Here is a 70,848-nt window from a genome sequence, read left to right as displayed (position 1 = left end):
CGTATAAATACTCGGGGGACTCAAATGTAATTATGTAATAAATGAAGGGGCAATATGTAATAAGTGAGGAGCCCTTATTCTATAAAAGGACTCCTCACTCTCATCATTAGGAGAGGTCAAGTTTAGGCCATGAGAAGAGAGAAAATAGGCTAGAGAGCACATTGCCTCTAGTCTCCTTGTATATTCACCATTCAAAGTGAAACAATATCAACATCAGTGTGGACGCAGCCCAAACATTAGGGTGAACCACGATACATCTTGTGTTCTTTACTTTCTTACAGATACACGGTCGGATTTACGTTGTTCCAAGACCCCTCTGGTTTTGTACATGAACACACCTAATTCTATCCAAAGCTGGGAGGAGTTGGTTGAGAAATTTCACGAACAGTTTTATCGGCCAATGATGGAAATATCAGTTTCTTCATTGGCTAGGATGGCTCAAGCATTTGATGAGTCACCAATGGATTATCTTACCAGGTTCAAATCGGCTAGGAATTGGTGCCGAGTACCTCTCCCCGAAGTTGAATTTGTTAGGCTTGCTCTGAACGGACTCGACGTAGAATACAAAAAGAAATTCTTAGGGGCAAACTTTCGGGATATGTATGAATTAGCCCAGCATGTCGAGCAATATGATTATTTCTCCAAGAATAGAAGATCTCGAAATCCCCATCTCGAGAAACGATTTACAAAAATCCCACGGTCAGCTACGCATGGACCGAAGGCGAGGATTCTTAATACGTCACCGTAGACGCGGTCGAGCGAGTAATAGATAAACCATACGTTTGCAAGGCATTGACTCAAACTAATCCTAAGGATGCCAAAACCCACTCGGCCATTGAAGAAACGGCGAAAACATCAAAAGTTTATACTTTTGATATCACAAAGGCCAAAGAAATTTTTGATCAATTGTTATTAGCAAAGATCATCAAACTCGGCCAGGGCATAATATTCCCAAGGCCAAAGAACTTAAAGGAAAAACGTATTGTGTCGTACTTTATGATGATATCCAGAGCTGGATTGACAAAGGCAAGCTAAAGTTTCCTGAAAAATGAATGACGGTTGACATGGATCCATTCCCTTTGGCAACAGTTGGCATGGTAGACGCCCATTTGCCCAAGAGCAAAGGAAAAGATAAGGCATGGTTTATCCCAGTATAACACATCCTAAAGAGACATTCCCTGCCAGGACTCAAGATCGACCTATTTTCCAATGCACCACCTACCAAGTTTTCAGAACCGGCCATAGTTGAATCCATGTCAGATTCCAGCAAAGAAGAAAATGACGGGTCGATAGTTTTATGCAGCAATTGTAAGGCACACGTTGTATTAACCGAGCCCAAGGAGAAACTACCTCCGACTCAGACGCCAACGTCACGACAACAATTGGCGACCATGGTGGCACTTTCAAAGGAACCTAGTGAAGGACAATGCCAGAAAGTGTTCGATAGGCTCGGTCCTAAGAAACAGACAGATGGACCTATCTCGGTCAGACAGCGCCTTGATTTCGATACACCATTTTATAACGAGGATTATTATTCATGTAATTCCAATAGCTCAAGCTCATCAGCGAATCCAAAAACCTTCAGGCCGCCTGAACCACGTGACCACGTTGGTACAGTTACAATTCTCCCACTGGCATGTATACCGCGCTTTCCAAATCTCAAAAACGTCGACGTCAGCGTATAGATTGCATGGCTCGACGGCAGGCGGCCTAGACTGTTTCGGCCACCAAATGACAGCTAAAATAGGCGGTAGGGAGCGGAGATGATCAGCCAACCCCAACAATCATGGCTGAGTTACAAGGGCAGAAGGGAACCAATCTCGACTTCGAAACTACCATCAAAGAGTCCGAGAAGCGTATCAAACTCCTCCTTCGGCCCGGAAAGATGAAAGCTCGCTTCGAACAATTTAAGAACGAGGATGAAAGCCAATTAGCCCTGTTACTTTCAAAAGAACCATTCATCAAGGTTCGACGAAATATGCACCCCCTATTCCTCTACGAATCTTTAGAATGCATGAAAGAGTTTCACAAGAAATATTCTGCCAACAATTTGTATAGTTTACCCAAAGCATGCCAAAAAGCTCTTGACCTGGCACTAACTTGCCCCGATGCTGAACAAATCATCCAAAAAACCACTGATCTAGCGATGAAAGCCAGATTCCAGCACAAACAAAAGGCTAAGGTTCTCGGCTTTAAGATCGACCCATACACGGACATTGACATAGCTGAACTCCTTTTTTCTCTCGAATACCTTTAACACCTTCGATATCACTTCAAGTCTTCTCGGCCGTATCCTTGTTCGGTTTAACGATCGATGGGAAAGAACGAGTGGCACGTCTGGACGCTTACCTGGATACAAGGGACGCCCAGATCGCCTATGAGGAACGTGCTCGCAAGATACTGCAGGGGCAAAATCAGACACCAAACACATGTAAGCCCGACGACGACAGTCAAAATGACACAGAGTCAGATTATATGGCACAAGAGCAAGAGCATGATGAGACACACAATAATCAAACTGAGGATGCTCTAACACACGATGCTATAGTCCCTACCAACCCAAAAGACGACAACCAGGATCCAATGGGCCCTTCAGTTCTCGAAAATATGGAAATCAGCATGGTCCATGTCCTACCTATGGAATTTCAGCTAACCACACACCAACCAAGTTCCTTGGATGGCGATGTGGTCGCCGAGGAAGCAACACAAGTTGATTTCGTCACCACCATTGAAGATGAGTCAGCAAACCACGACGATAAACTTAGAACAGCCTTGGACATCTTGTTTCCCCGTCCTCCCTCGGCTAATCTTCAGCATTTAAAATCGTTGTATGTCACAGCCCATATTGAAGGCTACCCAATCTTCAAAATTTTCGTCGATTGCGGGGCAACGGTCAATATCATGCCTATATCCGTCATGAAAGCATTACGACGTTCCAACGACGAACTCATTCCTTCAGGAATAACCATGAGCAGTTTCGACAATGACAAGTCTCAAACCAAAAGAGTACTCCCTCTCAAGGTAAACATTACAGGTCGCATTCACATGATCGTATTTTTTATCGTCAACTCCAATACCGAATATAATGCTTTGCTCGGTAGGGATTGGATTCACCAAACGAATTGCATCCCTTCTTCTCTATACCAAGTTCTCATTTTTTTTTTTGATGGTAAATTGGTCGTGGTCCACCCAGCCGATACTCAGCCATTTGAAACCAACATGATTCAGGCCCACTATTATGATTATCACGTCGGCTACATTACCCTACAGGGTTTTAATGAAGATGGACGGTCGACTCAACTCTCAGTCCAGAAAGCCATCGAGGTAGGTGCCAAGACTGTCCATCAGGATTCAACAAGACTCGATTTGGCCAACTTAATCCCAACTACTAATGATTGACGACAAAGGCAAGAGGCGTTGGGCCGCAGTTTCATCCACAATGGAACGACTGTTGGCCCATTGGTATGTTATTTCCAAACACCCACATTCGGGGGTCAACTTAGTTGAATTTTTTGCCAAAGAAGATAACAACCCAGTACTATCGTTAGACAGAGTACAGGCCGTACCGGTCGAACTCTAAGACAGTCGACCCCAAGTTAAGGACCCTTTAGAAGACATAAATGTCGGTACGGCCGATGACCCTCGGCCGTTATTTATTAGTGCATTGTTACCCCCTACCATGAAATGCGAACTCTGCCAATTACTCGACAAGTTCAAATATTGTTTCGCTTGGAGTTATCATGAGATGCGGGGTCTTGATCGGACCCTGGTTGAACATGAATTACGCATCAAAGCTGGTTGTAAGCCTTTCCGCCAACCCCCTCACCAGTTCTCAACCGCAGTACAGCTCGGCATAAAGGATGAACTAGTTTGACTTTTAAAAGCTGGGTTTATTCTGACCGCTCGATACATCGAGTGGCTGGCCAATATCATCCTGGTATTGAAGAAAAATGGCGCCCTACACATCTGCATCGATTTTTGTAATCTAAACCTGGCAACGCCCAAAGATGAGTACCCGATGCCAATCTCCAATTTGTTAATTGATGCCGCAGCACATCACGAGATTCTATCCTTCATGGATGGGCATACTGGTTATAACCAGATTTTCATTGCCAAGACGGATGTCCACAAAACTACCTTTCGGTGTCCCGGGGCACTCGGCACATACGAATGGGTCGTCATGCCCTTTGGCCTCAAGAACGTCAGGGCTACATACCAACGAGCTATGAACACTATTTTCCATGATTTAATTGGTACTATCATTGAAGTCTATATTGACGATATGGTCATCAAATCGGCACGACGGCAAACGCATTTGGATGACTTACATCAGGCATTCTTGCGCATGCGCCAGCACAATCTGAAGATGAATCTCGCCAAATGTGCTTTCAGCGTATCAGTTGGAAGTTTTTTAGGCTTCCTCGTCCATCACCGTGGGATTGAGGTAAACGACAACAAAGCTCGCGTAATCATTAATGCTCCACCGCCGATGACTAAGAAACAATTACAGTCGTTGCTCGGCCAGATCAACTTTCTCCGACGATTCATTGCTAACTCGGTTGGGAAAATGAAAGCTTTTTCCACTCTTTTGAAACTCAAGGACTTCGACACCTTCGAATGGCGTACCGAGCACCAAGAGGCATTCACGCAGATCAAAGTTTCTTTAACGACTCCACATGTCCTCGTCCCACCACGACGAAGTCACCCTTTTATGCTATATATTTCGACGGTCGAAAAATCCATCGGTTGCCTTCTCGCCCAGGATAATGACGCCGAGCACAAGCAGGCCATTTTTTACCTTAGCCGGAACCTTAACCCACCAGAGATTAATTACTCAGCTATTAAGAAGCTCTGGCTTGCCTTATTTTTTGCCGCGTCAAAACTCAGACATTACATGCTCCCTTCAGTCACTCAGGTCATCACCCAAACCGATATCATTTGTTACATGCTCACTCGACCGATCGTAAAGGGCAGAATCGACAAATGGACGATGGCCCTTTTTGAATTCAGCTTGTAATATGTTCATCAGAAAGCTGTAAGGGTCAAGCTCTAGCCGATTTTCAGGCCCACCACCATTTCCCGTACGAATTCAGGGGCAATAACGTCGACATCAGCCTGATACACACACGTGATAATTACTAGATGATGTACTTTGATAGGTCCAGTACCTCCGTCTCGGCTGGTGTTCGGATCGTTATTCAATCCCCCACTCATAATCGTTGGTATTTCTCGCTCAAGCTCGATTTCGATTGTACAAATAATCAGGCCGAATATGAAGCTCTTGTTATCGGCCTCGGCATGCTGCATAATTTACGGGAAACTCGTGTCCTTGTGCTTGGTGACTCCGAACGTGTCATTAATCAACTCAACGGGACTTTTCGTTGCATGAGCTGTACTATGGCGCCTTACCACATGGTTGCCAGATATTTGGCTGAATCCTTCGACGGAATAACTTTCAAACACATTTCACGTGTTCATAATACTGACGCCGATATTTTGGCTCAAATAGCCTCCAGAGCCCAACTTATAAGGGGAAAATTAGGCCGAGAAATACCTGTGTTACGACAAGTACATTCGGCTTTGATTAATCAACAAGTTTTTCAACAAGATTGCGTGATCCGTACACGAGTCATGTTTTTGTCGTCGTTATTAGAACATAAGGACATTATCAAGGTTTGTGCCGTCGAAGCATTACCAGACAATTGGAGAATGACGATTATGCGATATATTGATAACCCTAACGAAAAACACGACCGACGGACAAGGGTTCATGCCACAAACTACGTATTATATCAGAATGAGCTGTATCAAAAAGGTGAGGATGGGTTACTATTGTTGTGCCTCGGCCCGCAAAAAGCTACTCAAGCAATGGCAGAAGTACACGAAGGAATTTGTGGAGCCCACCAATATGGACGAAAAATACGTTGGCTACTTCGACGGCATGGCTATTTCTGGCTGAGTATTCTAATAGATTGTATTGAGTACGCAAAAGGTTGTGTATAGTGTCAAATCCATGGGAATATACAGTAAGTACCGGCTGAATCATTACATTCGGTCACCAAACCATGGCCGTTCCGAGGATGGGCCATGGATGTAATCAGAAAAATCACACCATCTTATGGTGCAACCAAACATGCGTGGATACTGGTTGCAACAGACTACTTCACTAAATGGGTCGAAGCCAAGTCATATGCCGAACTAACGTATAAGGAAGTTTGTAGCTTTTTTGAAGAAAACATTGTGACTAGATTCGGCGTGCCAGAAACAATCATAACAAATAACGGTACAGTTTTTACATCCGACAGATTTAAGGACTATACGGTAAATCTAAATATTCAACTCGAGCAATATACGCCATACTACCCACAGGCGAATGGACAGGCCGAAGCAAGCAATAAGGTTCTTATTGGTATTCTTGAAAAGATGGTGAAAGAAAGGCCAGGCATGTGGCATTTAAGGATAAACGAAGCATTATGGGCTTATCGAACCTCTCCACAGACAGCCACCGGGATGACTCCGTACTTGTTGACTTATGGACACGATGCAATGTTGCCCGTCAAGCTAAGTGTAAACTCGTTACGAATAATTGAACAAAGTAGTTTATTTAGTGCCGAGTACAGTCAAGCCATGAGACAAGAGCTAGAAGATTTGGAAGACGCTCGGTTTGATGCTTATAATTTATTAGTAGCTCAAAAGAAGATCGCTGAACGTGCATATAATCAACGAGTTAGAAAAAAAACGTTCGACGAAAGAGAATTGGTTTGGCAAACGGTACTCCCATTAGGAATTAAATACCCTAGGTTCGACAAGTGGTCGCCAAATTGGGAAGGGCCATTCATTATTCACAAAATCCTCGGCAAGAGGGCATATCATCTTAGGGATCGAACCGGTATTATTCACAAGTTGCCAATCAATGGAAATTTTTAAAGAAATACTATCTAGTTACATGGAAGATGCGAGAATAAAAGCTCATTTCATTTCATCAAGTTCATTTCATTAACAGGTCAGTTACAATCAAATAATTCTAGGGTGATGAAGGAAGAAGAGTTCCAAGAATGGCCTTTAGCTCCAACCACCTCACCTCGCCCATTATGACCTCAGGTTGCCGATTCCTCTTGTCCATCTTCAGCTGCTCGACTCTCTTTACACTCGCCGTGTATTTGGTTAAGCAAGATTTACCGCTTGCAAGCTTAGAAGCAATGGCCGATCTCCATTTTGCCAGTTTGGCCATTTCACGGTCAAGGTAGGCCAAGGTCTCTTTTTTGCCTTTCAAACTTCGACTTTCAGACGAAGAGCGTCTCGGATGGCTGTCGCAGCTTTCAAGTCATCGTCAGCCCGAAGAGCATTCTCGAAAATACTGAAATACTCTAGGGTCTGTTCCAAGGCGGACGACGCCTGAGTGATAGATTCGGCACTCAATTGACCATCAGCTCCAAGGTCATTTAGACATGCACCCACTGAGTCAAGGCCTTTGCGTTCGAGGACTTGTGAGGTTGAGAGACACAAAATTTCTTGCAACCAAACAAGAACATCAAACTCGACTTCCCATGAAGGCTGCACATGAAAACAGTTTAAGCGCAAGGAAAATCACAAAAGAATATAGCAAGAAGGTTTTTGTTTTAAACCTGCCGAGAGGAGACTTCAGCCATATCTTCAGGTTCATTGCTCGAACCTAAAAAACTTAATGGTCAAGCCCAATGTTTCAGACTGCTTCTTAATTCACGCGGCCGATAAAGGTTATCTATGTTCAATGGCCATTGAGGTGACCAGGAAATATAAATAACACCTTTCGGAGCATAAAAGTTTCGGTGAAATGAATAACTGGGCACCTGACATATTTAATATTTTCTCGGTTCAGACATGTTATAAAAATTTGACAACAAAAAGTAATCGAGCCTTACAAAAGTCGAGGTCACTTCTTGATAAGGGATGCCGAGGACTTGGTCATGCGGGTGAATTGGAGTTTCTGATGTCACTTCAAGAGGATTAACTTGATCGACCGCCTCAACCACAGGGGGAGGATCAACGGAATGAGCTTGGGTTGGTCGAGAGCGACTCGCCAGCGGAGTTTCATCACTCTCATCATCCTAAAACAAGAAGTGTTAATATTTTTTACTTAATGAGTAAAAGGGATTTGACGACATAATCATACCTCTTCTAAGATAACCGCCGAATGCTTTGGATTCTTAAGGAGATCTTTCTTAATCAAAGGGGTTGTCTCCCCTAGTACGGGTACTCCTATCGACCCTAGAGTTGCAGGCAAGTCGACCGACGGCACGGCTACCGGCTCAACCATAACCTCGGGAACTTCAAGTATCGGTTGAGCTTGGGTTGCCGAATTGGCCGAAGAAGGCCAATTATCCACCGAAGCCTGAACAATGGGAGCAGGATGAGAGGCATTCGGAGTAATTGCCCAGTGGTGTGGCTGGAGATAACATGAATCTCCCATGCTCCCTTCTGTGCCAATTTCTTGACGCATTTTGGGGGACAGGGAGTTTCACCTGCCGTCTCAGTGTCCAGGTGAGGTCATTTGCTCAACGAGTTTCATGCGGTGGTTTTGGTCTTCTTGGAGGAATGGGCCAATTTTCTCTTGACCACTGTCGGGACAACAATGTCCACTTGTTTCAATACCTGACCGCCTAAGAAAGCAAAGTTTCGTTAGTGAAATCACTCAGAAATCTGAAGAATAAAGGTAGAAACAGGGGTATACCTTGGGGCACCTCTTTAGATTGAGGGGCAGAGGGTTTCTTGGGCCTGTCACTAAACATTTTGTTAACTATTTCCTCGACTGAAGTGCCAAAAAAGTTGTGAGTATATTCTTCCCACCAGTCGCCGAAGATATCGGTGCCAAGAGATTCAGGAAAATTTGGTCAAAGACAAAACTTCTTACATCGTTCTTAAAATTCTTTATCGGTGTCTCTACATTCCCTTTCTGAGGAACCAGAGACGCGCCCTCAATCTAGAAGACAGTGAGAAGAAAGTAAAGGCACTGGGCAACCTTGGAGGTAGCCGAGCTGTCGGGCGGCAAAGTAGGGGTGATAAACTTCCCAACTTACTCGGCAAGCATCACAACCAAGGGGAAGGTCGCTAGTTAACATGAACGACCCCCAGTTTTGACGAAGAGCGGCATCCTTGCTTTCACTCCAAGTTGACGTAGGAAGTCTGAGGGAGCGAGGGTATTCTCGACGACGACATATCAAAAATTTATCATCAAAAATGACATCCAGGCCGAAGAGGTGTTTAAAGACCTCTTCAGCTCGATGAGGTAGCACTAGTCGAGAGACTAATTGAAGGTCGAGCACTACAGTAGACTGAAAGTCGGAGACTTCTTGCCGAAATGTGGAGAAATAAACCTACAGCCAGAGTTGAAACACCCAGAGAGGTCCATTCTAGTGCGGGTCAATCTTGTTGATGGTCGTCTCTGCCAAGCAACGTAGGACGTTGCCGAGGATGAAGGGACTGAGAGCCAGAGAATGACCACTAGCCAGGGCTTCCACCACCGGCATATTCTTGACCAAGAATTTATTCGACTTGGTACAACAAATGAACTTGTTGTACCAGTAAAATAGGAAGGCCTCGTGTTCACCCTTCCATAAACCCGCCTCTCCTCGACTAGCAAAATAGAGGCTAAGGGTGTTGTAGTTCAGAAAATTCTTGTGCAATTTCTGAACGTCGTCTTTTGAAGGCTCTTGACCTTCCTGGTTCACGTCTCAACGACCCGATAGTCCCGATGATAGCCGAGACGTCGAAGATGGTAGGGACATAGGGCCGAATGGAAGAACCATGGTGTTGGTGGCCGAGCACTAGAGGCTAAGAGCTACCATAAGAAGCTCTTTATCCATTATAATCTCCATGGTCGAGAGCTTGATAGCGTCATATATACCAAGAATTTTCCACTCTTTACCGAAGAAATTTTCCATTCGAACAACCCATGCCACCCAATTCGCATTTGACGAGGGCCAGGATCCTTGGGGTTTTGTCTGACACCACTTCGACCAATCGAATCCCTACGGCAATCCTGCCAAACAATGTTTTTTAAATAGGTTGGTGATGGATGACGGCACCGTATCCTTGAAAAGTGGGCCCAAAACTTGGTGAGTAGTGTTTAACTCACCCTCGAAATGCAGAGTCTTGATGGCGTGCTAATCGATGAAATCCTTGCACTTGGTGCACTCAGGGGAAAGTTCTGAGACAAAGGAGGCCATTGATGAAAGGTTAAAATTTCTAAGATGGAAGTTTTAGATTCCCTGGTTTTTGAAAGCTTTAGGAACAAAATGGTGAGGAAATTTCAAAGGTAAAGAGCGTAAGGTACGAATGGAAGGGATCCAGGTATTTACAGGCATTTGGGAACGGAAGGCTAAACGGTTGATTTTCAAAATCAAGGGTAGAATCAAGCGGGAGAAGTACTAATCATTGTGTATGTTTAGAAAATCGAGGTGAGAGGATCGAGGTTTCCACGGTTTGAGGACGCACGATAGCGTGTTACGGCGGATTTAATACGAGAGAGACGTTTCGACGGTCGCATGTTTTCAAGGATCATGATTAAAAGCTGCTACGGTAACCAGGAGGTTGACATGTGGCAGGACGATTTAGAAATCGAGATCGTGAAATTACGTCTCATAAGTGCGCATGGTGGTAGTTCCCGAGGTTCGATTTCACTTCGTCAAGGTCGAGGCTCGAACTAAGGAGTTTAGGTTGGCGACCTCAGAAGCGAGGGGGCAATGTTTGAGCCAAAAAATATGGTTTTGAGCCGAGTTTAGAATGGTTTCGGCCCAGTGTTGGTTGGGCCAAGTTCAGAATCCTTCTCGGCCTAGAGACCATGTATGGGTATCATTGGGGGTTTTCTAGTTTATGGGCCACGCAATCGAAATTGGCCATATCCCATCAGGAATTGGGAATGTGGATGAGTCCTATTATGAGAATGAGTTTCGATAGGATTAGGATGCTGGAACTGAATATGGTCTGATAACAAGTTACGTTCAAAGTCCTAATAGGAGTAGGATTAGCCGAGATAAAGCTGGATTAGGGAGAGGAGTTCTAATCCTGGAGTGATTGGGATTCAATACAAGTTGGCTGCTATAAATAGGGAGGGAAAACATCGAAACAAGCCCCTCAAATTCAACACACAAACTACCCTACACAAACCCTCACTCTACGCAAAACCTCTCAAACATCTTGAGATTTTTTTTATTTTCCTTTTTCACCAACACATTTTCAGTTTGGATAAACAGCACTGTGAGGGCAACCGGTGAACATCTTCAGTTTGGATAAACAGCACTGTTGCCGTAGAATTAGCCGACCGTGAAGCACCTTCAGTTTGGATAAACAGCACTGCGACAAGGCCGACTAGTTATCTATCCAAATCTCGATCGAGGAGGATTTTCGACTCCTTATCGACAAAGGTCATCTCGTTAGCCTTCTTGGCAAAACGAGATGTTACAAGTTACTATACTCAGCACATTGAACGCCGAGTCATTTATGATTGGTTGTTCGCAAGTAGGTTTTAGAGTTCCGCATTCTGACGGCTGAACCACTTTCACAATCAAGACATACATTTGTTTTAAGTATTTGTGTCCCTATACTTTGGTGTCAATTCGGCGTGCTTATACTCTCACGAATATAATCACCGTGACTGAATCTGGCGCTAACGATTTGTGAACTTCGCAGAACTAGTAGTTTTGTCTTCAAGCTCTAGAACCTGAAAGCCAAGACGTGTTCCTTCCTCAGCCGCAGTCACGAGATCACGAAGTCAGTTACGCGCTCAACGCAACATCGACACATTTTACTCCTCGACTAAGCTCGGCCGAAGAGTTGGCACACCCCGCATACAACTGAATGACGTAGTTAGCTTACTAATTACTCAACCTGCGCACCACGTACGCTTGATAGTTTTTAGGGTCAACAGTCATTCAAGTAAATGTAGCAAATTTTGAAGTGTCAATGCATCTTCTCCAATGACTGGAGTTGGGATCATAATGCGTATATCATTCAAGTAAATGTAGGTCCACGATTGCTTTCTACTTTCATTTATGCATTCCAAGTTCAAAAACCCCTATGATTACTTAAGTTTTCTGCCTGTATAAACTCCAGTGACTTCTATAAGGTAACTAGAATTCCCAACCTTCATATCAAAACCTGAATATTAAATTACAAAAGAAACAGAAAGATACATAATTTGGCTAGCAGAGAAATTGACAGAACCATATCATTCACATTGTAAGTTTTTTCCTCTGATTCTTAGTTATTTTGTCATGCATGGAGTAGTATGAGCATGCATGATGCAGCTTGGGTTTTTATTTTCTTCCTCAATTCCCCATTCTCCTGTTACCAATGGCCTTGCAGGGTTATGCTTGGTTGTGCTGTCTAGTTGTTTTCACCCGTTGGTCCCAAGCCCATATGGAATTAATTGTGAGTAAATTTTTGTTACCATCATGTGTGCTAAACCTAGGTAATGTTAAGGAGAACTAAATTTATAAATTAAATTTGGAAACTAAATGATATGTCACCAATAAGTCTCGTTAATCCACATTTACGTAATAATCCAATCATCAACTTCCATTTCATTTAGTTTACAAAATTTAATTTACAAATTTAGTCTCCGTATCATTACCCTTTGTATTGTGAATTTTACCTTTACTAATGAGATGATTTTTTTTTTAGTACATCGATATTTTTACACTAAGGAGAGGGAAAGTTCGACTAAGCACATAATACGCAGTCTAATTTGATATCGAATTCGCCATCCACGAAATTTGAACTTAAAACCTCTCACTTCCAAATGAAGAGAAATACCACCACATAAGTAGTAGTAAGTGACTGAGAAAGCAATGGCGACATCGTTGCCGAATTTCTCAAGTGCCCCTTGTCCATAATCTCAAGAGGGAAAGCATTCTCAAGCTCTTTAGCCAATTGCGCATAGTCCTCCGCCTTTTACTTTCTCAACCACCTCAGGAGCAACGGTGTCTATAATATGTGGTGTGCCTAAAATCATTCACTAAAACAAATTTAACTTAGTTAAATATTAAAAAAAAATCATGTTGAAATATATAGCTCACTTCTTATAACATATAAGTAATGTTAGGTAAATTAATTTTGTAAACTAAATTATATGTCACCAATAAAAATTAAGCAAGTGAATCAATATTTAATTAATAATCAAATCATCAATTTTCGTATCATTTAATTTATAAAATTTTGTCTAAACATTTAGTCTCCCTGTGATTAGCCGTACCCATGACATAAATAGAAGAGTGTTCCGTCAATCGAGCGCGCCTTCTCAGTTCCCAAGGAGAACGTGTTTTTCTCTGCTTTCTCATGAGTTCAATTCGCAGCCAAGACAAGCAAAAAAGCTTTTGGGTTTTGATTCAGTTTTGAGAAAATAGAAGGTTTGGCACAAGTTTTTCTTCTTTTCCTTTGGCTCTGGCTTTCCAATCCAATCCTTTCACAAATTCTGTTTTGTATATCCTCTCATGCTTGGTTTTAATTTGCAATTTCTTGAATGTGATTGGGGTTTGCAAAAGTATGGCTGCATGCATCTCCGGATTTTGTGTTTTTTGCTTTTATTCTTCTGCTTTGTTTCTCTTTCACATGCAAATGTATGGATTGTTGAAAAGGGGGATTTTTCAGATACAAGCCCTTGATCAGAATATACTTTTAGAGAAAAGCACTTGAAACCTACTATTTTGAAAAAGCACCCTACTTGCTTGCACCATTTCTGCTGTTAATTAGGTGCCTTTTCCACTACTTTGTTTTTCTGCAGTTTAGCCTAATCAGCCTGGTCGTTCTCGTGAATAATTTGAAAGAATGAAAGCTTGACAGAAGAGTTCAAGAGAGAATTAAAGACACCGGTTTTGATGCGTTACAAGCTCACTATTTTTCCAGTGAACCATGATTTACCCCTATTATCTGCACTTGTAGAATCCTACGATGTAGAAGAGATGTTTTTGCTTTCAATGGTCATAAACTTGTTTTCAGTTTAGAAGATGTCCAGTATATAACAGGGTTGCCAGTAGATGGTAATCCTGTCACTGGTGTAGATTCAAATGGTAAGGAGCTTTGTATGAACTGAATAGGTCGTGATGGTTGTGTGCCGAAGAGAGCTGGTATCTTATAGGCTCTATTGTTATTCCCCGATTAATCTTGAAAGTATGTCCCTGTTATTTATATTTCTCTCATGGAAATCTTCAAATCATAAAAGACTATGTGTTGGGACCCAAAATAAGCATTCGGCCTAAAAGACGGCCCAAAGGCATGCAGAAAGGAAGGCCAAAGCCCGTGCGAAGATCCAGGAAGGCGATAGGTGGTCAAGGCTGAGAACAGGTGCCCAGTCCAGAAGTTAAATATCAAGCTGACGTGGCAAAGTGGGGGGCAAACCTACAGTTATAGGGGTGATTATAGGGAGAGTCGCAGAGAAGGAAACGTATCTTTTAGGGGTAAAACCTCGTAATTTCACATGGACAACTCAGGCAAGTTGGGTTGGTTGTAAGGTCAATCCAATCCTAACCCAACTTGTACAATTCAGACTCGGGTTCGGGTTGGGTTTCATTTGTGTTCATTTGGGCTCAGGTTTAATTGGGTTTGGGTTTACTTTGGTTGGGTTCGGGTTGCCCAACTTTTTCGAGTTCAATCCTGTAACAACTTAGTTTTCAAGAGTTCCTAACTTTAATTTCATAAATCAATCAAAGTTGATGAGCAATTGCTTCGAGACACAAAGAATTTAGGTTTTGGAGTTGGACAATCTACTATAAAGCTTTAGGTTTTAGAGACTACAAATATGGGCTAACTAATCAAAGCCTCTTATTCCCTAAAAGCTTAAGTAATTATAAGGGGTAAGGGCGTTGGTTTTTGGACTTGGCCCACTTAGGTGTAGTATGAGCATTAATTGATATGGGTTACAATCTAGTTAGATTGGGTTTGGTTAATTGGGTTGGGTTGGGGATGGACGGGCAAATGATCAACCCAACTCAACCCAATCAATGAACAGGTTGAAATTGGGTTGGGTTCAGGCGGGTTATAACTAAAAAAGAACCCGCTTATCCGGGTTGGACATAGGCGAGTTCAGGTTGGCCCAATCCAAGTTGCATCCCTAGGGTCAAGTGTGAAACTTCCACTTGCCTGTCACATCAAGCAATGGGGCCTTAATACTACAACAGAACACGAAGACAATGACACTCAAATCAAAACTCCGCTAAAACTCTTAAACTCTCTGTTATTCTCCCTACATTCATCTTGTGCATCCTCAATCATTCACTTAGTTATAGCTCTGTTGCAGCCTCCTTGCAATATCGATTTAAGTCCCAACCACAACTGAGACCCTCTCCCCTCCTAGAAAGTAGTCCGATCTTTGTAACTGGCCAGAAGAGGTGCCCGATAGGCAAGACTCTAAACCAACAAGGTTTAGAACATGCCCGAACTCATTTATTATTCTGTAATGCATTAAGTATTACTCTTTTTCTACTTCGTACTCACTTTAAAGTCCATTTACTGCATTTAACATGGCTAAACCTATGCATTTATTGTCTGAAAAGCTTCACTTTGTTTCTATTTCATGCTTTCTCAATCAGATCTAATGAAATGAAGGCATTTCCAATCAATCTTGAACTAATTAATACTTGGTAAATAACACCAATCAAAAGTCCTTGGTCTCAAGGCATAGAAAAGTACCTTCTATGGACTTAACCCCTCCGTAAACAGTCATTTGATAAAATAAAAAAAGTCATTTTACTTGTGGCACAAGTAACCAACTCAGCCATGCTCGAATGGCCTACAGTCTGCTGGTCTTAGCCAGCAGTGGCACGCTCAGCATTCCATAGTTTTGATAGAAAGCCCAAAAGCCTAAACCAAAGGCTCTAGAAAGGCATCTTTGAAGCTAATCACTCAATTCACCAAACACACAAGGGGAGTTGTTCGAGGCACAAACTAGGCCGAACACTTAGTACTGGTTTGATACTGAGGTGCTTTTATAAAAGGTAGGTATAAAAAAAAGCTGAAAATGTGAAGCATAAAAAATAAGCTTATTCTAATAGCACAGCAGAAGTAGTTTTTTTTTTTCAAAGCACAGCAATACCAAACCAACCCTTAGACCTAGTTTGGGAGTGAGGTGCTTAAAAAAAAAGCACCCATGAAAAAAAGCTGTGAGGGTTTTAGGTGTTTGGTAAACTGAAAAAAAAGGGCTTATTTTGGAAGCTGCTGTGAGAATAAGCTGAAATCAAAGGAAAAAGCTGAAGCTGCTATTTGTAGCTTTGGAAAACTGGCTTTTTTTCAAAGCACTCGAAACTACAGTGCTTCTTTAATGAAAAGACCCACTATTAGACTGCTTTTTTTTCCAAAAGCACTTTTACAAAAAAGTTTACCAAACACTCTGCTGATTTATTTCACAGCCGTTTATTCTCACAGCACAGCCGCTTATTCTCACAGCAGCTTTTTTTCAAAACACAGCAATACCAAACCAGCCCGCTGTTAGTGTCCCTATTCAAAGCAGTGTTCGTGTCATCAGTTTATGCATTGAGGCAGGAATTCATTTTGATATTTCTTTCTTTAGGTAGAAACATAATACACATGATTTCTGAAACATAACGAAAAGAGGTTGCTTGGAGTGTCCGTTTGAGAAATGCAGAAGGATATTTAGATTTAAAAGACGGGTATTGTTTTTTATGTTTTTACTTTTTAGCATCGGATTCTTGTTCGGTAGAGCATTTTTTACGCTCTAAACACACTAACATGGAAATGCAAATTTCTGTGCAGCACTTACTACTAAGTCCTCTCCGGTCCGTAATGTCCTCGCACTGCCTCCCAAGAGGAAGAAAGTTGATCATGCTGACCATAACCTCAATATTGAGGTAATAATATATTGACAAATTGTTAGCGTAGTGTTCGTCAACTCGTCAGCCACTGCAAGAAATAAATGCATTGGTACTTAATGTGTATTACTTCTCAGCTTGACCTCTTCAATATCTTTAGCTCCGACCATTCATCCTTCGAGTACAACTCTGATCTTGCCGACAAACCAATTCGATTCAGGCTTGTTTTCTACAGAGGAATCGCACAAGGTTAGTTATAGTGTTTCTTGTCTTTGCTACTTGACTAGCAACATTGTTTTATCCCTACTGCAGTTGTTGGACGAGTCGAGTTCTTTATTGGCCGATTTTAACAAACTACTTTTGGGGTGTGGCACTCGTCCTTCTGATGTTCAACAAACTTCTATGACTGAATTCTGTGAAGCAGACTAACTGAGGAATCCTTAGACCTGGTTTTCATGCTTTAACTAACCCTGAAGCACAAGAAGTTTTTCTTCTTTCTTCAAAGGTTCTTTTGTCAGCCGGTGTGTTCCCATCCAATCATTTGAAGACTAGGCTGACGACGTTTAGGGATATCCTTCGAAACAGTGCTGCTGCCTTTCTTCAAGCGCAGAGAGATATCGAAACGACCAGTTGTTAAACTTCCTTCCCTGTAAGAGCGCTGTCATGTGGCTGTCGTGAATATAGCCCATCTTAGAGCAATCCTAGACTCTGCGCTCGAGAAACGAGATGAAATGGATAGAGTTCTTGGTGCCTTGTTTGAGAAGACTAAAATTTGCCAAGCTGGTTGATGAGGATGATGTAAATATACGCCAGCTTAGAACAACATGAGACAATTGCCTTGAGAAGCGATCTGAGATGGATGAAGTTCTTGCTGCCTTCCTTAAAAAGACTTTGACAGCAAAGCAGAATTTGGCTTCCATGAATCCTCAGGCAGCTGACGTTCAGTCCAAGAAGCGGGCAGCCAAGATGTTGACTGAGCAGTGCGAATCATCTTGGTTCGACCTCAGGACTAGTTTGTTGAGACATCTGTAAAACGCATTCGGATAACTCGAGCTTACGTTTCTGACGAAGTTTGATGATGATCCTACCCATTTACAGATTGTCTCGCTAACTGGAGTTATACTTTGAGCGTAGGAATTTGCTAATTTGATGATCCTCCTGGTTGTGTTTGATCTAGATTAATTCATGTTGTTTTCAGGGTCTCTATTTGGTATCAACGACTTCGTTTAGTTGTTTGTTTGGGGTTCTTCCCCCCTGTTTAGTACCCATAAATAAAATTAACAGAGAAAATTTTAATTTTAATAATTCACAATAAATAAAATTGGAGTCTCAAATTTTGAGACTCGAAGTGAAGAGGCCTTGCCGGGTAGATATGCGTAAGTCTATATTTTATTGTCATGGGAAGTAACAGTATACTCGTGTCATGTAAGTTGTTCTCCCAAGGAAAGAAGAATTAAGAAGATATAGCTGTGGGACCCATCTCGGACTCCATAATCAACGAGTTAAGGCTCCTCTGAACTTGAACTATCGTTGTTACTCATTCATCATCATACCAAGGCTGCTATGGCTGTGATCATGATCGTGATCAGAGGCGCCGAGAATCAAGATCAGACGGTCGTAAGGCAGCTTCTGTTGGGGTTCAATTTCTCGCTCTAGAAGCAGACATGCCATATTGTGTGCACAAGTACAATTAACCACAACACAAGGATTGTGTAAATACATATTCATTGTATATTTCTTAATATCGTGTTCTATTCACAAACTTATCATTACCACATTTATAATTCGTGTTGATAACACCATGCGACGATGTTGCATTCGCGAACGAAAACATTTGGTCCTCAAAATTTCTTGTCCGAACCAAGGGTAAAGCAATTAATGAGTATTCACTTCGAATTCTCTATATACCATATGAAACAGAAACTGAATTTCTAATCACTTCAGCTGGCAAACCATTTCACTGTAGGAAATTAATATCTGCTTTCAAAGTTTGATCATGCTTTGTATGTATACATAACAAGATAGGGGAGCAGGAAATGCCACCGAGTATACAAAAACTCTCCTCAGCTTCCAATACAGCCAGCCTCCGCCCTGACAACACTATCGACGGCTACAAAGGGCAATCGAATTGTTTGAACACCGTATTGGGCACATGTAACGTCCAGAAAGGTTCGAGTTCATCCCCATTAGTAGCTGCAGATTGAAGATCGGCTTACCAGTTCGAGATGGCTCAGCAAGGCTACACATAACAAATTCTTGAGCCTGTTCATTATGGTTGGACATTTCTGAAAGAAAAATGCATACAAATGTCTTTACGCCACCACTCTGATTACAAGCCGGGTTGTCGATTCAAACATAATAGAGTACAATGAATTTCATTGTTTAAAACTTTAAACCCTCCTCTTAAGTGCATTTTTATCCGACATATAGCCCATCTGCAGGTATCAATACGTGTTTGCACATCAGAGGCCAAGCGTTGAGAGAAGTTCACGCCATCTTGGAGTCTCTTCATCGAAAATGTAGGTCAATGGGGAAACTAGAACTCCGCTGCCTCCAATCTGCACAAATTAGAGCAAAGAGATTAAACCCCGGTATCCAAGGAAAGAAAAATTCTTCGGTCAAACATGGAATTAGATTTAAAATTTCAAGTAACATGGACCAATACTTTTATAATAAATATCATGGCTCACCGCTCTCAGTTGTTGAACGGACTTGTAGAGTGCCTTTTTTGGCACACATATGACTATGGCATAGTAATCGACTGCAATTTGCCCACCACGTTTGCAAAAGACTGGACTTACGGTGGGTCCCTGCATGTGTAACCATGTACATTATTTACAGACTCATCAGACGGAAAAATAAGGATCCGTTTACATACTAATAGTGATAAAAGACCACTTATTATGGTATACTGCAACTTATGGGTCATGGTTAGATACGGTGATGCTTCATTTCAAACCTCACCTGCAAACCAGATAATGATGCCTGGCTCAAGACTCGCTCAGCCACTTCCTCTGCACTGTTTCCTCTCATATTTGCAACTACCTGCCATAAGCCCATAAATATGTAAGAAAACAAAAAACTGAAGGGGCAAAAATGGACTTTTAAAATACGCACCGTGAACTGACCCTCTGCCCTTAGATGTGCCTCTAATCTTTCAAGAATCTCATGTGTCGTGTCAAGGGCGCTTTTCCTTTGGATCAATGACCTCTTGCTTGCAACAAGAACTGCCTAAAGAAATTCTAATTACAACCATACGACAAGATATCGAAAGAGCAGGGTTTCAAACCAGCTCCTTCTAGATGCAAGCTTAAACCTAGGAGATCACATGCTCGGTAAGATGAGCCACAAACCAAGAAGCCTACCTGGCTTTGTAACACAACTCCCCCGTCAATTTCTTTGAGGTTGTTTTCTTTCAGTGTCGTTCCACTACTCACGAGGTCCAAAATTGCATCAGCTATCCCCATCTAAATTTAAAAGAGACACGCAGTATTTAATTATCTTCTCCACAGTTTCAGATTTCAAGGGCAACAATTCTACATTAAGTTACATTGTACACGTTACGTGTGTTTTTTTTCTAAATAAACTTTATTTTCTAGTTGTTAAAATATGGCCTAATTAGTAGAGTAGTGGGTCAGTATTATCCTATTTTGTAGTTAAATGGCATTTGATTGTACTAATATGACACCTATACAAAGGTGTAGATGTTTTGGAATAAAGGGAAGAAAATTATTAAGGAAAAAAAAGTAAAGTTGGTCAAGAGTTCCTCCATAAACCCTAAATCCCTATTTTCGTTATTCTTCGCAAGCATTTTCTCCACTGTCCATATCAGTCATATCAGTACAAAATGTTGGCAATACCCTTTGAAGTAACTACCTATCTACAAAGTCACGGAATGTATTGTCATCTAAAACTTAAGCATGGATTCAGTCTCCAAGCAATATCATAATCTTAATATTCTTAACTGCAGCAATGAGAATCCAATAGAAGTCTGGACAAGTCTACTGTTCAAAGCGACAACTTATGTTGAGATATTGGTAAGTAGATAATAAATAGATAGCCTATGCTTTTCATCAAAAGGACATGAAACACTTAATTAAGAGTGTGTGTGTGTGTGTGTGTGTGTGTGTGTGTATGCTGGCAAATATGCGTCATGCTTTATACTACACTTGGAAAAACTCAACCACGTTATAGGACAATGCTCCTCGTAAACTCAAAACATCCCACCAAATTTTACTCTAACAAAGCATATTCTTACCGCAGGAGCTGCCTCGAGTGCTCCATCAGCAGTTGAAAAACTCACATGGTTCAATCCATTATCTTTCATAAATTTAGGACCGAGCTGCAATAGAAGATGAAAGTGAAATTAAATGCAAACAAAACCCTTATTTCCAAAGAGTCAGCAAAAGAAACTTGTTCCCAATGTAGAAAGTGAAGAATAATACAACACCACAAATCCTAAACGCAATGCATACATAGGTGAAGCCAGTAGCAACTCGGAGAGGTTTCTCTTTAGTCCATTGAGGCATTTGTGCTAGCTCCTTCAGTGAATTTATATTTTCAAAAATCCCGTATTTTGGAATCTGAAAAAAAAAAAGGATAATTGAAGGTATTCAAGATAATACAAGTGGAATAAATGGAGATTCCAAGTTGAGAAAGTAACTCACTGCAAGGGATAAACGGCAGTCCCCATAATCAAGAGCATCATGAATAATGATAAGATCTTCATTCCCCTAAAAGACAACTTTAGATGATCAGATTTCCGTTCTCTTTGGACAAGTAATATCAGTGATAAACGTCAAATATCAATGCATCAGATTCATTTTGGATAATAAATACTGAAATTTTCTTAAGTATGGACAACATTACTGCAAGCAATTTTCCTGTCGCAATCCACGAAATGAAAGGGTCCGCCCAACAAAAAGACATCCTTTTCCAGTTGACCAGGTCACAATTCAAACACTAAAAGGCCAGAGATACTAGAAGATGACCAACTAACAAATTTAATGAGGTATTAGGGCTTGTTTGGATGTGCTTTTAAAATGACTGAAAACGCTTTTAAAAAAAAAATCTTTTTGAGTTCCAAAAGCACTTGAAGTGCTTTATACAAGAAGCACCAGTTATGTGCTTCCTCCAGATAGTATTTAAGTGCTTTTTCAGGATTTACTTGCATTTTTACCAAGGATTGGTACTAAAAATATTTTCACCAAAAGTGCTTTTAGTCATTTTAAAAGCACATCCAAACAAGCTCTTAGTATGCACAAGTGCGTGCATAAGTCCACCTGTTTCTGGCTCTGACATATTTTTCTGGTTTATCAACAACTTCCGGGGTCTTCCCTGAAGGGTTTAAAACGGGGATACCCTACTAACTTTTAAATGATTAGCTTCCTCCTTTATATTTTGGCCCCAAATCCGGATGATACAGGTTTTAAAGATAAGTGTACTTCTTCATAGTCATTTTAGATAACAAACATCGGAAAGAGCAAAGATTTCTTCAAGAGATGCAATGACTGCAGGCAATTTCAAAACAGACACAAATTACTCTGATTTCGTGACATATTATCTATCCATATTCATATCAAGTTATAAAAACTTGTAACGAAATTCAACAAGAATGAAAACAAAGGAAAACCCAATTACGTAAACAATCGAAAATCCCTAACAATAATAAAATTGACTGAACAGATTGTGATACATACCTCTCCGTATTCACTGACAGTATCAAAACCCGCAATGCCAAGGTCCAAGTCTCCAGACAACAACTTCCGCACAATGTCCTTGGGCCGCTGAAACCACACCTCCAAGTTCGATAGCTGCACACAGTAAAATCCATGAAAAATGAAATTAATTTTTCCCACAAACATAAAAAAGAAGGTAAATTTGAAGGATGTTTCGTGAAATTAGAGAACCTGTGGGATTTGGGCGACGTATTGGCGAGGATTGACGTGCTTGACGGACAGCTGGCAGTCCTTGAGGAGATCAAGAGTGTCGGCGGCCATACGGCCTTTGCTGGGCAGGCCGAGGCGAATCTCGTTCCGTTCAGAGACTCGGCCGTTAACTGTTTCCGCCGCGGCCGTTTGCAGCTGCGAGACGCTGCAGGTGATGTGAAAGGAGCGGGAGATGGGGACATAGTGGGTGGGGAAGAAGGGGCTCTTTGGCAGGTTTGATGCCAACATATTGCTGCTATTTTTGTTTGGATTTGGAAATGTGAGGAGTGGGAGACGGCGGTGCAGATGGGGAGAGAGGAGAGAGAGGAGAGGGAGGTCGTAGCTGGGGGGCTGACGGCTGAGAATTAACGAGGTTAAGATATAAGTTACACGTAGTACTTATGGCACTCCAGTCCAGTTTGAGTACAAGTTTTAAATCTCTCGTCTAAAATCCCTGTTATGTCATATAACTTGTTATTTTTACACTTGAAATTCTGTATTTCCAATCATTTGTCCGTAATTTATGTCAATCATCTTATCATCTGTTAAAAAAAAATCCATGAAGCAAAAGGATCGAGAGTAAGCTTCCCTCCATTTCTTTCATGGCCCAACAGAGTAACACAAGGCTTTATAAACGTTTATATTTACGATAAATAATACTATGAATATTAAATTTGTATGTAAAATGATGTGTCATCAATAAAAATGTGCACATTTATTTAACATTTAAATAATAATTCAATCATCATCTTTTATGTTATTTAATTTAGGGAACTTTAACGAAAAGCTTTCGGTACGGTTCAATTTAATGAAAAATCACATTTTTCTACTAAAAAATCAATCATGTTACTATTTATTTTACCATTTATTTTATCCTTACTGTTAAATCTTAAAATTTTCAAACATTTTTCATTACTTTATCCTTTTAATTGAACAAATTTAATTTACGAATTTAATTTCGCATTACTCTTTTCATCGCACACGTTTCCCAAGCTGAAAGCAACCACGTGACGACAATTTCACGCCATGCGGTGATCCAACGGCTGCCAGTGTGGGCACGCGATCCCCGCAATAACTTCGTTAAGAAGTCTTCAGAAAGTCCCCTTCCATTCTCTTCGATTCTCTGCAAACAGCAAAGCAAAACTCCTCCCTCTACTTTCCGTTGACAATCTGAGGATTTTAGGGGTTTTTTAGGGTCTGCTTTCGATGGAATCTGCAACGACGTCGTCTGGTGAGTCGGAGTTCGATTACTTGTTCAAGCTGCTACTGATTGGGGACTCGGGGGTTGGGAAGAGCACGCTCCTCTTGAGTTTCACTTCCGACACCTTCGAGGATCTCTCTCCTACTATCGGTAATCTTATCATTTCCCTATCTTTTTTATATTTATTTTTTACTAATTAATTTTGGGAAGAAAAAAAAAGCGCACAAAGGTTCCATTTTTTAATTTGTAATTTTAATATTTTGCAGGTGTTGATTTTAAGATAAAGCATGTCGCTCTTGGGGGTAAGAAATTGAAGCTTGCAATTTGGGACACAGGTAATTAGTTGTTTTTATATCATAATTTATACTTTTTTATGGGGATTAATTTCCAAATTTGTTGTGCAAGTTTGTGATGTTGTTCAGTTTAAGATTTTTGAATTGCTTGATTGCATTGTTCAGGTAGATAATGATTTTGTATTAATTTGGTTGTGTATGTAGTATGAACTATGTCGATTCGGTTTGATTACGTTTGCAAGTTTAAATGAATCCACTGAAATAAAGATGAATTGTTGTGCATAATGCAGCTGGACAGGAAAGATTTAGAACTCTTACCAGTTCATATTACAGAGGAGCTCAAGGGATAATCATGGGTATGCATGGTTTTTTCTTTTGTTTTTATTATTGTTGCTGTTGTTATGGAATCAATGGGATTTTTTAGTCGTTTACGTATTGTCTGGTGCAGTGTATGATGTGACACGAAGAGAAACATTTACGAATTTGTCTGATATATGGGCGAAAGAGATTGATCTGTATTCCACTAGTCAAGATTGCATCAAGATGCTTGTTGGAAACAAAGTCGATAAGGTATGTCCTCTCAGACTTGTGGTGTTAGACTGTTAGTTATACCTTTCAGTATCTAACTGTTAGTTATACCTTTCAGTATCTAACTGTTAGTTATACCTTTCAGTATCTAACTAAGGGTCTCGGGTCTCAGGCCAAGTTGGTGTTGATCGAGTGTATAAACGCTAATCTCCTTGTCTCTTACGCTTACTAGACTCATAAAAGCGTTGATGGAACAAAATAGAGAGCTCAAAAGAAGGAAAATTAGATTAAATAGAAGGGTATGGAGAAATTAGGATTACCTTCATCTTTTAAATTCTTAATCAACATGCGAGTATAACAACTAAACAACGAAATTACTATATATGTATGCTATGTAGCTTGTCATTAGCCTATCGGAAAGACGAGTTTTCTTCTTGCATCTGTCCACCAGAATCCATGTTGAAGTTATCTTATTTCCAGGAAAGCGAAAGGACTGTTAGTAAAAAAGAGGGGATGGAATTTGCTAGGGAATATGGATGCCTTTTTCTTGAGTGCAGTGCAAAAACTCGAGTAAATGTAGAGCAGTGCTTTGAGGAGCTTGTCTTAAAGGTATGCAAAATTATGGTTTCCGTCTTTTCTCTATGCACTACTATTGATTGTTGGATTGCCTCGTAGCTGCATGCTTAGCATTACATGGGTACATTGGAAATGGTTGTTGCTACTGTAATTCAATGATTTTCACACCCCTATTCGGTAATGTTCCTTAATTCTCCTCTGGTTCATCCAATCCAGTGGTCAGAAATAAATATGGGTGTGTAGGGGAGAAAAGGGTGTGTAGAAATTTACTTCCGTTTCATAACGCTTTGATTCGATAGTGTCAAATCTGTTGGTTTTTGCTTACAAGATGTTTTTCATTCTAAAGTCTGCTATTTTTTTTTTTATATATTAGCATGAACATAAATGTTTGTTCATAGCGATATGATTGTTTGGCCAACAGTTAATATTATGGGTTTAGTTGGATGTTTGTTCTTGTGCTGATGTGATGGGTACCATGTTATGGGGCAGATATTGGAAACACCGAGTCTCGTGGCTGAGGGATCAGCAGGTGTGAAAAAGAACATCTTCAAGCAAAAAGCTCCTCAATCTGATGAATCAGTAAGTGGCTGTTGCTGATGGGGACTGAAGTTCAGGATCAAGATTGAATATTTGCTCGCCGAGTTTCCCTTTGTTTACTTCCTCACAATAAGCCATTCGATTCAATTTATGTGAACTCTGTATGCCTAATGGATTTCAATATGTTTGATGTTTCGGTGCGATTTAAAGTTTACAGACAAGTGTAGATTTATGGTTCCAGAGCTCAAAGTTCGGGTTTGATGTCATGGTGAGAGTTGTGCTGTTCTTCTATCCTTTCTTTGCTTCGTTTATATGGCCATGGAATTGTGGAGATAAGGTTACAGTTTCTAATGTTGTTTGAGCAGAATTATAGTACTAGTACACTGTCCTAAACCATAAACCCTGAACCCGAAATGGGAAATTAATGAACGAGAGGGGCAAGGAGATCTACTCCGTCTGTTAAACTTATTAAAAGTGAAATATAAAACATGTTCTCGACATGTAACGACTAACGAGCAAGATGACCTACTAAACACCAGTTGTTGCTTATGTGGTGGCTGGGGCTACTTCTCTACCAAACCTCGCAAATTGCAAATCAAAACTCAGTTTACTTGTCTACAAAACACTAAGGAGAATATCTGCCAAACGACCCTTGCCGTATAAATTGAGAGTAAGCAAACCACGATTAAACAGAATATAGGTCCACTTAAGGGGAATAACGAACCTAAAGAAACCAAGTCGAATTCAATGGTAGTGCAGAAAACTTTCAGCAGCATGGCAATCCCAAAGTGATTCCACAATAGTGATACTAAGCCATGGACTTTTTCTTCTCTTCTTCCTGTTTCTGCAGCTCGGCGAGTCTTTGAGTCCATGCTCTTTCCCTTGCAACAGCGGCCATTTTTCTCTCAACTCTCTTTATAACTTTCTTCCTTTTAGCCTCCTGCACCAGAGCTTTCCTTTTCTTTTTTTCTGCCTGCACAAATTCAAACGCATTCCATATTAAAAGGAGGAACATATCTGCAAAAGGGGTTTCAACAAACATGCAAGGTCAAGTGATAAGCTTGTATGTCATGCAACTCGGTACAAATTGAAGTCCCATCCCAACTTAAAGGATGGTCCCAGGCCAAAACGACTCCGTTGTAGTGATGGTTTCTCAAGTTCAAATAGAAATGACAAACTACATAAGATTGTTTTATATGCCGGAAAAGCAGTCCATGGGAATACTGCATCACCAAAATGGCTGTTGTTACTTGTTACTAATTATATAGTATTAAACTACAGTGGCGTTCAATGATCCATACAGCCAACCTCATCTAATGAGATAAGGCTTGGTTGTCGTAGTATTCTACTATCCACAAGAAAATACGATAAAAGTAATGTCTGAATTATTAATGTTCCAAAACAAGTTCAGAACCACACTTCATGAATAATGAGATTCCTTTTCTATTTGTTAAAACACACAAGTATTTCTAAAACAATAATAGAGAAGAAGCCTAAAACATAATCAGACTCCTGAAAAAGTTAATGAAATACACACCAATATAAATGCACGACGTTGCCTCATGCGCTTCTTCTCATTCCTTCGCTTCACACTTCCCTCATTGGGTCTATTAGGAACTATTGGCGCACCAGGAACACACTGAACTGCAGCAAATGGTCCTGCATTCAAATAATAACAACATAACTTACACTTGAGTCAAATCTCCAACTAAACCACTTCCCCAAACCCTACATGTAAATCAACAAGCATTGGCAAGACTCGACGGCTAAGAAAGTGTTTTTTTCTTTCCTCAGTAACCAAACATAACATTTCCAACAGTTCAAACAAATCCAAGAGGTAGTTCTTAAATTATAAGAGTTCAACTACAAACTTAGGAACGAATTGAGGATGAACATACCTGGAGGTCTTACGCTGGCCCTTTTTCGACGTGGCTTGTCGGTCGGACGCCGTTTGGGGAAACGAGTATCTGTCAAGCTGTGAAAATAGTTGGAAATGGGGAAAAACCACGGAGCTTGGCTGCCACCAGAAACGAAGCGAAGCTCAGGTTTCGGACACGCAGAGTTGGCAGCAAAGGACGTCAAGGAAGAAGTTGAGGTTCGGGATATTAGGGTTCTTGATAGAGGTCGAACGATGGACCTTAGGGCTCCGAATACCATCTCTTTTAGTCACAAAAATATTGATGAGTATCTTCTAACAGTCCCAGTCTGAAATCAAATTAGTACATCACACATAAATTGCAATGAATTCAAACAGAAACGAATACAAAACAACAAAATGTGGATCACAAAACCAGTGTATTTTTCCTTACCACCCTAAATTGGTGGCGAGCATCACCAGCGCATTGATTGCCGTTAAATGAGTGTGATGTAATCTATCTACCGCACAAGTGTCGACATTTAAACTCATCTAACGGCAATCCATGCGGTGGTGCGAGCAAAATATTTCCATCAAACCAACACAGAAAGAATGATTTGTCATAAATTAAAAGAAACCCAGTATTTGCTTTTGGACGCACAAATATAGAGGTATTAGTTTCCATTTCAATGGCGGAAATCAAGAATTTCAGGGTGAAATTGAAAAACCCCGCACTATACTAAACCCTGATGAAATTCTCTGCTCTAATTTCACAGCCCTAAAGTTCGAAAATAGGGGAAAATGCCATTACCTGCTTAAAGCTCTTGCCTTCTCTTTTCGCAGCCAGTGTACGGTGTGTTGAGAGAGAGATGCAAGCGGTAGACTGAGACGGAGCGCTGAGCAGAGCAAGACAAAGAAGTTGAACAAAGTTGAGGCCCAAAATATGTTGGCTGGATTGGATCGACCCATTATGGATCAGTTTCGCCTGGGCGGGGCTTCTTGTTAAATGAGCTCATCTATTTTACTAAAATCTTAATGCAGGAGAGATTTTTTTTCGCTTTTTATATTAGCATCCCACAAAATGTTGAATTCATCTCACATTAAAATTTAATATTAAATAATTTATTTACCCTACCATACAATGGCAATTTTAAACTTATTAGGTTTAAAAAACAAAAAAATTCTAAATACACCCCAAATCACTTTTAACGTATTATTTATCTTCTTCAACTATTAAAATCCCTCCAATCCTCCATTGTTGAACAAAACTCTAACCAATGAAACTACAAACATGTTGATTGAGAAAAATTATTTTTGACGAATGAAACACGAAATCGATGTTTCGGAAGCTTTACATGAGGTAAGACTTCATATTCTTTATTATTTTAGTGATTTTGATGACATCGATAATTATTTAATCTTGCTTTTGCTGCATTATTCAAGCTTCTATGTTCGTATTCATCTTTTAGGGATCACAAGGATTACATGAAGAATTAAACACCTAAAATTACCACAAAATATTAAAAGCAGACGACATTGGTTTTAATGGTAGAATTGAAAACAACCCATATATGCTTTAAATCTCAAGCGGCATCTTCTGTCAAAATTCCAGTCGGCATTTTTTTGTCCAAATTAAAAGCTTTATAATATTTGAGAAATGTGGGGTGTATAAAAAAATATGAGGTGCATGTAGAAAATATAAGGTGTATATTGAGAATGTGAGGTGTGGGGGTATTATGGGGAAGTAAGTGAGGTGTATTAAGATAATTTTTCATTGAAAAAGCAAATGTGGGGTTTATTCAACAATTTTGTGGGATGTTAATATAATAAGCCTGTTTTTTTTTTTTTTTTTGTCATTCGAAAAATACTAAAGAAACTGCATTATGTAGATAACATCAAATTCATCTTTCTAATAGAGGGGAACATACTTGTATTGTTTTGAACTTCTACCTAGACATTGTAAATTTGAAAAGAAAAGTGTTATTCACACATAGGGGTGGGTTCAAAAAAACCGAAAACTGAAAACCAAACCAGACCGAGGTCAAAAAAAACCGAATCGAAAAAAAACAGAACCAAAACTGTCAAACCGAACCGAACCGAATCTGGCCAGTTCGGTTTCTGTTTTTGAGGTTCGGAAACCGAACTGAATCGATATGTATATATTTAATTTTTTTTTTTTTGAATATTTATAAATAGTTTAGTCATACAATCATAACAAAACAGAATATGTTGCCAAGTTGGTTACAATGAAACTTTTCAAGCTAGAGTGCATAGGTTCGAACCCTCGTGCCTTCAATATTTCGAAGAAATTTTTTAATTTTTATAAGAAATCAACAAAAATTTTATAAGAAATCAACAAAACCCTTTTAACCCTAGCCACTAGGTAGCAGCCGCACCTCACCTTTTCTATTTTTCATTCCCCCTCTTCTCTCTCTCGTTCCTTACCTCCAGACTCCCTCAATATCCATGTCCATGCCTCCAATTTCTCCATTCTTCTCCATAACCCTCATCCTCCTTTCTATCCCAAGCTTCATATTTGTGATACCCCCATGTCGATGCAGAGTCTCACCCCCGTGACCGCGATCCGCGACTTCCTCGCTGTTTCGAGTCTTGATGACGACCCACAACTTCCTTTACAAGGTTAGTCTCATGGTAATTTCTCTCATGTTCTACAGATTTTCTTTTCAGTTTCATGTGTTTTGCAAATTTTATTTTCAATTTCATGGGTTCTGCAACTTTTCAATTTCATGGGATTTGCGATTTTCTTCTTTTCCTAGAAGAAGTGTGAAAAATTGTGTATATGTATTATGTAATATTCCTACCCATATACATACTTCGAAACATGCTTCTTCTTCAAAATTTCTACTATTAAACTGTTAGCCATTTCCATTGTTTTTCTCAACTCATCTTCTGAGGTTTCATAAGTGTTGCAGAGGCATGCAAACAAGTCCACAACTTTGTTGCCTTTCCTCACTGAATCATACACTAATCAAATCAGCTCCAATAAAATGCCAAAATGAAAGAAGAAGATAGGGGAAACAAATGGGCAAAATTATCAAAAGCAGAAAAAAGTTTCAAAAATTGAATATCCCTCCTTGAAAATGAAAGGGAAATTATTATATGTAAAGTGGTGAAAATATTACCCAAGCGTGTTGAATCATGGATGTTGAACTTTCTGAAGCGAACAGGGACGTGAATTATTAAAATTCCCTGTACCAAGGAAACTCAGCAAGTAAGAAAAATAACATGTTCAAGTAGGAAGTCAAAAAGGAGATATGTATATGGGTAGGAATATTACATAATACATATACACAATGTTCTGCAACTTTTCAATTTCATGGGTTTTCATGGGTTCTGCAACAATCATGTATTGATTGCGATTTTATTTTCAAATTCATTGCTATAGATAATCTCCTTCCTTTGCTTTTACAGCCTTCGTTTGGGTTTTGATTCATTTGATTGCTTCTTAATGAGAATTGTGAAATTGGAGAGCGTTTCGATTTGGGTTTTCCTTGATGAAATTTTTTTACTTTAGAGCTTCGAAATGCAAGAAAATAGGAAGAAGGTTTATGAGTTTATGGTTAGTGGTTACTGATTCAGTTCATTTGGATTTTGTAGGTAGAGATGGTTTGACCCACAACATGTTGGATAACATACATGCTCACTGGAAGCGCCGAAGAGTGCAAGATTAAATGCAAAGGTGTTTGTAGAAAAAGAAGGAAAAAAAAAAAACCGAACCGGAAAAAACCAAACCAAAAAAAAACCGAACCAAAAAAAATTGAAAAAAATTGAACCGAACCGAACCGAATCGAAATTTCGGTTCGGTTTCGGTTTTGGCAAAAAATCGAACCGTTTCGAACCGAACCCAGCCCTATTCACGCATATATTTTCCTTCCATACATCTTTGTTAATATTTGGCTATTGATCTTCTTCAATTCATTCGATCTGATAGCTAATGAGGACTGCATAAAAGGTAAAAATAAAGGTGTGGACAACACTATTTAAAAAAAAAAAATCTTTTTCAGAGGGAAGAAAAGAGTTTATCTCATTTTTTTAGAATTCATAAAGTTTTGCCCTTATTTACATGTGAAAAAGACGTTACTAACTGACACGCCCCAACCCGGAATATCCACTGGGACTCCGAATCAAGCTGTGTTGGCCGACACCTGGAAGGTAACGAAGCCATAAAGTATAATGATGTGGAAAATGTGAATAAATTTAAACCTAAAAGTACTTGAATACAAGAGTGCGCTGTGAGTGGGGATGAACCCATTTCACACGCGACGTCAGAGCATAAGTAAAGTACAGTAGTGTGGATAAGGATCATACCCTCAAAGGTAGCCACCTATACTGAGATTTGCTACGAATCCTCGTCGATAAGAACTTTCAGCAGCTAAAACCTGGAGGGATGCAAAAATAAGGGTGAGTGAGCCTAAAAATAAAGTTTTTAATAAAAACCTTTTGAAAACATTATAACCCCTCACTGTAAAACCCATATAATTTCCCAGAAAATAATAATACATACGTATATAGAAATCATGTTCAATAGTAGTGAAAACCACGTATATGCCATATCAAGTATCTCAGTAATGAAATAAGTAAGCCAAGGTGAAATAAATCAATGTAAAATGATATGCCAGCCGGAGTCACCTAACGTGATTGGTACGGCTGAACCTATAGCTCATTCACCAATTCATGTAAACGAGTCAGAACCACCTAATGTTGTATGTACAACAAGGCTGGGTGTAAATAAGTACGCTCAAGTGTTACGATCACGTGATGGCTGTGTGAATAATCATGGGTCACCGACGAGTCAGAACCACCTAATGTGGTCTATACGACAAGGATGTGCACAAAACTTGGATCCAAGGTGAGTGTGCGATGTATGAGGTGAACATCACGTGAAGGACTATGCCCTGGCCACGGGCGGGAGCACTAACACCAGGGTGCAGGATAATGAGCTCTACGTGCCTCTACGTATAACCATAACCAATGCAACCACTATCATCATTCAGTACTCACCTGAAACTTACCTGGCCTCCGCAGCGTCATACAATAGTATGCATATACATACGAATGCATATAATAAAATGAAATGCAAGCATGACATGGCATTTAAAAACGTAAATACATTTAAAACAATTTTTGGGAAAATAGAAAACATTTATACGTATATATAGAAAACCAAAAGCCTACTCACCTGGAGTACGCGCTACAACTCCTTAGCAGAAACATCAAGGTATCATGAACGATCGGCGCCTAAAACAATTATCAAATCATGTCTTCGAATTCTTATCAATAAAATACGTAACTTACATATCCTATTCGGAAAGATTCGTATGTCAGATTCCCGATCCGTAAGTTTCTAATATCCTCAAATATTACATATTATAACATATCAAAGTTTGGTGACGATCCAACGGTCGGATCGTCGATTGCTATATTAATCAAGCGGCGGATCTTAATGGAACTAAGTTTAAATGAAGGAAATTCATTCATCAGACTTTACAAATGGAACAAGGGTATTCAAATTTAACCTAGGAAGGTCAGGGGACGTCTCGGCCCACGCACCGCCGCAGGTGGCAGTCGACCACCCCGACTCGCCAGAAATCCAACTATTTCTAAAAATTACCAAATTTTACAAGAATGAAGATGTCAATGAGTAGAGTAACTTTCATACCTGTGACTAAGGCCAATTTGGCCAGAAAAAGCCCCAATTTCACTAAAACCCGCTGGAAACCCTAAGATTGGGTGTTCATCAATTCGTTGTCACCGGTGTTCCGCCACCTCGAAGGTGGTTTGGGCTTTGTTCCTAGGCTCTAGAGAAGGTTTTTGGTGGTTGTGGTAGGAGTCGAAGCATGCATAAATGGGAAATCTCCAGCCGTGCACCCCTCGACGCCGTCGGTGCCATATCTCTCGAAATGGAGGCCGTTAACTCTCGAATTTGGAGTGGAAGTTGAAGAAGAGCAGTAGAGGGGTTGTTTTCAAGTGGGGGGCTGGCCTTGGATGGCAGGGAAAACGCCGGAATTGGCGTCGGAAATTATGAAGGAACCAAGTCGGAGAACCGGGTTGTCGGGTCAAGGAAGGGGGGTCCGGGTTCCCCTCCTTCTTCCCCCTCTCCTTTCACCTCTTTTCTTTTGTTTCTGATTGGTCACCCTTTCTTCCTCTTCTTTCTTATTCGTCGGTTCCTCCCTCCTTTCCCTCCTTTATACTCCATCTCCACCGCCCATCACCATCTTTCTTTAAATATGGGCCACACACGTGGCATTCCATATTTTTCTCCAAAAATCTGGTGTTTTCCTGAAACTAATTAATTTACTAAAATGCCCCGACTTTAAACGTTAATATCTCATTCGTTATAACTCCAAATTGCGCTCCGTTTGCACCTACGCGTCCGTAGTGACGAGTACTACGAGGACATACCAAGAAAATGAGCCGTACGTGACACGACATGGCAGTCAATAAAAGTCAACACTTTATCTCGAAGGGTATTTTCGTAAATTTACTTTTTAAAATTATGAAAATCGTAATAATTGGGGACGGGTCGTTACACTAATCCTAAGTTTTCATTGTATACAATCCAATAATATCTTTTTATTTATATGCAAGGAGTCTTAAATTCAACTCTCATAATTAATAAATTAGATACCACATTATTATAGCGAGAACATTGTGTAGCTGAGTCTGACCTCGTCCCTTAATCTAAAATGTTGTAGTGAAAAGAAAGAAGAAAAATGTTAGGCAATAAAAATCTCAACTTCGATGTGAATTTGAAAAGAAAGAAGTGCAAGTGGGGTTACAGCCTTCGAATGAAATCCCCACCAGGGGCGCCTAAATGAAAAATGCCCATGCAAAAGCCACATTACACGGACCTGCACTTGGAAAGGGAAAGAGGCCCATGACAGCCGAGAAATCGACTCGTTACTGACTCGGTGACTGCTCCCAAAACCTTGAAAATAAAATAAAAATCATTAAGTTAACGAAAATTCTGGTGTGTGTCCGATCTCCGATGTATTTTATACAGCGTCGTTAAATCACAGCCATTGAATTCCCAATCAAAGAGATCTAACGGATAAAAAAGCTGGTTTATTATGAACTAAAGCATACTAAAAAATTGCAAAAATAAAATTGTAAAAGTAAAACTTTTAGTATTTTTCTATTGTATCTTATATAAAAGAAGTTTTAGTCGTTTAATCTTTAAATATTGAATCCCTAATCAAGGAAGTATTATATACAACAAAAATTTTAGTCGTTAAATCTTAGTTATTTAATTATTTGAATTTATAATTACAGATCTAAAAATACTAAAAATCCGAAAGTAAGATGGCAAATGGTGTGGTAATCATAAGCGCCACCATGGGCCATGACTCTATGGGGACACAGACAGTTAAAAACAACTGTTGCCTTCCGCTCCCGCGAAAAAGCGGTTTGTTTATCTTATTCCATTTTTCACTTTCTTTTCTTTTCTTTTCTGTGAAACTGGAAAGCCGAGCCTGCAAAAGTCACTCGCTGCAATGCCAATGTGCTCTCTCTCTCTCTCTCTCTACTTTTTCTCTCTCAAGGTTTCCTTTTCTGAGCTTAGTGGTTGTTTTCAGATTGATCAGCTGAAGCAAGAATGGTGAAAGAAACTGAGTACTATGATGTCCTCGGCGTCACTCCCTCCGCTTCTGAGGAGGAAATTCGCAAGGCTTATTATCTTAAGGTCCTCCTCCTCCATTTATCATCTTAATTAGCCCTCGTTTCCTGTCTCGAGTTGGATTGGATTGGATTCGATAACTCACTAGATACGGTGACATGCATCTCTTGCCAGCTTCAACGTACTTTGAATCTACTAAGTTACTAAATCTAATCCAATCTGATCTTGGACACCTAACGAGGCCTTAATTTGATAACTATGTGTACATTTAAAGCGATCTGACCTGAATCGCCTTATAGGGGTTTATGTTCTCTTTTGTGCAAATCCTGGTGTACATAATGCAACTTTTATTTTCAAATTCTAGTAAACTTCTGTTATTAATAGGTAGAAGCTAATACTTGTGCAGGCAAGGCAAGTTCATCCGGATAAAAATCCAAACGATCCTCAGGCTGCCGAAAGATTTCAGGCAAGTCCACTGCTTTGAGCCCTTGTTTTGTATTGTTTGTTTACCTTTTTTCGAGGTAACAAAATTCTATAGCCTCTTACGAATCAAATGGAACCAGGTACTTGGTGAAGCTTATCAGGTTTTGAGTGATCCGGTGCAAAGAGATGCATATGATCGAAATGGAAAGTACTGCATATCTAGGTAGAACACTTACTTTTGCTTATGCTTGTACATGTGCGAGCACTCGTGCGCACACACACATATCTAAGCGATCCTATCACAGCCTTTGTTACTAGAGCTCTTTATCGTGTAAGGAAAACGAATATGATACAACTGCAGATAAATTATTCTTCTTCGAATCATACTGTCTTTTCATTATTCATCTAAGACATTCTTGATAACTGCAGATAAAATTCTTTCTGAAAATGTACTCGACAAACTTACCAGTGTTCAATGTAAATGTCAAAGCATGTACAGGGAAAAAATCCATAGAACTTCTGATTGCACACTAAGCAGTAAAACAATTTGTTAATCGAAAACTTCTCTACCTTATTTGATATGTACTATGTGCAACACAACTTGAAAGTCTTGTTGTATATTGTTATCTGTCATGCATTTATCTTTCCTGATGTTCAAATAATTCAATGTCTCTCTTCCAAGGGAAACCATGCTTGATCCCACAGCTGTCTTTGCTTTCCTTTTCGGAAGTGAATTATTTGAGGACTACATAGGACATCTAGCAGTAGCATCAATGGCTTCTTCTCAATTAGCTGGTGAAGGTGACAGCCCTGAGAAAGTTCATGATAAATTGAAGGCGAGTAATTTCCAGAATTCGTTATATGCCTGTATCTTTTCTCTTTAGAAATGCATCTGTTCATTTTGCTCATGCATGTGACTGAAATACATAAGAGATGAGATGTCAGGTTACATATATATACAGTTACAAAAACATGATATATAAAATTATATGGGGTGGTAGGTTGAAAAACTTTGGTTCCCATAAGGAGACTCTTAACCTACGACTCCTTTACAATTTCTTGTCTGTTTTAAATAGTTCTAGTATCCTCGGACAATCTTATAGCCATGCCTAACTTAAATTTGGTTGTATCATTAATTTCCTCAGGTTTTCATCATTTTACGCAACTGTTTCTCTACATTCTTTATCTTCACTTGGTTTATTTTCCTTAATCTTAAACGGCTTCCTTAGTATGCATCTATATAATGCAGGTCGTTCAGAAAGAAAGAGAAGAAAAGCTTGCTAACTCGCTCAAAAGTTTCCTTAACCAATATGTTTTAGGTGACAAAGAGGGATTCTTACAGCATGCTGAATCCGAAGCTAAACGACTTTCTGATGCAGGTCAACTTAAGTTTCATTGGCCTACTTATAATTCCTTTATTTTCTTATTTGATTAATGAATATACGCATAAATTTTACGGTTATAAAAAAATTTACGTGGTGTTTTTAAGTTCTGCACAAGAAATTTATATATCACTTCAAATCCTGCATAACTCGCATTATACCGCTTAAAATGAAAGATTAGTGATGCATTTCTTGACATTCGCTGTTGCATCTTTCTTTGATTTGATTTTATACACCTGCTTTCTCTGTCTTTCTAAATCCTATGACTCTGGCTCTATGTAGTTAGCTACTAGTTTCTGAGCTAGTAATTATCCATATTATTAAAACCTGAAAGTGTTCAGGGGAACGAATTTCTGAAACCGACTCTACCAAAACTTTTGTATGCTTTGTCAAATGCAACTGACATTGATTCTTGTATTTTGCTCATTTGGCACCCCATTGGTGTTTTTCGCATCATGAATTTATATAATCGTGATTATATCATAGTGTGGAAGTTGTAAGTTCGTAGAAAAAATTACTAATGCTTTGTCACACTTGCAGCCTTCGGAGTTGATATGCTGCACACTATTGGCTACGTATATTCAAGACAAGCAGCACAAGAGCTTGGAAAGAAAACCATATTCCTAGGGGTACCATTCGTGGCTGAGTGGGTTCGTAATAAGGGACATTTCTGGAAGTCACAGATGACTGCTGCAAAAGGTTTGCTCCTCATTCACTGCCCTTAATACTTTTAATTATTTTTCAACTAATTAAATTGAATAAAATTGAATCCAGGTGCTTTTCAGTTACTGCAACTTCAGGAAGAAACCCGTCGGCAATTTAAGAAGGATGGTAGTGGCCCTGAAAATGACGTTGAATCACATATACGCTTAAACAAAGACACACTTTTGAACTCGCTGTGGAAACTCAATGTGGTGGACATCGAAGTAACGCTCTTGCATGTTTGCCAAATGGTTAGTGGTTTCTTTCAATCAATGGGGTGCTTGTTTCTTTCATCAAGTAAAGTTTTCGTGGAACTGGTTTTGCTTTTCCATCTCCCGCAATGTTTCTTACCCGAGTCAGTTTATAACCTCTCCCTTCTGAAGTTAATACCATAGCAGATAAACGGTTTCAATATTTTTGTGACTGGAAGCTAAGAAATCAGTGTCTTTGGGGATGAGTGCCTTATAATTTGTTGGCAAGAATTATGTTTAAAAGATTAGTGCAGATCCTTCTTATGATTCGAAATGTGATTTCAGGTTTTACGGGAAACTAATGTTAGAAGGGAGGAACTTAAAGCTCGTGCTCTGGCGTTAAAACATCTGGGAAGGATATTTCAGGTCTGCATTACAATTTTTCGCAAAATCCTTATACAAAATTTGGCATGGATGCATTTGATGCAACCGTCATTTTGATCGATCGTATATTTAAGAGAAAAACTTGAGTGCAAAGGTTTTTTATGCATATAATTTCCCTTATATGTTTGTATAGAGATGCTCAAACATCAATTCATTTAACATGTGGAGTGCTGTTTAATCAGTGATCGAACTTGGATATTATGTACACACCGATCATCTGCTGACACTAAATTTTTATTTTTTCTGGTTTAAGGAGGAAAAGCAGACGCGAAATGGTGGAACTTCAAGAAGGAAAAGTTCTGTTGATACGGATGATGACGGAAGTAGTTCAGATAGCAGTTTTGAAGAGGATTCACCACGACCGCTATCATATAGAACTCCTTTTCTCACTCAGGCATGTTATAAGATCCTATACACCTAAGGCTATATGTCGAAAGCATATATATATATATGAATCTATATATGTGTTTAAAAACAAATATAACAACATCGACTAATGAAGAAAGAGTAGAAAGAAGGCCTAGCTGATTTTTTTTCTTTTTCTTTGTTCACTAGCAGGGTATTGGCAGACTCTTCAGATGTCTATGTAATCCAGCATTCGATGTCGATGATGAAGAGATTGTGTACAAAAGCAAGTGATACATAACATCATATGGGAAATGGAGGATTTTATATATTCAATTCAATCAAGAGAATGGCGCAAGCCAGTGTTGTGTGTCAATGTATTTACCCAATGCCCTCATAATATTGATTATTGAGGAACAACTCCTTTTTTCGAAAATATAATCCGAGTACAGTGATATATTGTTAATCCCCAACATTCATATGAATTTTTTACTTTGGTTTGCTGATTTATCTCGTAAAATACGGAGAAAATAGATTTGTAATCTTACTAGCTAGTGTTTTAACCCCAACAGGGCCAACAAAGCATCACAAAATTACAAGCTGGATAGTATAGGTTTAGTAAAAGAGTCAAAAAAGGAGCTGTAAGCGGTCTATCAAGTTCCCACATCGACCAGGGCAACAAGAAGGAGCTGGAGACGGTACTATAAAATAAAGCAGCTTGCTGATGTGACAGTTCACGGAGCCATGTGTTGAGTACAAAGCGAACTATTCTTTCGCCTTTTACTAAAGAATACCGTGTGCTCGGCGCTTATAGTGGCATACGCCTATTTTTGAAGGGGCACACCTCTGCGGGTGCCCCTAACAATTTCAGTTAAAAGCTTCATACTTATTTACATGATTTAAGTATATAAGCATTGTCATATAGATAAATGCTTTTAAATTTTCTCTCTTGTTTTCGACAGATATTAGTAGGACGAAATGAATGTTTGAAAATGATTTTCGGGCATAATTCAATGTCTAAAAGCTGAAAGCTGATGCATAATTCAATGTCTAAAAGCTGACATAAGTGAAGATAAAGTCCGTAGGTTCGAACAAATGGTTGCTTCCCATTTGCGACCAATATATTACATCTCAATACAAACATATGTACTGTAGTCACGGGGTCTCGGCCCTTGCAACACCTTTCACTGTTACCCTTATTCTCGTTCATCGGTTCAATGAGCGGAATGAGGAAAGGCGTTGGCGGTGCGGTGAGCTTGGACAGCACAGGCACAATGCACTGACGTCAAATTCATACAGCCGCTAAAGTTGAGGGAATGCCTTCCAGAGCAGGTGTGAAGGGCAGGGAATGAGTCGCACACAGCCTGAACAGCAGAAGGGGTGAGCGCTGTGCATTGGCTGATGTTGAGAGTCCTAAGCCCTTCCTCGTCATTCCTGGTTTTCCGGGATTCCCACATTGCCGCAGGCTTGTTCTTCACTAGACTCTGGGCCAAGGAATACATTGCTCTGTCTGTAATGTTCTTACAGTAGTAAAGGCCAAGCGATTGCAAATGAGGACACCTATTTGCCAATGCAATCACACTGTCATCTGCAATCAATGAATAATGGAATCAGAAGTGATCACCATCAACAAAACCAGGTAAACTACAAATTTTCAGTTTTCAATTTCTGATCATTCAATTATTCGGGCTCCCTTTTTGGTTCAGATAATATTTTCGGGTCAACCTGTTCATGTCCTAAAAATTTCCCCCAAAACATTAGGGATTGCACTGAGACATCATGAAGTGACACTACCATAAGGTTAATGATGGACTGTGATAACCGACTCTGAAGCAGCACGGTCAAGGCCATGCAACTTTTCATTATAGCGCCATATACTCCTTTGCAATGCGGACATCAACGCATGCATTTGGAAATATAACATTTAGGAAATATGACCACTAAAACCAACTGTAACATGCACCAAGTACTGTAACCCAAATACCTGATATTAGGACACAGCCACACAAATCAACAGTTCGGAGATCAGGGCATCCGTATGCCAAACTCATAACTCCAACATCACTTACATCCTCACACCAACCAAGATTCAGAGACTGCAACTGACTACAGTAACGCCCAATAGCCTGCACACGATCTTAATAGTATTAACAGAGCTATCTCAGTTAATACACAAAAAATTAAATAAAATCAGTATCTAATCTTTACTTTACCTGCAATGCCCTGTCTGATGCAGTCCTGACACAACCGCAAAGATTCAAGACTTCCAATTTTCGGCAAAAGCCAGCAAGATATTCAAGAGCAATGTCACTGAATGCCGAGCACCCACTAATGTTTAGTTTTGTAAGATTTGGGCACCCATGTGCTAAGGCATACAGGGATCGGTCACTGAGCTTGAAGCTTTTGCTGAGGTCCAGGACCTGCAGGTCATGACAGAAGTTTGCAATGCTCTCAACAGCACTATCCTCAAGCTGGGGTTTATGATCTTGACGCAGTATTAGAGTCTGCAATCTCGTAAACTTAGGAGCTAGAGATAGGACCAAGCTATTCATGTTCTTTGTGCACCTGAAAACATAGTTAACGAATTAAGTTGGCATTTAGAACATCTTAAACGGACGAGCTTAAATCAATTCACAAAGTTCCTACAAACATTTACATCACTCATCTCCTTTCTGGAAACAGAGGAGGATTGGCATCTAGGGAAATTAAGTTCTCCACGCCCCGAGAGTATATTCTTAGGCTTTTGATAGTTCTAAAATGCTAACATGATATTTAGTTACTTTCTGAACCGTGTTTGATTCAGCATCCTGTAAGTGGTGTTGTGCTTCCTTCCATATAAGGAATTGAGCTCTAACGTAAGTGAATGCATCTAGAGTCTAGACCCTAGCAAGCTTACCAGTTACTGCCATGTCAGTTGAGAATCAACAACGTACTTACATATTCTCCTGCTTTGTGTTGGGTTGGTAAGTTTAAGGGAGAGGGAAGGAGAAAAACGAAAATAAAATAGACGCGTGATGACCAGCAACTCTCTTTTCCCAACAACTTAAAACAAATTAATACATTGACCTGGATTCAAAATACCTTGTGAGTTCTCAAAGAACTTGTATGCTCAATCATACAAAAATCCAGCTAGATATTAAACAGAGCGTATAAACATAAGCATCTATTTCTTCAAACTAAATCTACTCCCACGAGAGATTAATGATAGAATTCATCTACATAGACATCACTAGTATGAACAGAGCCTTAAATAGGGAAACTTAGTTAATAGAATTTTACCAACTCCAGTAAGTTAATTAACCGTAGTCTGTACAACTAGACAGCATGGGTAAGCAATACAATCAGTCTGATCCTGGTCAGGCCTAATGACAGAATCATTTTTTGCATAACCAAAAACAAAAAACAAACGCAAACGCAAAACCAAAAACAGATATTCAGATGACTTTAAATTCATAAAAATAACCGAAGGAATTATATTGTGTTCCAAAGAGCAACAACACCATCCAAAAGGGACAACAAAAAAACAGATAATTGCATAGCAAGGCAGATAGCGCAATATTTTTCCAAATACCTGATAATTTTGCAAGTTACTAGAACCGAGGGAGTTATTTCAACAGGTAACACGCGCGCAAGAAAAATCTAATTTTCGAAGGTCATATGCCAATAGGTGATGTCAATATATTTGTTCCATTCTTTGAACAATATAGAGAAGGCAAAACATATACCATGAGAGGGAGAGGCGAGTAAGGCCCAAGCAAACAGCATCTCTCCAGCCACGGCAGACTCCAGACGCCGGGATCACCGTCTGATCATCCGTAAGCGCCAGGATTTGCAGAAGCAGCTCTATCGGAATATCCTTCCAATCAGTGATCATCACCCTTCCTTCCATCTTCATTTTCCCACCACTACCACCACTACCACCACTACTACCACTAACAGAAGCACTTCCACCAGAAGCACTTCCACTTGCACTTGCAAACATCATAAGCTTCTCAAAGCACAAGGTCAAGTCGTCAGCCTTGATGCTTCCTTTTCCCACCATTTCCTAAAACTCTGACCCCAAAAATCCCACCACCACCAACACCGCCTTCACAAACCAGCAGAAGAAGTTCCTCCTTTCTGCCACCACCTCAATCAAGAGAGAGAAACAAGGATAAGCATTTACAATTTGCAACACACCTCAAATATTTACAGAAAACCAAAAATGAAAACGGAAGCGGTAAAACGACAAGGAGCTTGAGTGCAAGTTGTACAACCACAAACCCATTTGTCAACACCTTAAGAAACTTGCAGAGACATAGCAGAATTAAATATATAGTAAAGTAATCGCAATCCAGATTAAATTAAACCCCTCACTTTCTAAACGAAAATCAACCCATTAATTTATTTTTTGTAAAGAAAAATGAAAACTTCCAAATAAATTATATTATTATCTTCCACCTTGTGATCAGCCTATGCAAGTTACACCTGAGTTGCAAACAAAAGAAGGAAAATTTTCAACAATCAAAGAGACCCCTTCAAAGTTTTGTTTTCTAAATTTTGAAAGAAACCCCATTTGAGAAACAATCAAAGCTCAAATTAAAATTAAGAAAGGAACAATTTTGACACTGATGAGGAAATGAAGAAGTGAAGATTAAATTTTGGACTCAAAACGTGAAAGGTGTAGCTTTGAGAGAAGATGAAAACTTTAGCTCTGAAAAATGACACCAATTTGCTGCAAAATTTAGAAAAGAAAAAGGAAAGCTGAAAAGTTAAACCGATCAATACCCGGAACAAATATTTGTAAGAAAACAGAGCAGCTAACAAGAATTACATGAAAAATGGGAGAAGATTAATGTTTTGAGAAAGTACCTGAACTGTACAAGGTTGTTGCTGATGATCAAAGTTGCGTGCGGCTTTGTTTTGGTTGTCTTGGTCTCTCCGATGGTTTTCGTGAAGTACAGAAATGAAATACATAAAGAAAGGAGAGCTTTTAATATCGTTTTTTTTTTTTAACTTTTAAATGGTAAGAAAAAGAGAGTAATCAGAGAGAGAGGAGGGATGGAGGTAGAAGCGTCTAGGCTGAAAATAGGCGACGTGTATTCGCCACGTGTCACTGCAAAGAGTATTGATGGTGATATAATTGTGAGACCCAAAATCTGGGGTCTTCTTGATTTGTTTGATTTGATCAGAATCCTTTAGAGCAGGGAGAAGCACTTACATAAAAACATATGTTATGTGATGAATGGTTTTTATGTTATGCATACAAAATATATATTCATAGATAATAACTATGGGAGTTTTAATTAAATATTTTTGATACTGTTCATTTTTAATGTTAAACGTTAAGAACATTTTAGCCTAAAAAGTCTCTTATGGTACTATTTACTTATACATTTATTTTGTCCTTTTGGTTAAAAGCTAAAGTTTTCAAATATTTTTCGTTAGTTTTTTTAATAAATATTCGTTTTTATAGTTTAATTGTAGAGAAATGCTTAGGAGACTATCTAAATGAGATTCTCTATGGATTTTCTAGCATCTCACAAATCAACGTCAAATTTTATGTCAATATTATAAAACATTAAGTCAACAATATGATATGACAAGGAGTTCATATATAGTCATACTTTTGAAAGAGTCTCCTTATCATTTCTTTTTAAGTAATAAAAAATTATGCCATAGTAATTTTAGGGAGACCAAATTTCAAAATCAAAAATTTTAAATCAAATGATGTGGATATTGATAATTAGATTATTATGTAAGTGTTAATTAACGTGCTTATTTTCTATTGGTGACACATCATTTGATTTGTAAATTTAATTTTAAAATTTGGTCTAGTATTACCCTTTGGACATACATAAAAATGTATCCAAGAGGAAGAGATGATGATGGTGACCCATTGAGAAGATTTGTGACAAGGAAATTCGAAACGGGAAAAATTTTGTACTGAAAATAAAAGAAAGAGGGTTGGTGCAACGGTCCTTTCTTCTTCGGAAGAAGGTTGGTGCCTCGCACATAATTGTTGATGAATAGCTAATTTAGCCTAATCTGTCTCTACAAATTAAAAATAAAAATAAAAGAAAGAAAGAAAAAGAAAAGTGAGAAAAGAAATAAAAAAAGAAAATGAGAAAAATGCAAAGGAGTTTTTTAGGGTGCAATGGGAAAGGGGTGGAGTGGAAGTGTGGGACCAGAATGTTCCAATTGTTTAGAACCAAAGCCGCAGCTAAAAGCGATCCTGAATTGTTGATGGTACCTGGTTTAGGATATAGTCCCTTTTCGGATTCTTTTACTAGGGATTCTGGAATCAATGCATAGTAATCATTCATTAAAGATTGTACGGTTATATTTTTTTTATATATTTTTCATGCAAAACGAGGCTGATTTACTTTTAAAAATATAAAAAACATTCAATTATGACTGCACGAACTTTGATAAACAATTACTATGCATTGATCCCCCAAATCCCGGATCCATAGAGGATCTAAATCCCCTTCTTTATGCAACTAGTCCCCTTTGCTACACCACTTTTCTACGTTATACACTCACTTTATTCTTTGTCAATTAAATAATTAAACAAAATTAATGAATATAAATGTATTGAACAAAAAAATAGTGTATGATCATCTTTTGTAAGTTGCAGTTTTTATTCTCGATATTAATGTTATGTTTTGGATTATATTTCTTTAGTCATCGTTGTAATATCTTATGGTGTTTTAAAAAAAAATTCATTTAACTCTTGAAACTAAACTTATGTCTCACTTTGCCTCCTGCCATCAAAATCGTCTATTAAATCCTTCAAAATTGTTTCCGTTGCACAGATGAGATGAGACCCATTGTTGCTTTGATGTGTGCCACCTAAGTATCTTGTGGCTGAAAAAATAAAAAACCATATTTTATAATTAAAAAAATTTCTTTCGAAAATAAGAAAAATAAAACTCAATTTTTTTGAAGATGTACATGCCACACGTCTCTAAAATAGTAGGTTCTATTTGTGCTTGGTTAAAGGTTTAATGACTTTGTTAATGAACTCTGACAATAAAAGCGAAGTGAGATACGAATTGAGTTACAGAGTTTCAACTTTCAGTGACTAGCTAAGTTTTCAAAAATTAGTTGTAACTATGAGTTTCAAGGCATTTTGCCATAAATAAAATAAATAAATAAATCTTTTAAGATTCCCCAAAGTGAAGTTAAAATGTAAATTATTATTTTAGTGGGTATGTAATGGAGGAGGAGTGTCCCATCTCTTTTATAATAATATAGGAAAAAAGTTTGAACCAAAAAATTGGTTATGGCCTGGGCTTATTGGGCATATTAGCTAGCCTTTCTTTTCCTGGTCAAAATCATCTTCATCTTAAAACAATAATTAATTGTGGTTGATATTCATGACTGGATGTTAGAGGGATCAATTTTTAAATTAAATTGTGTAAATTAAATAATGTGGTTGTTGATAATTATAATATTACTTAATGTCGATTAACGTACTTATTTTTTATTAGTGACATATTATTTAATTTGCAAATTTGGTTTAAAAATATAATCTCCCTAGTATTATCCTTCACGATCATACAACAAAATGAAAACTTGTTTCTCTATTTATGTTGAGGAATGCTAAGGAGACTCTCTTAAAAGTGAGATTCTTTATAAACTCTCTGTCACCTCATATTTTTGGCACAATTTCCGTACCAATATTATAAAACATTGTGCAAAAAATATGAGATGTCAGAGAGTCTATGAATAGCTCTAAATTGACCAAATTGAGAGAGTCTTCGTAGCATTTCTCATTTACGTTTGGAGTTGTTTTTTTGGTTCTCAAGACACTCTAACAAACGAAAACGTACCCATTAATTAGAACCAATTATTCTAATACAACAAATGAAATCACGTTTTCAACTTTAAGAAGAAGAAAAAGAGAGAAGACTTTGTTATCTAGTCCACTTGCATGCAGAGAAATGCTAATGAAATTCTCTCAAAGTTGAATGGACTCTCTGCCACCTCATCTTTTTAACACAATATTTTATAATATTGACACGAGAATTGTGCAAAACATGAGGTGTTGGAGACTCTCTCAAAAGATGTTAGGTCAACTAAATTTGCAAACTAAATTATGTGTCACCAATAAAAAAAAGAGTACATTAATCAACACTTAAGTAATAATTTAAGGGTAATGATAGGAAGACTAAAGTTGTCATTTAATTTACAAAATTTAGTCTTAATCTCTCTAGCATTATCCAAGCATTATGCTGCTGCTTATAGATTGTCACTAAGACGAAATCTCTACCTTTTTCAATTGATCTTTAATTATTTACATTCTTTGAGCATTTTGCCAATTTTTTCTTTAAATTTGTATTTCAATGCCCATTTTTTCTTTGAACTTTTTATATTGATCAAATTCCTCCTAAATTGTTATTAATGGGCAATTGCCCACCTAAAATCATGTTTAACAATATTTCATCTACTTTTTGTAAAAATGTCCAATTTCAAGAAATGAAATATTAACTTACAAATAACGAAACACACTTAATGACAAAAATGTGACTTTTTTGGATGGAATATTAGATAACGGTAAGCAATACAGTAGCGGAAAATGACGATTGATATGGTTGATAGAGAAAATTGGCAATAGGAGAAAAATCAGTAGCAGACTGCAAATTGATGGGATAAATAGGCAAACTTCTTGTCATTTTGCAGTTGGCAGAAACCAAAAGCAACTTCTAACTTGGGAGGTCAGATCGTATTGCTAGCTAGCTAGTTTATTTGTTTTGGATTTAACTTCGTTGCTAAAGAATTCGAGTTTTGATTAAAAAAATCAAAATTTGAACACATGTCTAATCGGAATTGGGTGTAAGCAGCAATTGCTACTGAATTTACAGCAACCAAGTCCAGTTCATTTGTTTTTGTTTTAGATGACACTATACAACATATGACGTGAAAAATAGAGAAGCAAAGCACACGATATACATTGACTTTGCTTCTCTCAAAATACAAAAAATAATATGGGCCATAGTGTCTGTTTTTCAGTTAAGAACGCAACCTTTAGAAATTGGTAACTACTGATGTTAACATTGTGGCAGATAAGAAAGACCTTCATCCCTTAATAGCAATTTAGGTAGCTAATTAAGCACCTTAAATTATTTAGGTGGATCATTACCAATCCAGTTTATCATTCGAAGCATTTCTTTTTTATCTTTAAAGGAAATTCATAGTTTAAACTAAATAATTCATTTAATTGTTTTTCTGATATAGATTTCATTATATAATTAGATCTAAGTGATGTGGCTTTCCCACACGTTAGATGTTGGGGGCCAAGTCGTTTTTAAGCCTTGAGAGCACGTTTGGTTACTGGAATTGCATAGGATTATGAGTAGGGATCGGATTGCAAAAGATTGCCTAAGTATATGAATTGACCATGGCGTTTGTATGGTCAAATAATATAACGTTAGCGGGAAATAAGGACTTTGTTCCTTCCTGAAAGCGAGGGAAGGCATGTAGGCAGCTCGAGCCAGGAAAGAAAAATTTAGCCCTAGTAGCTGGAGATGAAAAAATTTAGTATTCTTTAAAATAATAATTGTTTGAATGGTTACTTTTATTCCTCCTTGACTGGACGGTTCGACGTGGAATTGTTGTATTTGATAGACGAATCCTACTAAATTCGGATGCGAGATTGGTGTAGACGCGACAAAACGACGTCGATCAATGCTTGATCATTCGGTCTCACACTTTAACAAATTAAATCACAGATAATCCCTTTTTCTGGACAAAAAAGTGAAAGCATTCTTATCTCCTTTCACTTCAGCTTTCAGAAATGCATGAGTGGTGTTTCTAGTGGATGTCAGAAATCAAAATTTTGGTTATTATTTTTGGTGGTGCATATTGCGTGCGTATCTTTTGGTATGTTCTTTTGCCCTTATCTAGTTTTCATCTACATGTTATATCATATCTTTGTGTTTGTGTCTTCTTCCATATAGCCTTATAGGGGGAACAAATTTTATTTACTATCTTGTTCATGAATCCTGCACACCTTCTCGTCTTGATACATTCTCTTATCATCTTCTTTACACATGAAAAAGTTTGCATGATTGACTCTATGAAAATTATATATTTTTTTATTTTAAAAAAAGATAATCACACACAATTTTTTTCTCTTCAATGGCGTAGCCACCCACAAGGCTAAGGTGGGCTATAGCCCAGGGAGATTTTCTGTAAGGGTAGTGCTATCCAAACACTCATTTTTACTTCTTACACACCTCTCTCAATTGTCGGTTGTTCAGATTGAATGAATTGAAGATTATCACTGACAAAATATTAATAAGGTTGTGTTAGAAGTAAAAATGGATTTGTGAATAGATCTATTCTTTTGTAAACTCATGCTTATAGCCTACTTAATTTCAATACATATTATTATTTCATGTATATTTAGTAGTGGATAGGTAGTAAATAATGCATTTTATGCTAAAAGTTATAAATTAGTTCTATCTCCAGTCCCCCTTTATCTTATTCTTTAAAGAAAAAGACCATTTACTGTATGTAATTTAGCCTCTATGCTTCTTACTGAAGAAAATACAATTAATTTATTTAAATCCACAATTAAATCCCTATCTCCGCAATTCCTTACTTTCCGTTGCAAATTTTCAATGAATGTCACCTTTGGTAAGTTCTTAATCTCTTTATTTACTTATTCTTGATTTAATTAGTAGGTTAATTATTTATATGGTCCTTGAATTTATCGGTTAGGGTTATGATTTTGAGAATAGTTTATATTATGTTATTGTTCTTTTATATTGATTATTATATAATTCTATATAAGCAAAAAAATAAACATATGATTTTATGGTACTATTTTCAGCTAGCCCACCCAAGAAAAAAAACCTAGCTCCGCCCTTGTCTTCATGCATGCATACTCTTTTACTTTTTGTCGTCGAATTGAATAAATCAAATAGAAGCAACGAACATACTTAAGCAAGTACTTAAAAAATAAAAAATAAAGAGAAATTAGAGAAATGATCTCTGAATTTTCAATCAATTGGAACTTTGATCCCTGACTAAATACTCGTGTTCATTTGTGACAGCCTGTCCCTAATTTTAAGAATTTTTAAAGTTTTAATAAAGGATTTTACAAAAATGCCCTTTGAGGTACGTGCATTATTCGAGGTTAATCATCATGTCGTGCCATCTAAGATTTGTTTTCTTGACATATCCTCGTAGTACTCGTCGTTACGGACACGTGGGCGCAGACGGTTTGTTATTTGAAGTTATAACGAAAAAGATTTTAAAGTTTGAAGTTTGGGCATTTTATAAATTCTATTATTAAAAATTTGGATGGCCCAGATTTAATGAAGAATAAATGGATGGCTTGGATGTAAGGAAAAACAAAAATAAATAAATTTAAATGAATTAAGGTTTTTGGTGTGGGTGTGTGCGTTAGAAGAAGAAGAAGAATATTAGGATTGGGCAGAAACTGCCCAACCAGAAGAAGAGAGAGCCAGAGCTCCGGGAGAGAAAGGAGGGAGTCCAGCGAATCAGGAGAAGAGAGAGGAAGGGCTGGCCAACCAGGAAGGAGGAAAGGAGGAAAGGAGGAAAGGAGGGAGAGAGAGACGCGGGGGATCGGCCGGATCCCCTTGGCCCATTTTTGACCCGGTTGGCACCCATGCCGATTTTCGGTGATTTTCACCCGTTTTTCCGGCGAATTGCTTCAAGAAACTTCATGGGAAACACTCTAGGAGCCTTCCTCTATCCATTCCATCTCAAATTTGGAGAGATTTGGCTTTGAAAATGGAGAAAACCGCAAGAAGGGGTGCGGCGGCTTTGGCTTCGAATCACCCAATCCCGAAGCAATTTCTTCCAATTGCCACCACCCATAGCATCCCCTTAGGACCTGGAACAAAGCCCAATAGGTAGTAGGGGCGTTGGAACAAGTTTGGAGGTCGAATTGGAACTCACCCAATTCTAGGGTCCGCACGGAGTTTGGTAAAATTGGAGCTCTTCCAGGCCAAATTGGACTTGGCCACAGGTATGAAAGTTGCTCTACTCATTGAGATCTTCAAATCTGCAAATTTTGGTAATTTTTGGAAATAGTTGAATTTTCCGGCGAGCCGGGGCGGCCAACCGCCACCCGCGGCGGCCCGTGGCCAATGGCCCGCCAATGTCATTCTTAGCATGTGTTTAAGGTTCTAAGTTTAGTTTTGATAATTGATGGACGTAAATTGAGTAATTGAATCTAAGTTCATTTCGATTCGTGGTTAGGTGAAAATGTGAATTGACGATCTGACCGTTGGATCGTCACCAAACTTTGACACGTTATAATACGTAATATTTGAAGATTATAGGAACTTACGGATTGGGAATCCGATTTACGGATCTTCCGGAATTGGAGTTGTAAGTTCATAAAATAGAATGTTAACCGTCACTTAGTTTTGGAAGTTTACGGAGATCCGACCGTTGGATGGTAATGAAATTTTAGGATGTTGTCCTAGAGGTTTATTGTGGACCTCTGGAAGTTATGGATTTGAAATCTGAGTTTCAGATCATTCGGATCGAACTACGTAGTGACGTGTCTTATATAAGTTATGTATTCTATCGACATGATTTCTGAGGTTGGATTTGATTATTGTTCTAGGCGCTGATCGTCATGACGCCTTGATGTGTGGTGCTAGGGAGTTGTTGGGCGAACTCCAGGTGAGTGGGCAGTACTTTCTATTTATACCTATATACTATGAATTTTCTCAGAAATTGAGTTTTAATGAAAATATGTTTCTAAAATGCCATACATGCATAAAATGAATGATATGGATGATATGAGTTATATGAATTGATAATTGATGCGTAAACATATGTGAGTTGGTGCGGTGGACGCACATGTGAGTTTTATTATTATTCAGAAGAGTTATTTTACATGAATTGCATTGAAAAGCTTATGACCTGCACCTAGGTGATAGTGCTTATATTGTTATTCACCACACCGCACGCTCGCCTTGGATCCAAGTAGGTGGATGTCATACAGACCATGTGAGGGTTCCGACATGCCAGTCGTACAGACCATTAGAGGGGTTCCGACTGGTGGGTGACCTTAGATATACGCGCTGATGATTGATGTGAGAAGCACTAGAGCGTATTTATACACCTGTCATCGTATATACTACCTTATGTAGTTCCGAGTGACGTGCAGAGTTAGATCGTACAGGTCACCGAGGTGACTCCGGTTGGATTGGATGTTGAGCCTTAGAATCAGCCGTACAGGACCATTGTAGGGTCTCCGGTTGACTTATTATTTCACCTGATTGATATTGCTGCATTCTGATTATGTTTTTGACACTTGGCATGGCATATTTTTCTGAAAAGTGTTAAAGGATTATGATTTGAGATTTTTGCTTATATATATGTTTATATATATATGCTATTTTCTAGGAAAGTATACAGGTTTTACAGCGAGGGGTTAGAAATGTTTTAAATGAAAAGTTTTCGAAAAACTTTGTTTTACTGACCCACTCAATTTTGTTTTGCGCCCCTCCAGGTTCAAGTTAGCAGAGCTTTGGTGGCCACGAGGAATCCAACGGTGTTCTGACAAAATTCACAAAAGTAGGATTCACCCTCGGGTGTTATATCTCAGTAATTGTATCTTTAAAGCTTCCGAGCTGTGTAAATGGTTACGTCACTCTCACGTGACGGCCAGCATACCCTTCCTTCGGGACGGGGTGTGTCAGTTGGTATCAGAGCCTAGGTTGCAATTCTGGACATGTTGAGAATTTCCTAGTGTCTTCTGTCAGAACTATACCGCCTCGTACCGAGCCACGTAGTTCGGATGAGCCTAATTTCCCTGATATAGTAGTTTGGGGGGAAACTATTGCCATTGTGATTCAGTCTATTATCTAAAGGAACCTTTGAGACTGGTTATAAGTTAAATTTGAATACAGACTTGCCTTGTTTCCATTCAGATGTTGTTGCTAATCCGGTCGAGGTGTTATGTCGTTTTTGGCTGGATAATAAGAAGAAGTGGCGTTCTTTGGCGACCACTATCCATTGTACTTTTTACCAGGAGTTTACGAGATGTTGTTGGGCTTTGAGGACTTTGAGAATATGATCAGCGAGAGTAAAGAGGAATAAGAAAGGAATGAGAATCAGAATAAGACGATAAAGTTAAAGATTCGTCATATCAAAGACCTCGGAAGACTCAGAGCTTCAAAGGAAGTGAAATTAGAGCTAATTTTCCCAGCTGAGGTTTTAGTGCCACTGGTTCGAGGCGAAGTGATAGATTTACTAGTGAACCTAGATTTTTGAGACAAGATGACTCTGGTAGAGGAAATGTATATTTGCGCCGTAGGTACAATATTAGGCACTTGGAGAGTGTGGGAAGTTGTGAATGTGTTCATGTGGTTAGATGAGACATAGAGGTATGAATTGTCCCTGGGATCAGTTGTTAACCAACAGTCTTCCTTGACATATCACTTGGAAAATTGACGAGTAAGTCGTACAGGTCACTATATGTGACTCTGACTTATGTGCTAGCATGGATGGTTGAGTTGTAGACTCAGCTGTACATGTCATTTTAGCTGACTCCGGCTGATATAATTCTTATTATTGACGATGTTGCCAAAGGAAGTAGTGAATGAGTACGATCAAGGCGTATATATGTATTTTCCCTGTGAGGAGTAAAATGGTAATATTGCACCCTTAAGAATTGTTGCTTACTTATCGAGACGACAGTGAGTTATCGTTATTGCGGGCTGCAGACTGTAATACCCATAACTTATTTGTTGGATTCGTTAAGCAAGTAAACATGTAGGTCATCCTACGATAGTATGGTGCTATTCAGGGTGTCCAGTGATGGTGAAAAATGTCATGCCAGTGAATTTTATTCCGTTGGATATTGTGGATTTTGAGGTGATTTCTGGCACAAAATGGGTGCAGTATAAATGTGCCAAGCTAGATTGCTATGGGGAATCAGTTAATTTTTGTCGACCTGGATGACTAGAGGTTACTCTTGGGGGTAAGCAAAGTGGAGTGAGTCATGCCATTATTCCTGTTGAGAGAGCAAAGAAGATTGTTATCAAAAGGCTGCCAAGATATTTAGTTCATATGGTGCTAAATGATGTTGATCCTAATAGTATGGAAGATGTAAAGATGGTTAGACATTTTCCTGGTGTATTCCCAGATGACTTACCTAGATTGCCGCCAGGCAGAGATGTGGGTTTCACTATTGAATTGTCTCTAGGTGCAAATCTTATGTTAGAGATTGGTTCAGGTTGAGTTAAAAGTTCCATTCAACTTAATACATCACATTGGAAAAGCTCCAGTTTATTTGTGAGGAAGAAAGTGGACATTAAGGCTAGGCATTGATATTAGGTAATTGAATCGGGTAACGATTGAGAGCCGTTATCCATTGTTGTGTATTGATGATTATTTGATCAACTCTGAGGCGCCTGTGTATTTTCTGAGATTGACTGGAGGTCTGGACAATATTAGCTGAAGATTAGCAGTGAGGATGTTCATAAGACTGAATTCAGGACTTGTTATGGTCATTTCAAGTTAGTGATGCCATACGGAGTGACGAATGCACCTGCTACTTTTATGAGTTTGCTGAAGGAAGTATTCCAGTGATATCTAGACCGGTTTGTTGTTGTTGCCATTGACGAGATTGATAAGATTAGAGCGGAGCATGCTAGATATTTTAAATTGGTGTTGCAAAGATTGAGGGAACGTCGATATATGCTAAGTTTAGCAAATGCTAATGTTGGATAAATCAAGTGACATTTTTTTAGACATGTTATTTCTACGTAAAGTATTCAAGTGGATTCTTAAAAAGGTAGTAGCGATTGAGAACTTGGAACAATTGCGAAACGTCACTAAGATTCAGAGTTTTCTTGGCTTAGCAGGTTATTATTGATAGTTCGTCCAAGATTTTTCAATCATTGCTTTGCCCTTGGCGAGATTGATGAGAAAAGAGGTTAAGTTTGAGTGGGAAAAAAATTGTGAGTAGAGCTTCAACAAGTAAAGTATTCCCTCACTCATGCATCTGTTTTCGCACTCCCAGACGATAGTGGTAATTATGTGGTCTATAGTGATACTTCTTTGAATGTTCTTGGATGCGTGTTGATGCAACATGGTATGATGATTGCCTATGCTTCATGGCCATTGAGATCTCATGAGATGAATTACCCTACTTGTGAGAATTGGCAGCTATCATTCTTACTTTGAAGTTATGGAGACATTATATTATTGGTGAGAAATGCAAGATTTTAATGAATCATAAGGGTCTCCAATATATGTTTACGCGGAGAGATATTAATCTTAGGCAACAAAGGTGGATTGAGTTGCTTAGTGATTATGATTGTGCGACTAGGGTGGTCGAGCTAATGTTGTGGCTGATGCATTTAGTAGGAAGACCCCAGTGAGAATTAATGCTTGGTACGCTTGCTATGTTCATCTTCTTGTGAATTTGAGATCTACTGGAGTAAAGTTGGGTATCGAAAATCGAGAAGAAGCCTTGCTAATTTCCAAGTTGGACCCATTTGGTAGATCGTACTCGAGACTCAAGCATTTGACGAAGAAATTCAAGAATTTATTTAAAGCAAGGAATAACGGGAAAAAGAAAGACCTTAGAGTTAGAGAATCAGATGGCAAGCTTATGCAAGAGAATAAGGTGTTTATACCTAATGTTATGGAATTAAAGAAACCAGTTATGGACGAAGCGTACGGTGCAGCTTATGCAAGGCATCCTGAAGGTATTAAAACGTATCTTATCATTCGAACATTTTACTATTGACCGAGTATGAAAAGAGAAATGGCGGAGTATGTTAGTAGGCGTATCATCCGTCATCAGGTTAAAGCAGAAAGAAATAAGTCTTTTGGAATAATGTAGTCATTTTCCATTCCACGACGGAAATGGGAGAATATTACTATGGATTTCATGGACAAGCTTCCTCGTATACAAAATAGTTAGGTTGGAATTTGAATAATAATTGATCGACTTGTGACGTCAGCGCATGTTACTTCAGTATGAGGACATCAACCTTTCCAGACAAGCGCAACAGTTATTTATTTGTTTTATGGAAAAAGAGACTTGGGATCTGTTAAACTTCTTGGGTATGTTGGTCCCTTCAGTTTGTTCCCTAGAGTAACGCCATAAGGCCGTGGAAAGCTGTGTCTTGTGTTTCGAAATTGTTAGAATTGGGGACGGATGGTATTCAAGGCCCTGAGTTAGTAGAGGAGACTATTCAGAATATTCAAGTAATTAAGTCTAACCTGGAAGTGAGCCAGGATCGGCTGAAGAGCTTAGCAGACAAACATGCCACTGACCGGATGTATATGTAGGTGATCGAATGAGTTTGAAATTATCACCTTGGAAAAGTATGATTCGTTTTAAAAAGAAAAACAAGTAAGTCCTAGATACATCGGACCATATGTGATCATCGAAAGAGTCGGTGAAGTTACGTTCAGGCTTGAGTTGCCTCCAGAGTCAACGAAAGGGCACGATACGATATGTTTCATGTTTCGATACTTCGACATTAAACCACATATCCTTTACAAGTGATACCTCCTCAACCTTTGGAAGTCAATCTGGATTTGACGTATGATGAGGAGCCAGTGCCTATCTTGTATTAGAAAGATGATGTACTGAGAAATAAGACTATGAGTTTGGTGAAAGTTTATGGAGGAATCTTTCAGTGGAAGAAGCTACTTAGAAGTCAGAGAATCGAATGAGAGATATGTGTTTCGGGTTGTTTATGGATATTGATGGATTGTAAAGATTGTGTAAATTTCGAGGACGAAATTTCTTTAAGGTGGGTAGATTGTGACAGCCCGTCCCTAATTTTAAGAATTTTTAAAGTTTTAATAAAGGATTTTACAAAAATACCCTTTGAGGTACGTGCATTATTCGAGGTTAATCATCATGTCGTGCCATCTAAGATTTGTTTTCTTGACATATCCTCGTAGTACTCGTCGTTACGGACACGTGGGCGCAGACGGTTTGTTATTTGAAGTTATAACGAAAAAGATTTTAAAGTTTGAAGTTTGGGCATTTTATAAATTCTATTATTAAAAATTTGGATGGCCCAGATTTAATGAAGAATAAATGGATGGCTTGGATGTAAGGAAAAACAAAAATAAATAAATTTAAATGAATTAAGGTTTTTGGTGTGGGTGTGTGCGTTAGAAGAAGAAGAAGAATATTAGGATTGGGCAGAAACTGCCCAACCAGAAGAAGAGAGAGCCAGAGCTCCGGGAGAGAAAGGAGGGAGTCCAGCGAATCAGGAGAAGAGAGAGGAAGGGCTGGCCAACCAAGAAGGAGGAAAGGAGGAAAGGAGGGAGAGAGAGACGCGGGGGATCCCCGTGGCCCATTTTTGACCCGGTTGGCACCCATGCCGATTTTCGGTGATTTTCACCAGTTTTTCCGGCGAATTGCTTCAAGAAACTTCATGGGAAACACTCTAGGAGCCTTCCTCTATCCATTCCATCTCAAATTTGGAGAGATTTGGCTTTGAAAATGGAGAAAACCGCAAGAAGGGGTGCGGCGGCTTTGGCTTCGAATCACCCAATCCCGAAGCAATTTCTTCCAATTGCCACCACCCATAGCATCCCCTTAGGACATGGAACAAAGCCCAATAGGTAGTAGGGGCGTTGGAACAAGTTTGGAGGTCGAATTGGAACTCACCCAATTCTAGGGTCCGCACAGATTTTGGTGAAATTGGAACTCTTCCAGGCCAAATTGGCCTTAGCCACAGGTATGAAAGTTGCTCTACTCATTGAGATCTTCAAATCTGCAAATTTTGGTAATTTTTGGAAATAGTTGAATTTTCCGACGAGCCGGGGCGGCCAACCGCCACCCGCGGCGGCCCGTGGCCAATGGCCCGCCAATGTCATTCTTAGTATGTGTTTAAGGTTCTAGGTTCAGTTTTGATAATTGATGGACGTAAATTGAGTAATTGAATCTAAGTTCGTTTCGATTCGTGGTTAGGTGAAAATGTGAATTGATGATCCGACCGTTGGATCGTCACCAAACTTTGACACGTTATAATACGTAATATTTGAGGATTATAGGAACTTACGGATTGAGAATCCGATTTACGGATCTTCCGGAATTGGAGTTGTAAGTTCATAAAATAGAATGTTAACCGTCACTTAGTTTTGGAAATTTACGGAGATCCGACTGTTGGATGGTAATGAAATTTTAGGATGTTGTCCTAGAGGTATATTGTGGACCTCTGGAAGTTATGGATTTGAAATCTGAGTTGCATATCATTCGGATCGAACTACGTAGTGACGTGTCTTATATAAGTTATGTATTCTATCGGCATGATTTCTGAGGTTGGATTTGATTATTGTTCTAGGCGCTGATCGTCATGACGCCTTGATGCGTGGTGCTAGGGAGTTGTTGGGCGAACTCCAGGTGAGTGGGCAGTACTTTCTATTTATACATATATACTATGAATTTTCCCAGAAATTGAGTTTTAATGAAAGTATGTTTCTAAAATGCCATACATGCATAAAATGAATGATATGGATGATATGAGTTATATGAATTGATAATTGATGCGTATACATATGTGAGTTGGTGCGGTGGACGCACAGGTGAGTTTTATTATTATTCAGATGAGTTATTTTACATGAATTGCATTGAAAAGCTCATGACCTGCACCTAGGTGATAGTGCTTATATTGTTATTCACCACACCGCACGCTCGCCTTGGATCCAAGTAGGTGGATGTCGTACAGACCATGTAAGGGTTCCGACATGCCAGTCGTACAGACCATTAGAGGGGTTTCGACTGGTGGGTGACCTTTGATATGCGCGCTGATGATTGATGTGAGAAGCACTAGAGCGTATTTATACACCTGTCATCGTATAGACTACCTTATGTAGTTCCGAGTGACGTGCAGAGTTAGATCGTACAGGTCACCGAGGTGACTCCGGTTGGATTGGATGTTGAGCCTTAGAATCAGCCGTACAGGACCATTGTAGGGTCTCCGGTTGACTTATTATTTCACCTGATTGATATTGCTACATTCTGATTATGTTTTTGACACTTGGCATGACATATTTTTCTGAAAAGTGTTAAAGGATTATGATTTGAGATTTTTGCTTATATATATGTTTATATATATATGCTATTTTCTAGGAAAGTATACAGGTTTTACAGCGAGGGGTTAGAAATGTTTTAAATGAAAAGTTTTCGAAAAACTTTGTTTTACTGACCCACTCAATTTTGTTTTGCGCCCCTCCAGGTTCAAGTTAGCAGAGCTTTGGTGGCCACGAGGAATCCAACAGTGTTCTGACAAAATTCACAAAAATAGGATTCACCCTCGGGTGTTATATCTTAGTAATTGTATCTTTAAAGCTTCCGAGCTGTGTAAATGGTTACGTCACTCTCACGTGACGGCCAGCATACCCTTCCTTCGGGACGGGGTGTGTCATCATTGGTCCTTGAAGGAGTGGTGAGTTTTTGGAGAGATACTGAAGTTAACGAAGTGAAAATCTTGAAGGGGTTTTTTGAAAATCTTTGGAATCAAGCTCATGTTGCTCCACTGTAGTCTGCAACTGGTTTGGAAGGAATATTGAACATAGTTAACGAAAATGACTAATATTCCACATTTTGACAAATTTAGGAACCAATAATTACGAATTTTTAGTTCAAAATCAAAGCTTCAATTAGATTAAAATTCAGAAATTATTGCTCTAACTTTCTCAAAAATAAAATACCATGCATTTATTATGTACTTTCACCTTTTAGCAATTTTTTTGTGACAATTATTGGGTAGAATTCTATAGTATATACCCTCATAATAACTAGTTGCGTATGGGTTTTCTTTTCTTTGATTTATCTCATTATGCATGATTTTGTCTTTTTAGGTGTGTTTGTTGTATGAGACTATCTTGGACTGAATTAGGTTCAAGGAATAAGCTGGACTGGCTTAGACTAGACTAAGTTGGACTGACTTAGTGAAACGTTTGGTGTAGTGTCAGACTAAAAAGTAGAATAATTAACAAATCCTAATATTATATTATTTAATCTATATATATTAATATTATATTATTAGTATACTCCATTCTTTTTTTCATAACAATTCTCCATTTTTCTATTCTCTCCCTCCCCATCTTTTTTCTCCGTCCAAAGCAACCTAGTCCCCAGATCATTCCAATCGCCATCCAAACCTAGAAATATAATCTTGGCCTCCTTCCACCACAATCCGTAGAAGCAGTCTAGCAGAAACATGGCGGCAACTGATTCTTCTCCAGGAGCATATTGGTGGAGTTATGAGTGAAGGACCAAAATACCGACAACGAATCGAATGAGGAGAGATCGAATTCAAAAGTTGTCTGGCGAAGAGTTGCAGGTCCGTTAGATCTGTGTTTGAAAATGGTTTTGGGAGAGCGAGTTAGGAGTTGATGAAGCTGAGGAACTAAGTAGAGAAGTGTTGCCTCTCGACAACGAGCTCGACGATAAAGAATCTTAGGGATGGGCGAATCTAAGGTCTCATGATTGTGGGTTCAAGACGAGGAGGGAGAGTGGTGGTTGTCTGGTGGTGTAAGAGGGAGAGCGGGAATGATGTGGTTGTCGTCTCGTGAGATAGAGACCAAAGAGGGGTCTTAGCTAGTCCCATGGTTTCCGGGGACTCTCGCTAATAAACTCTAGCGATGTCCTTAGTCTAGGCTAATCCCAGCTAGTCTCATTAATATTACCCTTGAAACAACAAACATATGATTAGACTAATAGTTAGTCCAGTCTAGTCCAATGAGGGTTAGTGAGGGTAAACAAACGCCCCCTTAATGTTACATTTATAATTTGGTTTGCGTGTGAGAATTAGATTAGTATTTTTGTACTCTTTGACAGGAATAAATAAGTCATCATCTTTCGGTTTTAATGCGTAAAATAATAAAATTCAATGAGCAACAAAGAATTATTTAGTCAATCGTGCACCACTTTATGTATTTTTGGTAACAATTTGTTTATTTCAATTTTATTTTCTTATGTGTTTTCTTAAGGGGATGTTTGCTATCAACTCGAGGCCAGCTAGAGCCGTGCATGGTTGCTTGCGTTGCAAACTTCAGAGTTGAGTGCATAGGCTGAATTCCATATAATAAAATAAATAAGGAATAATTTCCGTTGCAAGCAACTATAACCTTCCTTTGGCATCTATCCCTACCCCCTGGCATCTATTCACATTCAGGGGATTGCTTGTTATTTTCTTGAGGTGTCCTTTCGTCACATTTACCGTGGAGTCAATTTTGTTACTGATGCTTTGATAGGGATTGGTCATTTGTCTTTTGACCAATGCACTTGGTGTCATTTAATCACCGTTGAGGCTCGTTCTATTCAATTTTGGGATTTCTGTAATCTTTCTTGCCTAAGGGGCTTCTCTATGTAACTTGATGCAAGGTGGTGGAAAATATGTACGAATAGATAGTACAGATAGGTAGGATTCACTATCTCTAAGTGCAAGGAGAGACCTGAAATCCCAAATTTACTTCTAGTACCAGTCTACGACGTAGACAACTAAAAGAACAAAACAACAAACTCTTAAACAAGAGCAAGACACTTAAAAAAACAAGTTTATGATCAAATTCCAATATAATAATTCAAACAACTTCTTACCTTTTTTTGCATTACAAATACATGTATTTATAAGCTTACAACTTAAAGTGAGATATATGAAAAGACAAGGAAGTTAAGGCTTACAATATAACTCCTTAAAAACTGGCTAGAAATCTTATCAACCACACATTAAAGCAGAATACATGCATTATATATCTCTAAGAATGCATGTTTTTTATTTTAACACTTAAATCCCAGCTGACACTAATTTCATATAATAATGCCTTTGTAATTTTTCTTTTCTATAAAAATTCTAAAATCTTCCTTTCTTGATTGATTACTTTCAACGTATTTAAGTATAAGCTCATTAATCATATTCTTAGGTCAAATCAAGTCTCCACAATTTTAGTCACAGTTTAATAACTATTTTATTTTTAGTTCTCAATTTTTATAAAAAAATAAAAAATTCACACGTTCTTGCTTTTCGCAAGGTTTTGGTTGTGCCTACGTCTGTTGGGGTCCTCATAAGATGCGATCTAGCCGGATTTAGCTGGATCAATCGTAGATATCCTCTTCATAACCCTTGATTCGATGTCGCTTGTTGGATTTTCTTGTACATGTACAATGGTATAAAATGTGTAGATAACTTCATGATCTTCCAAGTTCCAACCGAGTTTTGAAGAAAAGTAGTGAAAACCAAAGGTTCTAAAAAATGTTAAGAGCTAGTTGGGGGTGGGCTGGGGTCTAGCGTTTAGGAGGCTAGATGGGGTCCAGCGCCTAAGTGGCTAGGTGAGGGCCTAGGCGGACTAAACAGATTTAAGTAACTTTATTGTATATCATATAAATAAGTGTCTGCTTGTACTTAAAAAAATACATAATTGTGTTGGAATATATATGTTTGTACCATACTTGACTAATCCCGAAACTACTGAGCACCGATCAACGGTATACCGTCAAGGATCCAGAAGAGTTTTTCTCAAACCAGGAGGCCAATCACAGCGCAACACGTGTCGACATCAGAAGTCAATCATAGCGCGACACGTGTCAATGTCAGAACAAAGTTAGAAACTCTCTTCTATAAAAGGAGATCATTCTCCCACAATATTTCCTAATGTCATTTGTACTAAATCATTCACTAGTACTCACTAAAGGAGAACTTGAACCTACGTACTTGTGTAAACCTTTCACAATTAATGAGAACTCCTCTACTCCGTGGACGTAGCCAATCTGGGTGAACCACGTACATCTTGTGTTTGCTTCCCTGTCTCTATCCATTTACATACTTATCCACACTAGTGACTGGAGCAATCTAGTGAAGGTCACAAACTTAACACTTTCTGTTGCACCAAAGTCTCCACTGATTTTGTGCATCAACATTTGGCGCCGTCTGTGGGAATCGCATTTATTCCTACTCTCTTCAGCTTTGTCAAGCTGGTTTCCACCATTCGTACACTATCGTTTGACCAAGTATCCTTCTCCAACATGGGGAGCGAAGGAAGCCACCGCACGCAGAACAACACCCCCTCGCACCTGGTGCGAAGCAACAAAAGAAGGAACAAAAGAAGTTTGCTCTTCAGGCTAAAGTCGATGAGCTGGAGGCTCAGAACAACAAGATAGTGATGAAGAATGAGATCCTCCAAGAGCAGTATGAGAAGGTCTTCGAGATGTTCCATGAGGCTAGATATACTAAAACACACGAGCTCATCACCCCTATGGAAGTTAAGCATTAACTGGGTGCCCTTCAACACGGAGGGTTATTTGACCTCGACATGGGAATTCCTGTTGAGGAGCGAGCTACTCATCGAAATGGCGACCGACATGAGACTTCTCTCAACCCAGCTGCTTCGACCCGAAGTAGGAGGAGTATAGGAAGGCACCTCCTTACAGAAGGAGTGGAAGGATCGAAAGCCGTCTTTCGCGACTGTCAAGACTTCCTAAAGCAACGTCGAGACAATCTCATCCATGTAAGCTCGAAGATCAATGACCCAAGGGTCTCTGACAGACTTGATCCCTTCTCATGTCCTAGGTCGGCTACCAATTTGGGGGAGGGGCAACAAGTCTTAAAGAAACACGAAGGTATAGGGGACTCAAAGATGTTCCGACAAACATACCTTAGAAGTCCGTACCGCGAGTCCAGGGAAAAATCACATGCTCTTGATCAAACCTTCCTACTTCCAAGAAAAGATGGAGATTTACAAAAGAAAGCTTCAGTGGTACATGACTCCACTCAGGACCCTTGTCTTACAGCTCCTTAAGGAAGTAAACAAGTTGAAGGCCGAACGACAAGCTGAGATATTTGATTGGAACCAACCTAGGCCTGTCTCTCTTACAAGGAGGATCCTCGACACCCCCTTCAAGCGAAGACAAAATAAAAGCTTGGTTTACAACTCTATACTGGAAGGGAGGACCCGATTGAACACCTTAACCTCTTTGAGTCCACCATGGCATATCAGATGCACGCCGACGAAGAGCGATGACTTCTCTTCCCTTCCACCCTCTCTGGCGGAGCTCTAAACTGGTATTGTCATCTTCCACCCGAGACAGTAGACTTATTTAAGAAACTAAGGAAACTGTTTGTCTCTCAACACATCTTCCAGAACGATCGCTTACATTCTGCAGATGACTTGTACACTATTCGTCAGAAGCTGGACGAGTCATTATGAGAGTATGCTGGTCGCTTCAGCCATAAGTATTCTCGCTGCGCTGAGGCAGATGACAAGACCGCCCTCAAAGTCTTCACGGCAGGCCTACGTGATTGTTTCTTCAAGTATATGATCAATGCCAACACTTGGAAGATTTACTCTGAGGTGATGGCACATGCTTACAACCACGCATCCGCCGAAGCAAGGACATACCAAGGGAACCCCCATATGGTTAACCCCTGTCAACAAGTGTGAAGTGGAAGTCAAGTTCTACCAAGTGAGGAAATCTTGGCCATTCAGACACCCATTGCACCATCTCCTGCCTCATTTAGCTACTCACTAAGTCACCAAACGTATTTGTCTCTTGGAAAGAGGAAGGAGTTTTACTCTCAGCAAGCCCATTACAACAAGAAGGATGAAAGTTCGTATCAAGACAACCAGGGGTGAACGTACTGTCGACTATTATGACTATGAGGCCAAGCCTCACTCTTTCAAAGTGGAGGACTAGGTACTGAAGGAAATGCTATTATAAGAAGACATATACATTGCAAATGTTTTGACCCTCAACCGCTTGAGATCTTTTGTCACACAAACCATTCAGCAAATATTTAAAGAAGAGGGAATTCCGACAACTTCTTCTGAGTCTTTTGCATTCCTAGCACTGGAACACTTGGTCTATGCTAACCTACCTCTATACTCCAACTCAGAGCTTCAATATGCGTACTTTGACACAAAGTATGTGATACTAAGTGTTACAACCAACATGGTTCACATATCGAAAGCATGGATCCCTTCATGCATAACAAAACATCCATAAACATCACTCATGTTAATCAACATAAACATCATACATTCTAACACATTCATACATAAACATCATATATTCCAACACATTCATACATAAACATCATACATTCCAACACATCCATACATAAGCCAACTGTGCTTCGAAAGGGTTCAACACACTTTGTGTCATTCGACATTTGCTACAATGTGCTTCGACACCTTGTCCTTATTCTCACCAACTAGGTGATGAAGGAACTCACCTTCATGCCACCAAACAGGTGATGAAATGTATAACCCGTACTCTCCTTCATGCCACCAACCTGGTGATGAAATGTGAAGAAGGAACTCATCTTCGTGCCACCAACCAGGTGATGAAATGTGATGAAAGGTGATGAAGGAACTCACCTTCGTACCACCAACCAAGTGATGAAAGCAACCCACCATTCATTCCACCAACTAGAAGACGAGTGGTACAACTTACACCTTGCCCTTATTCTCACCAATTAGGTGATGAAGGAACTCACATTCGTGCCACCAACTAGGTGATGAAATGGACAACCCGTACTTTCTTTCATGCCACCAACCTGGTGATGAAATGTACAACGATACTCTAATATTATTTGGCAACTTGCCACTCTTATCACCAACCAGGTGAAGAAGGAACTTACCTTCGTGCCACCAACCAGGTGATGAAATGTACAACCCGTACTATAATATTATTTGGCAACTTGCCACTCTTATCACCAACTAGGTGAAGAAGGAACTCATCTTCATGCCACCAACCAGGTGATGAAATGTCCAACCCGTACTCTCCTTCATGCCACCAACCATGTGATGAAATGTACAACCCGTACTCTAATATTATTTGGCAACTTGCCACTCTTATCACCAATCAAGTGAAGAATGAACTCATCTTTATGCCACCAACCAAGTGATGAAATATACAACCCATACTCTCTTTCATGCCACCAACTAGGTGATGAAATGTGATGAAAAGTGATGAAGGAACTCACTTTCGTACCACCAACCAAGTGATGAAAACAACCCACAATTCATTCCACCAACTAGAAGACGAGTGGTACAACTTGTACATGTGAACTCCTAGCATTCACAAATAATCAAAAACCCTCAAGCTTTACAACTCAACTAGGGGAGCACTTATACCTAACAAGAGTTATAGTCACCAACAAAGTCTTATTGCAAGCCAACAACGGCTTCAGTGCATGGTATACGGAGATTAAGCTCTTCAGCCCTTTTGCATCTGCTTCAAACATTTCTCCTTTGTAACAATGTAAACACTATAACTCATAGAAAGCTTCACACACTCTTAATCAAGACTGTTCGAAGCAAATTCAATTTATATGGTTCATCCAAACCTTCGACTACTACTAGGTGTGGCTTGCATCACAATCTTTTTCTCAATAGTGTGGAAGCAAAATTTGTATACGTTGTCTCTCCCACATTTTCAAATTTCTAGTTTTCCCAAAAAAAAAAAAAAGGAAATTGGGAAATTCAATAAAGCTTCATCAATAGAGGACAACTACAAATTCTCAAAATCTTCACACACACTCTTGATCAAGATAGTGTGAAGCAAAACCAATTTATGGTGGAAATCAAAAGCTTCATCAATGGAAGGCAACTACAATCCTCAAAAGCTTCACACACTCTTGATCAAGATAGTGTGAAGCAAAACCAATTTATGGTGGAAATCAAAAGCTTCATCAATGGAAGACAACTACAATTCTCAAAAGCTTCACACACTCTTGATCAAGACAGTGTGAAGCAAAACCAATTTAAGGTGCTAACAAGAGCTTCATCAATGGAGGGCAACTACAATTCTCAAAAGCTTCACACACTCTTGATCAAGACAGTGTGAAGAAAAACCAATTTATGGGGCCAACAAAAGCTTCATCAATGGAGGGCAACTACAATTCTCAAAAGCTTCACACACTCTTGATCAGGACAGTATGAAGCAAAACCAATTTATGGTGCCAACAAAAGCTTCACCTACAAAGTTTCAACACAAAAGCTTCAACTCCAAAGCTTCACCTACAAAAAATTCCCTACAAAGCTTCAACACCAAGGCTTCATCTACAAAAGCTTCAACACCAAAGCTCCAACTCCAAAGCTTCACCTACAAAGCTTCAACACAAAAGCTTCACCTACAAAACTTCAACACCAAAGCTTCAACTACAAATGCCAAAAGCTTCACACACTCTTGATCAAGATAGTGTGAAGCAAAATCAATTCATGGTACCCAACAAAGCTTCAACCTCAAAACTTCACCTACAAAGCTTCAACACTAAAGCTTCACTTATAAAGCTTTAATATATATATATATATATATATATATATATATATATATATATATATATTTATTTTTTTCAGAAATTCAAAAATTTGAAAATTCGAAAATTCGAAAAAAAAAATCAAAAAAAAAAAGGCCTAGGCCTCCTCTTCTTTGGGCCTAACAACTTTCATAACAAATATATATGAATGAGGAGTTTTGGGCTACAACTTAGAAAGGAAAATGGTGAAGTTTTGTTACTTTGGAAACTTGGCTACTAGCAAGACACCTCATTCGTCAACTTCCTCGACCGGAGATTTGGGGGACTCCTACCATATGCTACTACACCTCGGTACTTGGAAGGTTCACGACTACTCAGTGACTTGGATCTTTCAAGTCTCCAACTGAGAAGTTTTCCTCACTCGGGAAATTAAGGGAGCACTACCTCAACGTACATGCTTCACTCACAAAGCTTCAACATACAAGTTTCAACAAAAGAAAAATTCAAAGAGCTTAGTGAAGAAGACTTTGGTGTATTTAACACATTACGTTGAAATGAAGCAAAGCTTATTTATTGATATCTTCGATAAGTTACAAATATGTACGTATACATGAATCAAAATAAACAAACAAGAGGGAGCCTTCACAAAGATTGCTCAGGAGAGATCTCAACAGTCGGCAGAGCCCCAGAAAGAGAAGGCACCAGAGGGTGATCATTCAGAGCCTTAGTACTAGGCAGAACCTCAGAAGGAGGAGGCATCAGAGGTTGATCATTTGGAGTTTCATTACGCGGTACAGCCCCAGAAGACGAAGGCAATAAATGCCTTTGGAACAAACCCACAAACCTCTGATGATCAAGTAAAATCTGACCATCACATTCCTGCAACTAGTCAAGCTTCCTCTTCATGTTTGTAGCATAGTTATGTGCAAGCTTGTGCAACTGTTTATTCTCATGCTTAAGCCCTCTAATCTCCTGTTTGAGACTTATCACTTCAGCCGCCAATGATTCAACTTGGCGGGTTCGAGCAAAATAGGTGTTGTGCCATATTAGACCCGGAACCTGCACACTGAACACTGAGAGCCAGAGAATCCTTAACAACCAACTCATCAGATTGTTTGGAAAGTAGTATGTTATCTTTGAGAGTGAGAAGGTTCTTGGCCGCCATCGCAGTGGTCATATCATTCTTCATCACAGAGTCCCCAACAGTAAGAGGACCAGTATGGGATAAGAAGGATGGGTGCCATATGTTGTCTTGAGGAGGCATGACTGCCTTTTCACCAAAGTTCAAGTCAAAACGACGGTCGGATGGGCCAAACATTTTTAGAAATGATAAAGGAGAAATGAGGTCCAATAAATCTTTGAAGTACAAAAACAAGGGGAAAATTCCTACAAGCAATAACTCTTTGAACGTACTTCTTGCACACAATTGGTGCCCCTATAAAAGAAAAGGCAGCAAGGCCTTTTGTTCAAAAATCGAAGAGGTGCCACTCTCCGGATTTCGAGAAGCAGATTTTCCTAAGTAAAATATGTCGACAATCCCCACACGCAACATCAGCTCATCGGATACCACAGATAACTTTGCCAAAGATCTTTGACAAAGTTTAGACACACAAATTTTGAAGGTCTAGCTACCCTACCATTACCCATAAGGGTAAAGGAACATCACCACTGCTTGATAACTGGAAAGTCCCTATGTGTTTCAACCTCCATGCTCTGTGGCAAGGCAGACTGGAAAAAATGCCCAACCTTTACTCACATCGAGAAAACACTCCCAACAGGATTACTTGCTCAAAAATCGAAGAGGCATCGCTATCCGAATCTTAATAGCCAGACTCCCATTAAGATTGCTTTCTCCAAAATCGAAGAGACACCGCTATCCGAATCTCAAAAGTCAGACTCCCACCAGGATTGCTTTCTCAAAAATCGAAGACGCACCGCTCTCCGAATCTCGAGAGCCAGACTTCCACAGGATTGTTTTCTCAAAAATCGAAGAGGCACCGCTCTCAAAATCTTGAAAGCCAGACTCCCAACAGGATTGCTTTCTCAAAAATCGAAGATGTATCGTTCTCCGAATCTCGAAAGCTAGATCCCCGACAGGATTGCTTGTTCAAGAGCCCGATTTCCTTGGCTAAAGCTTATCTGCAATCTTCACACGCAACATCAGCTTTCCAGATATCACAGACCACTTTTTCAAAGTGCTATGACAAAGTTAAAACACGTGAATCTTGCAGCTCCCACTACATTGCTATGATCGAGAAGGGTAAAGAAACAACGTTACTACTTGCTGTTGGGACAATTCCTATATATGTCAACCTTCATCCTCCAAAGCCATGCAGACCTGCACATAAAAAAAAATGCTCAACTTTTCTTCACATCTGAGAGGGCATTCTCAGCAGAGTATCTCGAAATACTCAGTTTCTTTTCCCCCCGATAATACCTCTGCAAACAAGCCACACCAGAGTAAGAGTATCTCATATTATCAGGGTTAAAAGCAAGAGTATCCCATATCATGCTTTCTCCCTGTCTTTTCATTTGCCCTTGTTCTTACTTGCAAGACAAGGAGAAAGAAAGCAATCAGTCAACACTTGGAATCGAGCTTCCAGTTAAGAACTGACTGTCTGGAACTCCTTGCCTGATTACTTACCTGGCATTGCTTTCGAGTACTCATCCTTAACATCTTATGCTTTCAAAAAAGACACCACATCTGCCTGGGGAACATATAGGGCAAGGGAGAAGGATACAAGGAAGCATATAGAGACAAACGCAACAAAACACGTGCCCATTCATCTATTACTTTGTCAACAGCAAAAGTATCCCATATCATCAAGGTTGAACGCACTCTTGATTTGATGGACTTGTTTTGACCCTCAAATTCTTGAGTCAACCTTATACTCTAAAGGAAACCAGAAAACCCTTCAGCCTAGTTCAAGAATAAGCATGTGGAAAGTTACTTCTTCAAAAGCAAAAGTATCTTATATCATCACTTCTCCTTTTTCTTCTCTTTATCCTTCCTGTTGCTTGCAAGATAGGGAGAATGAGAACAATCAGTCGGAACCCGAAATCAAACTTCTGATCTGGGAATAATTGCTGGGAGCTCTGATTGCTTATCTTGTATGTGACCTATTTCGACAGATCTCCTAACTCGACGACTTGGGGGACTCCTACTACATGGTTTGTATTGAACTTGACCAAGCCTAAAACTACAAGTAAGCTTCAAGTGAAATTGATACATTACCTTGTGCATCTCCATCGGTTAAAGATACCACCCTTGGATGGAGGAAAAGTATTTCTAAAGAAGATGCCACATCTACCTATGAGACAGATAAGGCAAGTGAAAACGATACCACACTTTGGTACTTAGAAGTTTCATGATTACTCAGCGACTTGGATCTTGCAAGTCCCCAACCGAGGAGATTCCCTCACTCGGGAACTTAGGGGAGCACTGTTTGTACCATACTTGACCAATCCCGAAACTACTGAGCATCGATCAACGTTATACTGTCAAGGACTCAGAAGAGTTTCCCTCAATCACAGTGCGACATGTGTTGACATCAGAAGCCAATCATAACGCGACACGTGTTAACATCAGAAGCCAATTACAATATGACACGTGTCAATGTCAGAACAAAGCTAGAAACTCTCTTCTATAAAATGAGATCATTCTCCCACAATATTTCCTAATGTCATTTGTACTAAATCATTCACTAGTACTCACTAAAGGAGAGCTTGAACCTATGTACTTGTGTAAACCCTTCACAATCAATGAGAACTCCTATACTCCGTGGACGT

At 39.2% G+C, this 70,848-nt stretch overlaps 5 protein-coding genes, 2 long non-coding RNA genes and 1 other non-coding gene across 10 annotated transcripts; 5 read left to right on the top strand and 3 right to left on the bottom strand.

Annotated features, from left to right (window-relative positions):
- Positions 1-18,723: 18,723 nt before the first annotated feature.
- LOC103409380 (ATP phosphoribosyltransferase 2, chloroplastic-like) lies at positions 18,724-23,214 on the bottom strand. Its single transcript, XM_008348193.4, has 10 exons — positions 22,709-23,214; positions 22,499-22,612; positions 21,467-21,532; positions 21,275-21,382; positions 21,058-21,141; positions 20,165-20,266; positions 19,917-20,030; positions 19,764-19,844; positions 19,490-19,609; positions 18,724-19,357 (listed from the first exon to the last, which is right to left on the bottom strand). The coding sequence occupies exons 1-10, from the start codon at positions 22,973-22,975 to the stop codon at positions 19,262-19,264; spliced, it is 1,152 nt and encodes a 383-aa protein (XP_008346415.3). The 5' UTR covers positions 22,976-23,214; the 3' UTR covers positions 18,724-19,261.
- A 458-nt stretch (positions 23,215-23,672) lies between these two features.
- LOC103436623 (ras-related protein RABC1-like) lies at positions 23,673-26,127 on the top strand. The gene is made up of 6 exons (XM_008375067.4): positions 23,673-24,077; positions 24,194-24,262; positions 24,511-24,576; positions 24,669-24,790; positions 25,229-25,357; positions 25,814-26,127. Exons 1-6 carry the CDS (start codon positions 23,933-23,935, stop codon positions 25,919-25,921), a joined length of 639 nt encoding a protein of 212 aa, XP_008373289.3. The 5' UTR covers positions 23,673-23,932; the 3' UTR covers positions 25,922-26,127.
- Positions 26,128-26,428: 301 nt separating this feature from the next.
- Positions 26,429-28,750, bottom strand: LOC103436622 (uncharacterized). The gene is made up of 4 exons (XM_008375066.4): positions 28,528-28,750; positions 27,760-28,066; positions 27,399-27,520; positions 26,429-26,834 (listed from the first exon to the last, which is right to left on the bottom strand). The coding sequence occupies exons 2-4, from the start codon at positions 28,016-28,018 to the stop codon at positions 26,670-26,672; spliced, it is 546 nt and encodes a 181-aa protein (XP_008373288.3). The 5' UTR covers positions 28,019-28,066; positions 28,528-28,750; the 3' UTR covers positions 26,429-26,669.
- A 6,427-nt stretch (positions 28,751-35,177) lies between these two features.
- On the top strand, positions 35,178-39,345 carry LOC103436621 (chaperone protein dnaJ 10). The gene is made up of 11 exons (XM_017332345.3): positions 35,178-35,238; positions 35,312-35,418; positions 35,759-35,818; positions 35,916-35,998; positions 36,458-36,611; positions 37,025-37,154; positions 37,698-37,856; positions 37,932-38,110; positions 38,396-38,476; positions 38,748-38,888; positions 39,053-39,345. The coding sequence occupies exons 2-11, from the start codon at positions 35,332-35,334 to the stop codon at positions 39,131-39,133; spliced, it is 1,155 nt and encodes a 384-aa protein (XP_017187834.3). The 5' UTR covers positions 35,178-35,238; positions 35,312-35,331; the 3' UTR covers positions 39,134-39,345.
- A 234-nt stretch (positions 39,346-39,579) lies between these two features.
- Positions 39,580-39,696, top strand: LOC114825281 (U5 spliceosomal RNA). The gene has a single exon (XR_003773923.2). It is a non-coding gene; the product is annotated as a U5 spliceosomal RNA (small nuclear RNA).
- A 157-nt stretch (positions 39,697-39,853) lies between these two features.
- LOC103436619 (F-box protein SKP2A-like) lies at positions 39,854-43,890 on the bottom strand. Of its 3 annotated transcripts, none has more exons than XM_029101834.2 (5): positions 43,691-43,890; positions 42,565-42,958; positions 41,053-41,404; positions 40,824-40,965; positions 39,854-40,427 (listed from the first exon to the last, which is right to left on the bottom strand). In XM_029101834.2, the coding sequence occupies exons 2-5, from the start codon at positions 42,879-42,881 to the stop codon at positions 40,054-40,056; spliced, it is 1,185 nt and encodes a 394-aa protein (XP_028957667.1). In that variant the 5' UTR covers positions 42,882-42,958; positions 43,691-43,890; the 3' UTR covers positions 39,854-40,053. The 3 variants fall into 3 exon arrangements, with proteins under 3 accessions (XP_028957667.1, XP_008373286.1, XP_070678184.1); XM_008375064.4 differs by having other exon boundaries at positions 42,565-42,968; positions 43,691-43,829; XM_070822083.1 differs by lacking the exon at positions 43,691-43,890 and adding an exon at positions 43,280-43,450.
- A 6,374-nt stretch (positions 43,891-50,264) lies between these two features.
- Positions 50,265-52,516, top strand: LOC139196326 (uncharacterized). The gene is made up of 3 exons (XR_011581144.1): positions 50,265-50,825; positions 51,432-51,490; positions 52,326-52,516. It is a non-coding gene; the product is annotated as an uncharacterized lncRNA (long non-coding RNA).
- A 4,879-nt stretch (positions 52,517-57,395) lies between these two features.
- Positions 57,396-59,164, top strand: LOC139196327 (uncharacterized). Its single transcript, XR_011581145.1, has 3 exons — positions 57,396-57,534; positions 58,141-58,199; positions 59,035-59,164. It is a non-coding gene; the product is annotated as an uncharacterized lncRNA (long non-coding RNA).
- The last annotated feature ends 11,684 nt before the right edge of the window (positions 59,165-70,848 follow it).

The sequence above is a fragment of the Malus domestica genome, chromosome 05, assembly GCF_042453785.1.
Source record: "Malus domestica chromosome 05, GDT2T_hap1".
NCBI lineage: Eukaryota > Viridiplantae > Streptophyta > Magnoliopsida > Rosales > Rosaceae > Malus > Malus domestica.
The sequence above is the reverse complement of the archived record's forward strand: the minus strand, read 5'-3'. Positions and strand labels throughout refer to the sequence as shown.

Coding starts and splice junctions, on each gene's coding strand:
- LOC103436623 (XM_008375067.4), top strand. CDS start 23,933: ATGGAATCTGCAACGACGTCGTCTGGTGAGTCGGAGTTCGATTACTTG. Junction 24,577..24,668: donor AGCTCAAGGGATAATCATGG/GTATGCATGGTT, acceptor TGTCTGGTGCAG/TGTATGATGTGACACGAAGA. Junction 25,358..25,813: donor TTGAGGAGCTTGTCTTAAAG/GTATGCAAAATT, acceptor GTTATGGGGCAG/ATATTGGAAACACCGAGTCT.
- LOC103436621 (XM_017332345.3), top strand. CDS start 35,332: ATGGTGAAAGAAACTGAGTACTATGATGTCCTCGGCGTCACTCCCTCC. Junction 37,857..37,931: donor ACAGATGACTGCTGCAAAAG/GTTTGCTCCTCA, acceptor AATTGAATCCAG/GTGCTTTTCAGTTACTGCAA. Junction 38,889..39,052: donor GAACTCCTTTTCTCACTCAG/GCATGTTATAAG, acceptor GTTCACTAGCAG/GGTATTGGCAGACTCTTCAG.
- LOC103436622 (XM_008375066.4), bottom strand. CDS start 28,018: ATGGTATTCGGAGCCCTAAGGTCCATCGTTCGACCTCTATCAAGAACC. Junction 27,521..27,759: donor GGCCAGCGTAAGACCTCCAG/GTATGTTCATCC, acceptor ATTTGAATGCAG/GACCATTTGCTGCAGTTCAG. Junction 26,835..27,398: donor AACGTCGTGCATTTATATTG/GTGTGTATTTCA, acceptor GAATTTGTGCAG/GCAGAAAAAAAGAAAAGGAA.
- LOC103409380 (XM_008348193.4), bottom strand. CDS start 22,975: ATGTTGGCATCAAACCTGCCAAAGAGCCCCTTCTTCCCCACCCACTAT. Junction 21,383..21,466: donor ACTGCCGTTTATCCCTTGCA/GTGAGTTACTTT, acceptor TTTTTTTTTCAG/ATTCCAAAATACGGGATTTT. Junction 20,267..21,057: donor CACTCGAGGCAGCTCCTGCG/GTAAGAATATGC, acceptor TTTTAAATTTAG/ATGGGGATAGCTGATGCAAT.
- LOC103436619 (XM_029101834.2), bottom strand. CDS start 42,881: ATGGTGGGAAAAGGAAGCATCAAGGCTGACGACTTGACCTTGTGCTTT. Junction 41,405..42,564: donor ACTCGCCTCTCCCTCTCATG/GTATATGTTTTG, acceptor CTATGTTTTCAG/GTGCACAAAGAACATGAATA. Junction 40,428..40,823: donor TGGCTGTGTCCTAATATCAG/GTATTTGGGTTA, acceptor CATTGATTGCAG/ATGACAGTGTGATTGCATTG.